At 34.7% G+C, this 70,091-nt stretch overlaps 2 protein-coding genes across 6 annotated transcripts in view; both read right to left on the bottom strand.

Moving 5' to 3' along the window:
• Positions 1 to 4,500, bottom strand: part of LOC129257613 (aminopeptidase N-like) — a 22,894-nt gene extending 18,394 nt beyond the window's left edge. Inside the window, exons 1-3 of one of the 2 annotated variants that reach the window (XM_054895984.2) lie at positions 3,349 to 4,500; positions 1,490 to 1,763; positions 855 to 975 (exon numbers count right to left, since the gene is read on the bottom strand). In XM_054895984.2, the coding sequence (XP_054751959.2) occupies positions 855 to 975; positions 1,490 to 1,763; positions 3,349 to 4,094 (1,141 nt within the window). In that variant the 5' untranslated portion in view covers positions 4,095 to 4,500. The remainder of the gene's footprint in view (positions 1 to 854; positions 976 to 1,489; positions 1,764 to 3,348) is intronic. The other variant, XM_064096638.1, reaches the window with a different exon arrangement.
• Positions 4,501 to 9,923: 5,423 nt separating this feature from the next.
• Positions 9,924 to 31,548, bottom strand: LOC129257614 (CUGBP Elav-like family member 3-B). Of its 4 annotated transcripts, none has more exons than XM_064096637.1 (9): positions 31,512 to 31,548; positions 27,383 to 27,532; positions 25,793 to 25,970; positions 23,939 to 24,097; positions 22,943 to 23,032; positions 21,850 to 21,945; positions 18,276 to 18,419; positions 16,347 to 16,516; positions 9,924 to 15,816 (listed from the first exon to the last, which is right to left on the bottom strand). In XM_064096637.1, exons 1-8 carry the CDS (start codon positions 31,536 to 31,538, stop codon positions 16,389 to 16,391), a joined length of 972 nt encoding a protein of 323 aa, XP_063952707.1. In that variant the 5' UTR covers positions 31,539 to 31,548; the 3' UTR covers positions 9,924 to 15,816; positions 16,347 to 16,388. The 4 variants fall into 4 exon arrangements, with proteins under 4 accessions (XP_063952707.1, XP_054751960.1, XP_054751961.1 ...); XM_054895985.2 differs by having other exon boundaries at positions 11,038 to 15,816; positions 21,841 to 21,945; positions 25,778 to 25,970; XM_054895986.2 differs by having other exon boundaries at positions 11,038 to 15,816; positions 25,778 to 25,970.
• Positions 31,549 to 70,091: the final 38,543 nt, after the last annotated feature.

Here is a 70,091-nt window from a genome sequence, read left to right as displayed (position 1 = left end):
TACTACCACTACTTCTTCTACTACTACTACTACTACTACTACTACTACTACTACTACTACTATTACTACTACTATTACTACTACTTCTACTACTTCTACTATTACTACTACTACTACTACTACTACTACTACTACTACTACTACTATTACAACTACTACTACTACTACTACTACTACTACTACTACTACTATTACTACTAATACTACTACTACTACTACTACTACTACTACGACTACTTCGACTACTACTACTTCTACTACTACTACTACTTCTACTACTACTACTACTACTACTACTACTACTACGACTACTACGACTACTACTACTACTACTACCACTACTTCTTCTACTACTACTACTACTACTACTACTACTACTACTACTACTACTATTACTACTACTATTACTACTACTTCTACTACTTCTACTATTACTACTACTACTACTACTACTACTACTACTACTACTACTACTACTACTGCTACTACTATAACTACTACTACTACTACTACTTCTACTACTACTTCTACTACTACTACTACTTCTACTACTACTACTACTACTACTACTACTACTACCACTACTTCTACTACTACTACTACTACTACTACTACTTCTACTACTACTACTACTACTACTACTACTTCTACTACTACTACTACTTCTACTACTACTACTACTACTACTACTACTACTACTACTACTTCTACAGACAATGGTGATCATAATATGAACAATGCAAAACATCACAATATCATGACTTCAGTGTATATAAACATGGTATTGGCATTTAGATACTATTCTAAACCCACGCTTGCACCTTAAGAGAAACTGATTGTATCTTTTTACTCACCCATTTTCGATATCTGATAAGGGAGGCCGAAGTAGTTTTCAAAGTACGTAATGAGTGACGAGGCCGATTCTAATGCAAAGTCAGTGGTATCAATGGCATCAGGACGACTCCATGTTCGGAGCTGAAAAAAATATATAGATAAACGATGCATAATTATTTACTGATCAATTCAATCTAGCAGTCAGAAAAAAAAAAAAATCTTTCAGCTTATACAATGCTATATACCAGTATAATATCCTAATCTACATCTAATCTCAATCCTAACCCGAATTTAGAATTTCTTCCTCACACTCATTTGTAATGACACAAAAATAGAGGAAAAATAAAATTGACCATGAACGAATGATAGGCAAATCAAATTGATATTAAAGGAATAAGTCTTGACATGAAATGAATTTTGACAATAGGAAAAAGGCTTGGCATAACGATGAATATCGAATATGAAAATCGAAATTGAATATACAAGAAGTAACACTAAATTGAAAAGAAGTCTTGTGGGGCATCTTAAAACTGAAATTACGTTTCAAAATATCAATGTCTTGGTCGATTGCAGCATTTTCCCCTTTTAGATACATTTTTTCAGAGGCTTTAAAAGTTAGTTGACCCAAGTTGGAAACAGAGAGTGCTACACCTACCCGAATCCCATTTGTAGTGGTTGTTTCTCTGTAGTCAAGCACACCAACCGCTATGGCAAGTAGATAGATTGACATGACTGGTGAGGGCTCGAATCTAGTCAATGACCACCCGTCACCGTGGTCGATGGTGTCGATCTCACGACCATTAGAAAGGGCGATCATGTTGGTTCGGTGCATGATTTGGACGTTGAAGATAGCTTTAAAGATTGGTTCGTCAAAGCATGGAAATGCATAACGGGCAGAGACGGGCTGGAACTGAGTGACAGCCATCCATCTAGAGGAGAAATTAGAATATGGAATTATTGAGAACAAAGTATATTGCAGAAAAGCCACGAAAGATAAATGAAGAAATGATAATCTAAAAAAAAACACGCTGCAGTTAATTGAACCGAGTTAACCAGAAACTATGTATACCCCATAGAATATAAGTGTTGTCAAATACTTGCAGTGGCTTAGAATACCATGATGAGGTGATAAGAAACTATGTTTTTAAATTTTGGTGAAAATTCTTTTACAAATGAGAAAAGATATGTCTCACCTGTGTCCTTCCTAGGAACCAAGAACATGAAAATATCACCCATACAAATTGACGAACTGTATTTCTTGCACTCATAATTTCTATTTTCTTGTACTTTCCTGCTCACACAGAACGTATCATGGGTCCTAGGAGTTTTTTTCTCTTACAAACATACTTACATTTGGATCAATACAAGACATGACAATTCCTTTATCTGTTTATGCCATTGATTTGAGGTGATTTTGACATTTTAACTTCAAGTGTTGTGGGCAGCTGAACTTGAAATGATAATCATCTTACCACTCATCCTGACCTTGAAAACGGGAGTCAACTCCTCTTCTCCCTCTTATCCTCTCTCAAATTATCAAACACCTGCTTGGACACAACTAAAGCTCGCAATTTCCAGAAATGTTTTATCTTCTATATCCTTCTTTGTTTCCCTTAATTCCTCCAGTATACAATCGCAAAAGTAACACAATCGTTGAAGATTGAGTTTCCAAATTTCACAAGTCAAAAACAAGTCGAAGGTTCTTATATTCACAAAATGTTCACAATATTGCACCATCGTTGTATAGTGGGGAATGGAATAAAATATGTATACATAATTAACGATATTCTCGATTTGTAGCCTTTCCCCACACTTGGCAGGCTTGGTGTGCGACAGTATTTATCGACAATGTACTAGTATGCTCTTATATTTCAGAGCACAATTTACTGAGATATACATATAATATATATATATATATGTATATGTATGTATATATATATATATACAGTGTGTCCCACAGAAAACGAAACCAAGATTTAGAGTCTACTCTTTCATCTGACATAACTTAGATTATTCCCCATCTACGCATGAGTGAGCAAAAACAATTTAAATTAAGGATACCAAAAAGTCATTTGGCGAGCGGTATCTTGGTTTAAAAAAGAAAATCACATAATAATAAGTTCAATATCTGCTCTTTCATTTTATACCTCAATTAGTAAAAACGGTCAAGAAATAGGAAAGTTCTGTTATTTGAAATGAGACTTAAAGTTGGATCTACTACCACTGAAGACGGTATGTTTCTCATTAGAATAATAGGGTGTGAGCTGATTCTAAGAATCCACTTCTTTTATATTCAGTACTCTTCTTTCTTCAACTTCCCTTTCCTTCTTCTTTTTTTATAAATATTTTTATCCTTGTTCTGTTTTTGTTTCTATCATCATGGCGGTCACCCACCACCCTCCTCCAGCAGTCTTGATGACGCCCATTGTAAAGGAATCATTAATATTCAAAGTCTGGATAAGGAAATCTATTAAGAAATGTAGGATTATTTTTTTTCTTAGCTGGATAACTTACGATTGATTGCCTCTGTCATCTACATAGCTACTGCGATACAATCCATCCCATTGCTCTCTGATCTCCGCAATGTAGACAATAGTCACATTATAGGTTTGCCCCTGCTGTAGCACTTCGGTTAGCGCTATTCGGAGAAACGAATATCGACTCTCGTAGGACGTCGAATCATATAAATCGTCACCCCCTTCGTCTGCATCAATGACGTTGATTGAAACCACGGTTATGTTACTCAGGTGAAGCACGATCTCATCTGTTGGAATGTCACATCGTATTTGAATGACCACACGGCCGTCAAAGGTAAAACGTCTTTTGTACGTCCCTTCAACGTCCTCGTCATTGAGGTAAGGTTTGATAAAGATATCATAGGATTCAGGGATGACGTCGGCAGGGAGTCTGCCTTTCCACGGTCCAGGGTCTTCTACAGCTGGCGGGTGGGACAATACAATTTGCGGCGTCGTATTCGGTCGCTGTTCCCCGTCATTGTCAGAGTCGTTGACGTCGCCGTTTTCTTCGACGTCATTGTCCAAGACAGCCGCGGCATTTTTGCGATCACATTCCCTTTTGGTCTCGTAATAACACAGAACACCTACGAGAATCACAATTGCGGCAAACACTACAACAACTGCGATGGCCTGGGCCCTGCTCATTGACACCCAATTAGTCCTTTTCGACGTCGAATCGTTCAGCATTTCGAAGTCACATTTGGTTACCTCGCCATCGACTGATGTAAGTTTTTCCGTCGCCATATCGCCCTGTCTGAATCTACATGCGGATGATTTTGGAAAGGCAAGTGGAGACTATGTCAAATGTGCGTGAATGAGAACCGAATTGTTTTGTGGGACTGGCTGTCTGGGTTGTCAGGCAACTCTCAACTGTACTATCCGTATTACTAACACCGGTGAAGTGTAAGTCCGATTGTCCAATAGAGCAGAGCTTAAATCTGGGTATAACCCCAGCCTTGGATCGGAAGGTACAGGAGGGAAACGATAATAGAACGAAAACACGCAAATCAATCCGCCGGTTTCCTCTCTCCTTTAGTGGCGGATCAAGTCAAACTGCGTGGGATTGACAAGAATGAGGTAGTAAAAGTGGAGGGATATAAAAGGCAAAAGGCACAAATGCTGTGTGCAATTCTCGTCTGATTTTCATAACAAGGCATCCATCTCAGCATGAGCCAAGACAATACAGAATATTCACATGTGCACTCCATGAATCAATATGACTTTTTAATTTTTTTCTCAGTTCAAGTTGGGAGTTCAAGCAACCGAACAAAGTCTTGAACATCGATCAAAATTATTTTCACAGCCTTCCTTGAATTGATGGCATATTAAGGATGAAGTCTGAGAAAGGATGAGAAAACCACTCTCTCTCACAACACATTTCAAAGGTATATTAACATAGCACGAATCGGCTCGAATCCGGGGCACGAATATGCAATTAGGAGAGTCCAGTGGATTTGGAGACAATTAAGCAGACGTTGTAGCGACCCATGTTCTTTGCGAAGGAAATAAATTTAAAAAAGTAGTAAATAGACCCAAATAGACAGGTGGATGGATACTAGATCAGATCTTCATAATGCATGCTGGTCACCCGAATACATAACTACCATCTCCCTAGTCCACTCGCCTCCCTTCTCCCCTCCTCCATATTCGCCTCTCTCTCTCCATCTTCCACTCTCCCATCTCTTTTTCGTTTCATACTTCAAGTGCTCGAGGCAGGCAACTGTTTGGTCTGTCTCGGAAAATGAATGGGGAAAGTGTTCCAGATAAACATTTGCGGACATCATTGAGCGGAGCCGAGTAAAATGAAATGTCAACCCATGGAGTTCTCAGCGTGCTGCTCGTATTTAGGTCGGATTTCAACTATTGAAGGGGTGGATGGGTGTCATCCCGGGGTTATCCCCCCAAGCAGTTGCTCCTTACAAGAGGGCTGGGTATCCAGGCTCGTCCGTTTACACCCTCCAAATTCTTTACAGAATCCTCGAGCACAGGCACCAAAAGCGGTGGGGAATGGAGAATATATCGATTATGCCCCCCCCCCCCATTTAGCCATCATTGGGAAAATAATACCACAACCATGAAAAATCACCAAATAAATAATTTTAGAAAATAAAGTGTTAACTTGCTTTCACACCTTTATTTTGTAGGGAAAGGGCACTGCATCCTCCCCTGACCAATGCTAGATGCAACCATATGGTCTAAATCCACAGGCATATACCATTTTTTAAGTAGTGTAATTGACTATCCAAGGGCGGATCCAGCCTTCGCCAATAGGGGGGGGGGGGAATTTTTTCAGCCATATTTTTCCCGATCGGCCGCTCGAAGATGATTTTTGGTTTATTTAGAAGGGGTAGTCTTTGTCGTCACTTTTTAACTTTATTCTTATGAATAAACATAAATATATATCATAATCCTTATTAACATAATGCGAGCGCAAAGCGCGAGCCAAATTTTTTGGAAATCTTTTGTTTTTTTCCCTAAAATTTTGAACATTCTGGGCAATGTTTGTTATCCTGAAAAAGATGTGTATGCAAATGAATAATTACTACGAACGCGAAGCGCGAGCAGAAATGAACTGATAGAAAAGGTACCTGTTAAAGACTGCTTGCAATTAGCCATGAAGACGTTACATATTTCAACAATCAAATAATGCGAGCGCGAAGCGCGGGCTGAAATTTTTTGACATTTTTACCTAAATGATGGAAATTCTAAGCATTATTTGTAACTTAAACAGAATAGGAATATAACTAAACAATTGATGCGAGCGCGAGCAGAAAATTTCAAGATTTAGACCTACTGAACGAGGCACTCATGTTTTGTAAATCATGAACAGGACGAGTAATTGGGGATCTTCCTTACATTAATAATGCGAGCGCAGAGCACGAGCAGAAAATTTTTATATACGTTTTGAACTGATCGAAAAGGTACCTGTTAAGGACTGCTTGCACTTAGCCATGAAGACGTTACATATTTCAACAATCAAATAATGCGAGCGCGAAGTGCGAGCTGAAAATTTTTGACATTTCTACATTAAGAATGTAAAATAAAATGTTAATCAACTCTCGTAATCGTGAACAGGATAGCTATTTAACTAAACAATTGATGTGAAGCGCGAGCGGAAAAATTCGAGATTTAGACCTAAAAAACGGACACTATATTGATGTTTTGTAAATCATGAAAAGAATGAGTAATAGGGGATCTTCCTACGTTAATAATGCGAGCAGAAAATTTTTTATATTGTGATCTGAAACTGGATAATGATTTAAATAGAGAACAAGTTGAGTATCTGAATAAACATGCGCGCGCGTGTTTCATATTTAGACCTAGAATCTAGGCATTCTAAATACATCTTTTATCATAAAAATGAAAGCGAGCGCGAAGCGCGAGCTTAAACTATTTGATATTCCAATCTGAAAAAAAGAGTCGATTTCAGCTCTATATTTCAAGCACTTGGTAGGAAAAGTGTGAAGTGGATATGGATCGCACTCAATAAAGAGCTGGTATTTTTCCTTATTACTTTGAGTTTTAACATAGGACCGGGACATCATTAGGACATGTCATCATATGAAAATAATGACTATTCCTCTTGCTAAGCGCGAGATGAAACAAAATGGACAATTTAATTATTAAATTAATATCTTATTCATTAATGCCTAATAAGGGCGCGAAATCTGATATTATGGCCTTTGTAATTATAAATAGGATACATCAGTCAATATATTTTAACCATTAATGCGAGCGCAAATCGCGGGCAATTTTTTTTTATAAACTGTCATGAAAAGGGGATTTAAGTACCCTGTTGTATAATCAATATTGAGACATACATAACTCGCCAATCAAAATGCGAGCGTGCAGCGCTAGCTGATACGTTTTAAAATCAGACCTGAAAGGGATATTTTGAAAACTTTATGGAATACACGAAAATAATAGGTACCTGGTAAATCAAAATTTGCGAGCGCGCAGAAAATGTTAATATTCAGACCATAAAACTGACATTTTTACAGAGCACTTTAAAAAAATCTATTTGTAAATCAAACAAAATAATGAAAGTTCGATTTCCGAGGTGAATTATGTTTTGTATATTGACTTCCAAACTTGATATTAAAACTCCATATTGAACAAGATATGTAAATCACCTAACAGGCAATGCGAGCGCGAAGCGCGAGCGAAAATTTTATCTGGTGACATGAAAGATTCTTTTTGTTTTCCAAGTCTTCCCCTCATCTAATTTATTCACTAGTCTTCCTCCTCTTCTTTTTTTCTCCTCTCTCCCCTCCTTTTTTCTTTCTTTACTTTTTTTGCTCCGCCAATAGGGGGGGGGGGGGGGGGGGCCGATCCGCCTAAGCTATCTACCCCCCACCACCACATCCATCATCACCACAATCATTGGTGAATAGATTGGGGCTTGGGGCACTCCCCCAAAACAAAGTTCTACAACCAAGTCATAGAGAATGAAAGGAAAGGGCTGAAATGTGATATTTTTTTAAGCATCATGTAAATGTCTTTTAATATAAGATAGCTTTCAAATTTCAAAAGGGTCAACTTTGTTTGTCTGCTCACTTCACTCACTTGCAACCGTTAAGACATTTCGCCCTGTACATTGATCACCATGGCTGTCACCATCACTAGTATCACCACCATCATTACCACAATCAACACATCCATCACCAACACCACCATAATCATCACCAGCACATTACCACTTCCATCATCATAATTACCACCATCACAACCTCCATCTATACCACCACTATCACCACATACCCGATCACCATTACCACCAAAATCACATACCCATCATCACCATGACACACTAGTCTGCAGGCACAAACCCTTGGTTTTTGCAATTGGTATAATAGTGCATAATGCAGAGTCTGAAGTAGTGAGACTAGATTCACTGTGTATTGTGGCTGACTCTACATAGACAGTCTTCAGAGTCTAGTCTTTACTCTAGACCTGTTATTGGTAAAGTGTCAAATATGAGTCTGTGCTTGCAGACTAATGACAATACCAGTCTCATCACCACCACCACGTATCATGTACCAATCACCAACACTATCATCACCAACATACCATTCTTAACCACCATACGGATCACCATTACCACCAAAATTACATACCCATTACCACCATCAGTTTTCTCACCAACACCACCACCACCATCCCATGTACCCATCACCATCTCCATCAATACCACCACTACCATCACCAACATACCATTCTTAACCACCATCAGTTTTCTCACCAACACCACCACCACCATCCCATGTACCCATCACCATCTCCATCAATACCACCACTACCATCACCAACATACCATTCTTAACCACCATCAGTTTTCTCACCAACACCACCACCACCATCTCCATCAATACCACCACTACCATCACCAACATACCATTCTTAACCATCACCACCATACCGATCACCATTACCACCAAAATTACATACCCATTTCCACCATGAAACACCATCAGTTTTCTCACCATCACCATCCCATACCAATCACCATCAACACCACCACTACCATCACCACCACACCATTCATAACCACCATACCAATCATCATTACCACCAAAATCACACAGCCATAACCAACATATCCATCAGTCTCATCATCACCGCTACCACTACAATCATCATTCTAAAAAAAAAAACATTCTCATCACTACCCGCTCCACTATATCAATCATCACCACCACCATGTTCATCCTTTCATCACTGTCACCACCATCATCAGCATACCCATTTCAACAACTACCAACACCATCCAATACCTATCATCACTATCATACACATCAACAGGACCACCAGAACCAAAATCATGCACCTCTTCAACTTTCCACACAATATACAGACAAGAATACAATCGTATGATCAATATCGTACTGTGCTTTCAGTGCATTTATTTTTTAAATTTTCCTCTTTTTTTCTCAATGAGTTGATTTTTTTAAAGTTTATGATACAACACCTTAACTACATAATTGTCACCTTATCTCTTCTCATTAGTGCAAGTTTTGCACAACCTTCTAGAGGCAAGTACATTCTACATTCCAAGAACTTATTAAATAATGTTAACACTTTCGATTGGTGTGACTTTAGACCATAAATGGTGTGCATCCTAAAAGTAATTCATCTACAATTCTTTAAACTTGTAGTCATCATCAACATCATCATCATTATCATCAACATCATTTTCAGCATCATCAACATTATCATCATCATTGTTTCTTTTTATTAGTAATACTTACATTCTACAAGTGCACTATATGCTACCAGCCATTCCGCACCAAGTCTTTATACGACGGATGAATTCTTTCTTTAAAAAGTATATAATATAGAGTATCAAAAATGCCATTCAAAGATAGCATGTTATACACTTATATCATTAGACTGTACAAAGAAAACACATCGTGGTCTTTGGTAAACAAAATAAAGGCTCTGGTTTTTTTTTTAAATCTCATAGAATATTTTTTTCTGTCACCACAGATGTTGAACAATTTCACTTTTATACCACCACTTTGACTAAAACACAGCAAAAAAATATTCATTGACCACTAATTCCCTTCTTTTCTTGATATAAAATACAGGAGTACTTCCTTTTTATACACAGGCATCTGGTGGAAGATTGTGTATACTGCATATCGATGGAGATTTCAATGCAGAACACGACATGCCCATCTTGCTATATATAACACAAACAATCACTCCCGTAGTGAACACTAAATCTTGTATAAAAAAATCTCACAGATTTTACATGATGTACTGAAAAAATTTGCACTTCATTTCTTTCATGCTTTAAAAGACTGAAGTAAAAGATATCCAAGGACAACAACCATACAAAACACCAGATATCCTGGCCAGATTAACTAGCGAGTGCATTACATCTTTTTTATATTAAATGGAAGTAATTAGGGCCTTACTTGATGTGGTCGCCCACAATCAAGTTAACCCTCACAGTACTGTGCTAATTAGATGGGCATTGTATACCCATCTATGTCCTCCATCAAAACAAACATAAAAATGCATAAACGTTTCTCATGAAATATACTGTCTTTCTTGTGTACATCATCTAAAAGGCTGATTGCAACGTCTCCTTCCATGAATATCTAAATATCTTTATCAATTTCTTTTATATATTAAAATGATATATTTTATTCATTTTCCACCAGTTTCACCAAAAGTCACAACACAGAACCATTTTGTTACCGCTACCCAATACCACATTTCCACTAGAACATCAATTAATCACCATATTCCACAATTTTGGACAGAGTTCACATGCAACACAAAAAACGCCAAATATATAAATAGAATGCCTGATGAGAGTTCAGGTCGATTCTATGGTTATCGGCTCGAATGAAGGAAAGAAATAACTTTGTGCAAATTTGTACAATCCCATCAAAAAAGAAAAAGAAAATTTGAAATTAAAAGTAAAAAGAAAAATAACGTACATAAACTCTGATACCAAACATTTTACAGAATAGATCACATCAAAGTTCAAAAATTCTGCACTCTTTTTTAAAAATAACAGTTGTTCTTCAAATTTCTAATATTTTATCTATAATCCTCAAAGGTACCATTGGTAAAAAATGCTTATTCAAATACGAGCTTGGTACGGAATGACTGGCTGTTAAAATGTGCAGTAAATATTTTTCATATTTTTTTTATATTTTCTGTTGCTTTTTTTCTCAATGCTATATTTTCATTTTACAAGCTACCAGTACTTTGCTCATAAAAGTAAACTTAATTTATATCTCTCCTTGTTCACTTCTGAGCCTATACAATAGTTCCGTCTTATCTTCTTCTTCTGATCCACTTGTCCGTTCACCCTTTGGCCTTCAGTATCAATTGCTGGTTTCCATGGCAATGAGATGGCTTAGATGATGCTTCCTCTCTGGATGCTGATTCTTAGCATCCTCAATGGTACAAAGCAATTATCTCATGGAGCAATCCAGCATACAATCTAAATAGACATTCTTTAAAACGGAATGTATTCCATGCAAGTCCAACCCGAACACCATAGACCAGGAACTTCTTACCCCCCATGTGGGTTTGGTATCCTTGATCAAAGAGGTGAAGTAAATCCATCCATTTCCTCATATTCTCCCAGGCCACACTCAAGAGGTATATTGAAATAACGCTCCAATCATAAATAAAAATCACCTACTTTTGTGACGCAAAGATCGATTTAATCAAAGATAAGAACTCAATTCTACATCTCGAACTGCCCGAGATAACTAATCTACTTTTATCTATTTTTTCTTCAATATTTTCAAATCTTATCATGTCAATCTACATATTATACAACTCTAATTACTATGTATGCACTCATATTTTGTTTAGAATAATATGTCTAGAACTATATGTGAAGTGAAAGAATCGTTATACTACATGATCTTAATACAAATCAAGCTGTCATTTCAAGTGTCAGAAAAAAAAAATCATACAACTTTTGTGTCGAAAACAAAAAGAGATTGCATGTACAAGCATGTTATCACAAAGGAAATTAGAATTAAAATGCATGTCTATTTTTAAAGGCTACCTTTTATAAAACATAATGACCTACCAAACACTGTTTTTAATCTTCTTTTGTATTCAGGTATTGAAAATCATATCGTGGAAATCTTATTTAGATTATTCTGGATAATGGTAAATTTTACCATTAATAGACAAAAAAATATATATATTCCATTGATGTTGGCCAAGAATGATGAAATAAGAGGGTGACCGAGGCTGATATTTTTACATAAAATAAATAAGAAATGTTATTTCCTTTGAAATCATTTTGCTAATAGTGATGTATACCAAAACATAGAAATGAGACACACACAAAAAAATGTGTGTGGAGCTGTCTAAGAAAAGTGTAAGATAGGTAAGTTTTAGAATGAAAAACAGGTCCTTTCAAATTAAGGGAACATCATTTAGTTAACACTGATGCAGCATTGTTTGATCAATGAGTTGAATATTAACAGAGGGGGTTCATTAATCAAAATAAAAAAAATAGTCTTTTCAAAAACAACAAAAAATACATTCCTTTCATGACTTGAGAGTTGGAAGAAAGCAAAACATGACTGAAAATAGAATAATTGTCATTCCTTTAAGAGGTTTTATATGGTACAAAAGCCTTAAACTCAGTAAAATATAAATTGCAGTAGAGCAAATGAGTTGAATCTATTGATTCATTAAGTTGCAGGATTAAGTACTTTAAATGCTTTTGACATGAATACAGAAAAAGCTGGAACTCCTTTTACACTTATTATAAAACTGCTCTAGAGCTGGGATAACCATAACATGCTCTATCAATAGTATGTGAAAAAGAAATGTACAGAAGTTCAATAAATAATTAAATATCATACAAAATATTACAGCGACAATATGACATGAATACATATTTTCATCTTTTCCCTTGACATGGTCATCGAATCTACAATTGCCTTGCGTTTCTCTGACACACAAATAACTCAAACACGTAATGCGGGACAAACATAAAGAAAGAGTTTTCTCAGAACCTCTTGAATGAATTTAAAAAGCAAATTGAGAGAGAGAGAGAGATAGAGGGGTAGAGATAGCATCTAGTGGAACATGCAGATACAAAATGGAATGTACAGAGATACGGCATTACCATTGGGCAAGCTCATGGTCAATACTTTCATATAAAATGGACCAAAATAAGTTTTGAATGTAATAAAGTTGGTGTTCAATATTCCCAACTGGCCTTAACTTCATTGCTCTGATAGTGAGCAATTGTCCACATGTTGGGGTGTCTCTTGTCCAAACATGAGATTTGTGGCATTGAAAAAAAATATTCAGCCACCAAACAAGCAATGAATACCTCATTTATTACAAATTAATTGCAAAAAAAAAATGAAACTACACCATAAGGAATTCTTAGACATGTTGGAAGTCTTTGGTCATAAGGCTGATAAAAATTACACCTCCCATCCCCCCTAAAAAAAGCAAATCAAATATGATGAAGGGACAGGCGAATAGATCTTGAGTAGTTGTACCACCAGAAAGGAAGAATGAACCTGGTATACATACCTGACCCTGTTCATACATGAACAATTAACGGGGGGGGGGGGGGTGTAAATGTGGGGCGATCGAGGAGGGTATTGTCGCGTTGTATAACATAATTCAAAACTCTTCCAAATGAACATTCATGGAGAATCTCGAACTAAAGGAATGGACATTTCAGAAACTCCATCTGGTGTGAATATCACGCCATGGAATAACTTCATATCAATTTCTTTCATCAATACTCACCTAAACTAAAGAGTATTAGATAACCAATTTTACCCATGATGCACTTTGTTCATGATTGTCATGATATTTTGTTCCTTTTCATTATGACATTATAGTCCTTCCTCTCATTAAATGATTTAGATAATAAAAAAATAAAACATGCTTGGACACCCCTGTGAAGGATTTAGAGTGTATTTCAAATTCTTTCGTTTCAAAAGAAATCAATGAAGGAACCCTTGATTATAACAATATTGAGATCTAGCAGAATTTTTTACTATCTGTGATTCATACCCTTATATCAAATATGAACTGATAGCGTTAAAATAAACATCAATTTTTTGTAAAAAGATATTAGAAAATACAGAAATCGATTGTGACTTTTACAGCAAGCAAGGATTTCTATTGATAAAAGCACATATACCCAGGATTTCCAAAGAAATTTTGGTGCTGAATTAGGAAATATAGTCCTCCCATCAAGAATGTACAATGAATTACTGCAATGTATAGCCTTTTAACAAAAAACTTTATCAAAAAACGATCACACAATGTCTTCTTGTCCAAAAAATAAAACAAAAATATTTTGTTTGGTCCCCTCCTTTCTGTACAAATCAACACTTATATAAAAATACAAAAACAAAATAGGATAACACCTCAATATCCAACGTGGAGATGGCTTGAATTATACCAGATTGGTATGTTACACTCGATACCCAGCATGTTATATTGGGAAGAAAAAAATACCAAAGGGGAAGAAAAGTTCAGCACATTTACTTCTGAATTTTCAAAGTAAAAATTGTTGACACCTTTTCAACAACTTACAAAAAATTCAACAGGAAATCTGTTTTTACAACAATATAAGGAGATAAATACATGTGTTTTTTTAAATTTAGCATAAAGAAATACTTTGTCTCATAAAGAGATTGTTTTTTTTATGGCAATTGCTTTAATCTGATTCGTTAATGTTCTATTTTGTGATTGGTTGAATGTATGAAGACTGAATGTCAGGGTATGAGCAGTGATTTGATGAAGTGAATACAACATAAAAACACATAAACTAACTCTAGACTGATGCACAAAACACCACCAAACTCTTTGGTTGTCCAACACACCGTGGAGAATAAATTAATTCAATAAATAAGTACTCTAAACACAGAAATATATCAGCTTGGCTTTACCGTACAAAAATAACGTGCATGGGGGTTTGACTAACAAACAGATAAGACTTCAGATCTGAATAATTTAAGACGTGACAAATAAGAAAAAAGGAGCAACACATGATTCCTTCATTTCGAAAAGACAAAAAAAAATTATAATTGCCTATCAAGCAACTTTTCCAACTACTTTTGACCCTCCTACTTGAGGGTTATATGGCATATAAATATTGCACTTCTTTTTAATTTGGCCTGAGTTTTTCTTTGAAGAAAGAATAGCACAGACCAAGAACAAGATAACTCATGAATGAGGAAAATCATTTTTCCTCTTGAAAATAAAAGCAGCACAGCATATTCAAAACTCTTCCTTCTCACTCAATTTGTTTCATCTCATTACTATTATTCTTCAATGAGATCTGCTGCTCTAAAATTCACTATAAGCACTGCTGACAAAAATATATATTTCACCGATTTGTCTTATTTCTGTACTCGAATGGTAAAATTGCAAATAGTTTATAATCCATGCAGTATTCCTCACAGGCAGCTTGTAACAGAACTTTCTATAATTCATTAGAAATCATAAATTGTCTAAATCTGTTCTGTGATTTAGAGCAAAAAAAAAGTAAAACAAAAAGAAATATTCCACATTCTCCATTTCTTTCATCATAACAATATGTATAAGTGAAATTTCATGATTTCTCTATCAAATCCACCTTTCAAATAGTATCTCTTACATGATTTTACTACCAAAAATGCATTCCATGTAATGTAATGTAAATAAGAAAATCATATATACATATTATGCAATTCAACAATCCTCGGTATTAAATCTTTCTCAGGTTTTTAATACTCAAAATGCTACAAATGTCCTAAAAATTCCAAATTAAGCTTGATGATAAGATTATGTACAAAGTTGATTTCTTCATCATGCAGTTATCACAAAAAAAATCAATGTTCAAATTTCTCTCCATATCACTGCACATGTAGAGGATGGAATCAAAATTTGAATACGAAAAGAAGAACTTTTTCTCTTTGTCAGATGCTTGATGGGATCATCCAAAGCCTGGCACAGCCTGTAATCAAATAAAAACAAAACAAAATATCATAAATCAAGGTTCATATAAAGACAATTAAAGAGTGGATGTGCATGAAGTCTCAATGAAAGACCACTTCATGTAAAGACATCCATACTTACTTCCTAATAAAGACACAATCATTTGCAACCACCATTTAAGTCTCCATTTAAATTTTGAATTTATAAAAGAATAACTCCATATATCTTACTTTAAATTGTAAATATGTATCAATTTCTTTAATAAGGCTTAAATCACTCAAAGTGGTATATATAATTGTTAAGTTTCATTTACAAAGGATGTGTGGAAGTTTGGCCCCAAAAAATATAAAGATCCAATAAAATTACAGGATATACCCCAAAACTTCAAGCAAAATTGTTGTTGATTATAAAAAGAATTGGCTTGAATAACATAGAACATTTGACCAAAACGGAGGAAATTTCTTGATAAATCATTGCCTCCAAACTTTAGTCCTAATACTATGGTTCCAGAATATGGCCCCTGTGGTTTGACTGATACATTACACATACCTGCTCTGGAAGGTCTTCCCATACAGAGCCTCTGTGTATTCTTTAGTAGGGCTTGTTGGCATCCTTAGGGCGCTTGTGTTGCACTTTGAGTCTCTTCATGCCGATTTGGAAGCCATTCATTGCCTGGATGGCAGCTTGAGCACTTGACGGATTGTCAAAACTCACAAAACCTGGGCAGGGTGCAATTCAAAACACCACTTGACATTTATATTATGGTTATGGTGAGGGTAAATGCGATGTTTAAGGTCAAAAAAACATTTTAACAATTTCACAAGATTAAATTGTATCTCAAATAAGATGAATATCTTTGACGAAATGTACCAATAAATTAAAGAAACATTTGTGTTGAGGAGGGTGACAAGTCTTTGTATCTCACTTTATTTTGTTTGACATGATAATCAATTGATATTCTTAACAAATCATAATTCTCCCTCTCTCTCTCTCTCAAAAAAAAAAGTAGGGCTACGATTCAAATGACAGACTGCCTTCTTGTTATACAGTTTTATGTTGGCCATAATGTGTACTTTTATTCGGCATGCAAGTTAATCATAACTGGCAAATCAAATGAATATATCCCAGTTATTGACAGTAAATATCATGTTTTGTCTCATTAGCAGTGACAAATTTCTTTTGATTCTAACTTTTCACAGTTAGCCAGGGTAATCCACTGGAAGTATAAAGGAAATAACTAATTAAAATACATCCTGGTAGAAAGGATGAAAGTCAAACTTGGTTTATGTACAGCTAGCTCTGAGAGAGCATTTACAGATGTGTCTAATGTTTGCTTTTGAAATTGTGGTTTTTACATAATTAATGTCAGTTGCTAAATAATCAGCAGATCTCAAAAAGTACATTTCAGAAGAGTGAAAACAACCTGACATGTATTTTACAGAATTCTGTAGTCTTGATATCTTCAACAAGGCATGTGAGCTTCATTCATGGAGATAACACACCATGAATTGGGGTAAAGAAGACACTATTTGGTAAACTGTCTAGTCATTAGATTTATAACAAAAATATCAAAATTTTGAGAAACGATGGCCCGTATTCTAAAATGAGGTTTCAATTGTACCATGGTACAAAATCATGGTTTATGCAGTCTTGTATTACCAGGCATCAATCAGGCAACCTTTGCCAAAAGCGTGCATTTCTAAGTGAACTTCTCTTAGTGTACACAATGAAGTAATGTATGAAAATCTGCATAGTCCGTCGTTTTGTACCATGTTACAATTATACCTTTTTTGAGAATACGGGCCAATGTCTGGTCATCCTAATGGCAACACTTCAACTTACAATATATCTTAGAAGCAATGATTAAAGCTCATATCTGTACATAATGACATTGACTTTTCAAGTAGCCTGGATTTCCTTATTAAAAGTAAGTTAAGAGAAGTTCCTGAAGAACTTCCTCTGGCAGGTAATGCAAACCAACAAACTAAAAAAATATATCAAGGGTAGTAAAAATGACTACCACACACTCATGTCAAAAATGGTCTCAAAGTCAAGTTTGAGCTTTTATTTAGTGCTATTTGAAAAAGCAGATGCTACACTTTGAAATATATATAATTTTTGTTTCATTTGTATGATTGTAGTATTACAGTATGGACTATTGTGGGTTAGATGACAAATAAAGTTCAACAAATGATATATCATTATGATATAAAGGCGCTGCTGAAAAAAGACACATTGAAATTCTCAAAGAAACTCGAAAGCTAGGGAGGGAAACAAATGGAGCTTTTCATGGAGGCGCTTTTGCATTTTAAGAAGTGAAATTAAAGGATTTGTGAATTTCTTAAAAATTTTCAGTAAAAAAATGTGGGTTTTCAAAATTTCTGGGGCTGCCCCCCCCCCCCCTCTGCTGCGTACAGCCATGATTTCATTTTTTAATGACATACCTCAAATTCTTCTAAATGCCTGATAAACACTTACCGAAGCACTTGCTTTGGTTGGTGACACGATCAACAAAAACCTTTGAGCTGATGACTGTGCCAAAGGGCAGGAACATTTGGGTAAGTTCATTATCGCCAAACTCTTGAGGCAGGTGGTAGATGAAGAGATTGCAACCTTCTGGTCCTGTATGCAAGAGATCAAGGGTAAAGAGGATGTTCAGATTTCATGAAAAAGATTACTATCCTCAAGAGTGTTGGCAAAGGTGGATAGTTCAGGAGAATTGTCATTCTACATTATTCTATACTATGTTACGTGCTGTCGAGTAGTTTAAGACTCCTGGCAACCCCTTTGACCAATTGCCTCAGAGCTACTCTATCCTATGTCCTACCTCTCTTAAATATTTGCCACTTTTCGGGGTAAGTCCTTACTATCTATTACTTGGTTTCCATCTTCTCCCTATTCATTGTATTTTCCTGAGCATGATGTCTATCCCCAGAATCTTTGACCTATTCTATTGATATTTTTTGGTGTTGCTGCTTTGATCATTAAATCATATAAAAATTTGAACATTGGAAATGAATATCAAACCTTGTTAAAACCTTTATGATGACCATTCATTCAGCAATGATGCTGATGAAGCAATATTTTGACGGTACAAAACTCGACAGTCATATTCTACTACCTGATGATGATGATGAATGTATCCAATCAATTTTGGAAATGAATATTCAGAGTAAGCTCAGATAATTGATTCATAATGTGTCTTCACCACTCACCAATGTCATGTTTCATGAAACTTGCTCTGATAGCAATGCTACAATAAATGTTATAAGCTACTGAAATTAGGGCATTTGATTGGCAGATAGCAAAATTGTCATTGAAATTTTGAACTTTTTTTGTATAGAATTTCATAAGACAATGGCCTGAAATCAGACCAAATCACTAATAACATTCATATCCCCAATGTTATTTTCACAATACTGGGGCAGAAACCATGGAAAAGGGACAAATATAAACATGAAAATAAATAAATGATCTTCTTTGTAGATCATCAGGCAATTGAGATCTATTCCACACAAATACATCTGTAATTGATTTTAATTGTCTGTCAATTTCAAATTTTCAAATTCCGACACCCATTTAACACCATTTGTGTATATTTAAAGGGGAATCCAGCCTTAGTCATAGAATGTTGTGTTGGGAAGAAGAAAAATAAATTAAACAGAATGGTGAAATTTTGAAAGAAATCGGACAAGCAATAAGAAAGTTATAGCTGCTTTAAAATTGAGATCTCTAATACTATGTAGATTTCAAATTGGCAACTGGGTAAGTAAATTATGACAAGGGGCAAGGACAACTTTCCCATAGGCCATGTACTTTATTATCAGGGATTTGTGGTTTTCTCCTAAGTACCCATTCCCCTGGGGCAGATATCTAAATATAACCCAGGTAGTATAATGTTTTGTGTCCTCATGAAAAAAGAATATAATTTGAAATAAAACTTTTGGGAAAAATGACATTTTAGCCATAATATGTATTGGAGTACATGGAAGAGTAGTCCTTGCCTTACATCACTATGACATCCCATATGTGGCCAATTTGAAGTCTCCATGGGTATAGTGATTACCAATATATACAACTTTTAAAAATTCATAACTTTCTTGTTGTTTGTCCAATATTGTTCAAACTTTCACCTATCATCTTGTCTGATTTTTCTTTTCCTTATAAAAACAAGGTTTTATTTGGGTTGGATTTCCCTTTAATTGTTCCTCTTAATATCATTGATGTGCACTGGATGATTGTGAAGCCAAGAGATTGACTGTGATGAGACACGGTTCCCTTTCACCTCATGATAAAAACTATAAGTCATACTTGCACATATTTTCTTTTTCATATTTATGCAAATCAAATTTTTCAAACAATGAACCAACATACGCTTAACACTTCATCCATATGAAGCAATTTCAAAACCAACTTGCAATAAAATACATATATATCCATGCATTGAAAAAAAATGCAATATAGTACAACATTGTACGTTTAGCAAAATAAATCAACAGGCAAAAATAAAACCTACTTTCTCTCAGATAAATTAATTATAATACTCCTCTTTGTAACTATAGAGGACCATAACTGAATCTCTTCCGAAGTAATTTTACTGAAGAAATCATTACATTACTACTATCTCTATGTTATGAGGATAGTGATATTCATTAAGTAATACTATTGCTTTCCAAACAAATCACATACCCTACCAATTTTACACACTAAAAATAAGTCAAAATTGCTCTATGTAACAGAGTATTTTAAAAGACATGATTCTTCAGTAGTGATGTTAATATGTTAGTTGTTAAAAGATTAGGGGTAGATAATGATCATCAATGATGATAGAATAGAGCAAAGAAGAAGAAAGACACAGGATGAGCGGAGTCTTGTGGTCTAACTGATTTTTATCTTAAATCACATCTACGGTTGTTTTGTTAAATTACTTGTCGATTTTGCATTTTTTCAATAGATTACTAGAATCCTTCTATTCTATATTATAATTGACTTCATATAAATGTTCTTTTCCTGCATTAGTGCAAGTACTTAAAGAAGTAACTTAAGTTTTGAGCCTACTTCTTCTTTGAAGGATTATTACATCCATTCATTCACGTTGATGCTATTAAAATAACATTAATGATGAAGAATTAAGTCATACTTCATACAAATAAACTGAATAAGATCCTGAACATTTCACCACAATGTGCAAAAATGCATGTGAACTTGATTTATAATCATCAAAATAACACATTCTTGCAGTTCACAACATTAAGTGCATTTGCTGTAAAGATATAATAAAATATTTTTCTAATAAAGTTTTAAAGAATAAATATTGCAGGCATCAGGGCGGAATTGTAATAAGCATACATATTCATGCTCTAATCATTTACAAAATAGAATAACAATTTCACTTTTTTTCTAACGATCATTCATTTATTACATTTCCCACACATCATAATATGACTCCACATAAGTGAGGGGGGATGTGGGGGGGGGGGGGGGGCAGGGGGGGGGGGGGGGCTAGGGTGTGAACACTGAAGATAATACATAGAACAAATAGCAGCAGCAATGCTAAGAAACATAATGTTCATAATTTGGTTGGTCATTTAGTTTCTAGAAGTGACAATCCTAACTAAGGAATTTGTTGACTTGTAAATGTAGATTTTATATAACTTGACAAGATGCATAGTTAGAAAAGGAGTTTTACAGGGTTATTTTTCCTGAACATGTTCATCCCACCCTCCCCTCATATAAAAAGAGGGAACAAAAAATGGATAAGAAAAATGATTACATCACGATAAAATATTTCTGGAATTCTTTCGACAATCTGGGTTATTCTTTCCACAAACCTGCGTTGGCATCGCCTGGTAGAGGATTTAGATATTTTGTATCTCAGTCCTTTACATTTCATTCCACATGAAAAGCAGACAACGACAGGCAGCCGACAAAAAAAGACAACAGAGGAAACAATGAGAGGATCGGTTGTTGGTTAGTAGGGTAACAAGGGGTTTAAAGGGAGGACAAGATATAGAAGAAAAGAAGAAAGAGTGTGAGTTATTACCATACTCACCCTCCCTCTGAGGGGCTGCTGCTAGTACCGGCTGTTGGGTGGCGGTGGTAGCAAAACTAGCTTGGCTCAAACCACCAAAGGCTGCTGGGTAGGTTGCTATTAGGAAGATCCATTGGTTAAAACATATATATGTGTTCCAATAGGCTTTCTTACCAACTTAAAATGTCATGTTCATATACCCAACACATACAACTGTATCAGTATATGACTTATATTAATTGATATTTAAAAATGACTCTTTCCTCACTTATTTATAAATCTTTAGTAGACAGAGGTTATATTGTGCTTTATGGGTTCAAAATTGTAGTATTTTAACAAAACTAATCTCATCAATGAAGTAAAGTCATATGTTGTACTGAAATTCCCAATGAAATTCAAGAAATTCATTTTGTTTGTTTAACAGAGCAATATTTCAAATGTCAAAGTTCCCTGTGTAGAATATCTATACTATTTCAGCCACAGAACACAATAGATGTGTGTTGTTACTAGGGCATACCTTTGGGAACACAATAATGGACCAAAATAGTAAATACCATAAACCAAAGAAATCCATGTAAAGGGCAGTGACTAAATGGATCACATCTTTGCAATTGACATTACATTCATTTCCTTTCATCAAACGTTATTTGCACCAATTTTTCATGATCTTTCAAAAATCAAATTAAATGGGAATAAAGATACTTTGGACATTTTAAATTTTCATTGACATCAATTTTCACTTTTCTTTTTTTGTTCATTATCATTCTTTTATTTATTCCCACTATTACTTCTTATCCAACTTAGGATCATCACTGTCATTACATTTGTATTCATATATTCATTCATTTATTACAATATCATTTTTTACATTATCATTCAGGTATTTGTTTATCTATTTTATTTATATTTATTTCCTTACTAATTTCTTCATTTTTATCTAATTTCATCTATTTGATATCATTATAATTATCATCATCATCACATTTTTAATTTTTTTTTTTTCACTTTTATGATTGATTGATTCATTTATTTGTTGGGGGAAGATGGCAAGACCCAATGAGATGTCAACAATCCAATTACAAAGTCTGTAAAGCAGCACATTGTATTTGCTAACCTGCATACTGCTGCATACCAGTGTAGGCTTGCTGCAGAGGATCCGTAGCAACCGCTGTAGCTGCTGCAGCCACTGCCGCTTGGTTGGCAGCTGTAACATCAACAAAAAAAGAAGGTTTGGAAATAGTTAACCAAAACAGAACGAAGAGATCAAAAATACAAACATGACAATGTTACAGTCACAACAACGAAACCGACTCCAGACCGACAAAGCGATTACGTTTGTACCAACGACAAACCATCAGAATTTTTAAGAGTCCGTTTGGTTAGTGATGCAACTGTAGCATTAGGTGATAAAAAGTGATGTCTGTTTATCAGTGTCTGATGTTAATATATTTGGATGAATCCTATCAATCTAATATCATCTATATATTCATTCACAAGGTGAATATACTGTCATGTACCTCTTACCTGAATATAAAACAATATATTTCCAATTTCAATGATTATTTGTTATATAAACTATGTTCCTGAAATTGTTAATTTTCTCTTGAGTTTGCACAAATGAACTCTTAACGCTACAGTCATACTGGTGAAACAGACTCCAATCTTACGTTATGTCCAATATGGCATACCATTGGTCGGTTTGGAGTAAGTTTCGTTGATGAGTCTACAGCTTTACATCATCTCAAGAAGGCCTAAATCAAGTTATAACACAGCCAGGATACTGTGTGCCTGAAAGGGTCTTTCGCCCTCGGGGTTTTTAATGATAATTTTTATGAAAGATGATGTAGAATTAGAGAGAGACTTCCAAAACTGGAGGGAATTACAGAATTAAGTATTTGATGGTTTAAGGTATCTTACCAAAGTTGCAAGCACAGGCACTTATTTAAAAACAAACAAACTCCGAGGCACCTAACCACACTATCACAATAGCCAACGAGCCTCTATTCTTCATCTTTCCATTCCCTTCTTCTCTTTCATCGTCAGTCTCGGTCTTTCTCTCTCCTCTTTCCCACTGATCTCTTCTGAGGTTTGCAGAGACCCACTCCCTTACCTGCATACTCTCCAGGATACTGTAGGCCATTGGTGTAAAGTGTCTCTGCTTGTCCATTCGTCTGTGCAGCAAGGGTGTATGTCGGCATGGTTGGTGAGGGTAGGGTTGGGGTGCTGACGGCACAGTTCACCGCCGACTGGCCAGCGCCTGGTGCTGGTACTGCAAAGGCAAGAAGCAATGGACAAATACTCCTCAGAATCAACAACTACTACACAGCTTTCAATGCTAATGATATGATCAAGAAATTAATAATGCATTAAAAAATGAACAATGTTTGGCATATATATTTTTCACTAAAACGTTCTCGGAAAAAGATGTATAATTTAAAGTGGACTATGGCAAATGCATTTGTTTAACTGGAAATATTTAGTCGTTCGTAATTTAGTTTATAACTGTTTACATGCTGCTGTAGCAAATTAGCACCAAATTATGGGCCTATACACATACAGGAGTTAGCACTGCATTTCCCCCTCTTTACATGCAGACAGGCGCGCCGGAACACTTTCAGTTTTAGGGGGGCAAAATCCCGAAGGGGGCACAATATTTTTGACAGCATGAGATAGCGAAGCGATCGAGCAGAAGAGCGTGTGGGACCCCCCACGGTAAGGACTTTGTGTAAAAATGGAGTATAAAAGTTGCGTTTCTAAGAAGCCGACACAGCCAGCAAGCATTGGTGAACCACTTTCAATTTGCCATTCGGTTTTAGTCTGAAATGTATTCATTAAAAGATTAAACGTTATCACACTGTAATAAGATGGAAAAGGGGCTTATCAAAGGTATGTTTCACAGAGGGACATGTTCGTCAAAAGACGCGAGGCTTACTATGATATGTAATTTTTTCATTTTTGACAATGGAAATGACAATTTTTAGGCAGAAAAGTGCCTTCATCGTTACTTTTGTCCTTAAATAATTTATCATTTTTCTACTTTTAGGGGGTACATTGGGGGGGGGGGGGCAAAATCTCGTTTTGCCCCCCAAAAAAATTATTTGGGGGGGGGGGCAAGTGCCCCCCCACCCCCCCCCCGCTTCCGGCGCCCTTGCATGCAGAGGAACTGATTCTAAAACGTGGCTTTTTCGTATTATGGAACTTAATTAGCACCAAGACATCCTATGGTAATGGACAGACTTAATTTTGAAATGGAAAGAGATTATCAAGGTGTTTGGTATTAATGTTTATTCAATATTATGACAAACACAGTGAGGCAGACAGAAATACATTTTGTTATTAATGTATTCCAAGCAAAACATGCAACATGTGCTCCGAAGCAAAACGAGAATTGGTTAATATATTCCATTAATGTGATTTATAAGGATTTCACAGAGTGCAAAAACTAGAAAGAACCTCAGTGATAAAATTGCTCTTACAAATTGAATCATGATCATATACTTGTACAAAAACAGTATAAAAAATTATAATAATACAAAAATACAAAAAAGCGATCTATAATGCAACTGAAGGTATAGTGGTACAGAAGCAAATCAAAATAATACATTACAACCAGTGCATTTAGCTACAAGCAGCAAATTATATACACATGGAACTGATTATACCCATTAGTACTTTACTTCTTTACGCTAAAAGGTTAGAATTCTCACGGTTTCAATTCATTTTCTTTTCAATTCAATTCAGTCTAGTTCAATTTTTAATTTTAATTTCTTCATTATCAATCCCCCTGCATAAAAACAAAACAACCTTTACATGCTTTGAAAACCATCACAATGTTTAAAGAAGCCTTTTAAATCGTCAAATGAAACTACACCAGTGGCTCAAGCAAGGATTTTGACATGGCAGTTGTCCGCAAAACGGACGGCATGCAGAGAAACTCTACAACCTTTACCGATTCCCTCCATACCTAGGAGGTGTTCTCCGGTGGAAGGGATGGTAGCAGTGGTGGCAGCAGGGAAACCGTTGGCTGCTACAGCATTCATCTGGTTCATCTGTTGGGCAGCGGACAGGGCAGCCATTGGGTTCATGTAGGCAGCCGTCGACTGGTGCGCCATGATTGCTGCTTGCTGCTGAAGCATTTGCTGCTGTATAAGGCAATCAAAAAGATTGTGAGTCCTACGGAAGTCACATATTTCCAAAAGAGTTTTTTTTTTCATTAATTTTCTTCTTATTTCTTACACAAATCAAGTCAAATATCGGGTTTGATAACTTATTGTCTTTATTCATGGCCTTAGGAGCCCATATTCAGTTATCACTTTTCATTTTAACATTGGTCCAGTTCTGAACTTCAAGTCTAATTGAATCACTTGAAATCTAATGGAATCATGAATGAGATATTCACGATATGTTTCAAAATTCATGAAAGGAATTTTTTTTTAATTCTAGAAACATTATCTCTACTATCAGATTTCTTGAATAAACATAACGTTAAACCGATACCAAGAAACAACTTAACACTGACTAGTCCCCAACACTGTGAATGCAATGGCTGAAATTATTCATAAGATCATTGTATCAATTAACAAATTCGAATGTTACAGCTGTATCAGTTTATGAATATCTCACAGTGGGTATAAACCAAAGTACCCTGACTAATAAAAAATATGTTCAGTTTCACTATTTAATCATTCAATGTTGTATACGATAACTGAAAGAAAATGTGCACTAGTTTGGTGAAATTTTGCATAAATATGTATGTTTCAGAATAAAGCCCTTATTGCGACATCACTCATTCGTGCTAATAATGAGAGATTGGTTGACACAGTGTACTCAACACCATGCATATATCAGTGTTTCTCTTTTAAGAGTGATCTCATTTAGAACATGACAGTTTTCGGAAATCTCACTTATAGTACCAACTGATTTTGGTTAATATGTGCCTATCAGAATACATGCTTACAAGTGCCCTAATTGTGACATCATTCATTTGTTTTAATCCTGAGAGATTAGTCGACCACAGTGTACTTGACACCATGCAATAATCACAATGATACTCTTACAAAGTGATAACAAAACCTCATTTAAACACTACAGTTCTCTTGCAATCTCACTTAGGCCTACAAATCTACTGATCATGAAATCCATATTCTTCCCTGCGCTTAGGATGCATCTTTCAGTTTGATATTTACTTCATTTTTCAATTCTCATTCGTGGCCCATGCTGTACAAAAGTTGTCCACGGACAGGCCTCTCATGATAACGAATGTTGGGGGTACCAGTGATGAAATGCATGAAGAGGAAGCATCCAAAGGGAGAGGTTTCAAACTTGTAAGCCCTGATGGGCAATTCCATAAAATATTTATGTCCGACCCCATGTATGTGAGACCTTCATGAAGGTTTTGTGTCTCTGATATCCGGTTCTTTTGACAGTCTATAATGCTCTCAGATGATCTTGACTTGGTCAGTTTATGAAGTGAAGTAAGATTTGAGAAAAATGGGGGTTGGACATACAAAAAGGTTGATTATTTTAAGGAATTGCCCCGATGTGTATTACTCACCGTATTAACCTGGTAACCACCATAGAGGGATATCGGGGAGCTGACGGCCATCTGATTGAACAGACCCATCGAGTTTGACATCTGCTGCATGCGACGTAGCTGACGCTCTTTCTCGGTATCGGCAAACTTCACCACTAGATTGGGGTTGGCCTGTGCATGAAGAAGAAGAAGAAGAAGAAGAGGGTGTCCGGTGAAGATCCATGAATGATGTCAGGTTGGTTATGGATAAAGAGAGTGCAATTTGATCATGCCACTGCTGCATGGACAAGGTGGGGATGTGGATCTGAATAAGGGGTACCAACGAGTAATTTAGCCCTCAAGTACATATACAGGGAAACACTATACAGAAACAAACAAAACTACACAAAGACAAATGGAGAGGGAGAGAGAGAGAGTTGAACATAAATATATCACACAGTCAAGAGAAAGAAAGAGTAATGAGGTAGAGAAAAGTATAAGAGGAAGCAGGCAGACTGAGATAGGAGAAAGATTAGATACAAAGATTAAAACAGAGATACAACTGATTGCACAGGGTACATATGAATTATGTTGAAATATTAGGATGACTAGACAAAATCCCTTGAATTGAGAAATGAGACCTATTCCTTCAGAAAGATTAACAGAATTTTAGGAGATAAAGGAAAGCCAGAGATAGAACATCAGGGTAGAAAGGGGAAGGTCAGTGTCTAAGCATGATAGAATATTGTAACAACTGGGATTGTAAGAATGTATGTAAATTGTCACCGTTTTCTCATGATTTCTCATGATGCAAGCAATAGAAAAGGCTTTGAGTATATAGTGTATCTCATCTTAGGCACGAGAATGACACTTTATTCAATCTTTCTAGTTTTTAATTTGTATAAATATCCCATGACAGTGGTGCACAATATGACATCAACAGATGCTTCATGCAAATTCTACAGGATCAGCTCTGCATGACAACTTGCAATATACAGATAACACAGCATTCTGTGATTTATGAATACACAGAAAAACTTAATGCCCTTTCTACCAACGGACAACATACGACGTCAGATATACTTTATGATGTATGACGCAGAGCCAATTTGGTTACGTATTGGACATAAACGAAAGATTAATCAAATTTTAGAGCTAAGCCCATGAACACACAGGACGTAACAAAATCACACATGTATACTTGTAATTTGATTTAAGCATCTCGGGTGACACAGCAATCAAATGACAAATTTTGAGAGGTTTGCAGAGGAGAGAGATTCAGTGTACTGGGAGATATGAAAATATTATAATATATAGAATAATAGAAGACAAAGGCTAGCACTAACAAATAACAAGTTTTAGTATGTGCATGTGAGACAATAATGGCCGAAGGAGCATCAAAAAGGGATAGAATATAAAAGAAAGGTTCAACCTACAATCATTTGACAATATATAACATGAAAATCTTACTAAACAGAATGTGAGAATTTTATTTATTTAAGGTATGATAAAAAGAAAACAGCAACACACATTATTTTCTCCAATATGAGAGGGGGAGAGGATCACATCGTACAGACACCTTGGCCTCGGGGTAGAACAACATTTTTTCCATATAACAGCATCATTCATCACAAATGGGTAGTCTAATAATATACGTAGTTCTCAAATTGTTGGAACAATTTTACTTTTTGAGCTTTTTATTATAACTGATATTTCACATTATTTTTAGCTTGACACACTTTTGGCTCATTACTGGCTATAAAAGAACCTTTCCTTCATCATTACGTTCAATTAATATGCCCTCTATATAAATTATGTTTTTTTATATAGCCCCTGCTTGAAAAAAACAACCTTTCATCAATTCTAAGATATACAGATGGCAAAGATGGAAGAAGCTACATATCCCCATTGAGACAGATTATTTGTGTAAATTCATAACTGTTTATCACAATTTTCAAAATATAAAATATTCATTGCTGCATTTTCATGTCATTTTGCACTTCTATTCAAACCTTTTTGGGGAGAAAAGGTGAGCAAACTCCTTTTTTGTTACTACATTATCCTAAAACTTGAGAATATGAATTAATATATGTTTTTTGAGAACTTATGATCCTCTTGAAAGATATGGTTCCCAATCTTACACATGCGTACCCTTTTAACTATTCAGGAAAGAAAACATATCCAATATCAAAATCTAACTTGCAAACTTTCACATATCTATCGGGGAGGAGATGGGGGGGGGGGGACTACAAGCAAATTGAATTAAATTACACAGTTCCAATTAAACATACACTGTTATTGTTTTAACAAAGGTATCACTTGCATTTTAAATGTCAACATCTGAATTATGCATTCAATTTTCATCAGTTATTGACAAAATGACAGACTTCTATCACACTTAAAACATGGATACTCAATAAAACTTGTGTGAAATAATGGCATAACATTTTCACCAAAGTAGGCAATGACATCTTATTGAAAAAAAAAACATTAATTGCATTTTTCAATGCTTTCGCTTAAATATCATACTAATTGAATTCAATATTGAAAATGTTCAGTGAATGAATGTGACACACATGAATTACATACAATTCACTATAAAATGGATAAAAAAGTTTTGTTTTGTCTATTTAATCATATTTGAGTGTCTTCCTTATTCATCACCATTTCACAACATTGAATACTGTATGTGTTAATATTTTTTCATGATTATGGATGATGGTTTATCAATATGTTGAATAAACAGAAATACCAAACAATATCAACAAATGCAAACCATTTCCAATATTAGTTTATTTTCATAACAACATTTAACACAAGAGCTTACTTACAATATTATCTGTATCTATTTGGGAAGGGGAAGCAGTAAAACATTGTAAGTCAAAGATAATTTGGCTGTCATTATCATTCAGCATTTCTCTACTGGCCTCTAGACAATTCTCTAATTAATGATATGCTTTAAACTTTACTTTTCCTGTTAGAAAAACTATCCTATAGTGGTCAGTGAATGATCTCCACAAAATCAGACTATCAAGAGTACTCTATATGTATACCTAAACTCATTTTTATCTGCTACCCCAAGTTGAAATTAAAATCTTTATAAAAACTTTTACAATGCCACATGATTACATCATCATGGATCTCATAATGTGAAGAATTCTAGGAAATGGGTCTCCTACTAGGAGCTTTTGTTTCTATTTTAAGAGTAGCATATGATTTTTAACAAACACTTTCTTCAACATTACTATTATGCTTCTACTCCCGAAGTAAAGCAAATGCTTTGATGACCACACTGAGATTGTCAAAGAGGATGACAAATTGTGCATTAAAATTGAAGACACCATAGATCAAGGCAAACCAGAAACAACAACCTCTTCAATAAAGACCGTCACCACTTCACACCACTAACAAAACAAATAAAAACAATGCATATAGTACACAAATCAAACCGGCAACCACTGGAAATAAATTGTGTCTTTTCAATATTCTGACCGTGAGGAAAGTATATATCTTCATGCAAGCAAGAAATATACAGCATAGAGATATATTTATATCACACTATTTATTTCACCACGGCCAAAGGTACAGGACAGCGTATCTTGAAAGATATGTACAATCAGAAACAGTCTGGCAAAAAAACTATGATTACAGCACAAGAACAAAAAAATAGACTCTCACTCTGAATCTATGATGATAAGATATTGAAAACAAAACATAACTTCTGGATAAAGAAAAATCAATCAATTTCACTTTCCAAAGCATCGACCCAAGTGTACTATAATGTGCTATAATATGAAAGACACTTCAAGGAGACAATGAATTTCCTGTGCAAGAAGATTGTATGTCAGCCTCCAATAATGTGTGCAATATTAAAAAAAAAAAAATTAAGTTCATTTCGGGCTGATGGCGACGCCTTCGCATGATTTTGTTTTTATTGTTCTCAATTTCTAATGACATATGATTGACACAATTCCCCTGGATTTTAATCTCATCTAAAAGTCTCTATTAAAACATGTCTCATGTATTCTGAAGCATAGAAATGGTTCTTTATCTAGGCTATGAATGAAGATTGCTTTTCTTGAGTTTCACTAAATGCTGAAGCAATGATTGCTTTCAATTCACAAGGAAATTCATCATCTCTTGACATCAAAGACGCACATCGACCAAGTACCTGATTGTGCAGGCTTAGCGTATTCATGCCGTTTGAAACTTGCTTGAAGAACGGCCATTGGGTTGAACCATTATCATAAGGGGATGATGAGGTTGGGTCAAGACCAGATCCATTTTCAGTTACAGGTTGGATTTTACACCATGGTCAATTTCATTGTTGTTGTTTTAATTGAATCATATTTGCGATATCAATTGTGGAGTTTTGGTAGGGGAATGAAAACAAAACAAAGATTGAATAATAACATAAGCATGTTGATAAACTTCTACACATAATTTAGGGTTGTAAAGAAGTATGCATACTGGGTGTATTTTACATTTTTTTTAAAGACAAACTAAATAAAAAACAACAGAAAATGTAACACTTTTCATGAAAAAGTACATCCTTGACGAACTCACAAAATAAATTCAGGCTCTCAATGTGCATGTATCAAGTAAAATGCTATAGCAATAACTTTGCTTCAAATCATTAATCTTAGCATTCAAAATCCTTCTTTACATTATTGCTTTAGAATCTTCTAAAAGGTAAGAAAATTTAGCATTAATATATAGATATATATATATATCTTAGTTTTCATGCTTAGCACTTACATATATGCCATTTTAATAAAATGTGATACGATTTTATATACATGGACTGTGTAGTACAGCTAATTATGCAAAAATCATAATATTGCAAAAAGTATTTCTTCAAATGAATCAATCCTCTTCTAAAAAAATGGTATAATAGTAATTTCATACCATTGTAATATAATTTTTGTCCAATAATAATAATCTAATGCGCTTCACCTTCAATTATCACACGATCCATATTGCTACTAAAAGAAAAACATCCCATAATACTATCATCCCACATAAACACTGACATTGCAAACCTCCTTTGGAAGGTTTATTACATCTCTATCTGTTAATGTTTTGAACATGCCAAGAGAAAAAAGGATATTGGCAGGTCCATTTTAATTTTCAGCAAACTAATTCTGGAAAGTGCATTATGTAGAAGAGAGTGATAGAGACAGGGTTCAAGAGGGAGGAAAGAGAAGTATAATTACATGCACCAATAAGAAAGCATTTAGGCAATAGGATATAATCCCATCATAGAGATGTGATGGGCTCTCGAGAGGGTTTAAAGGTGGTAACTCCATGTTGGAGCAGGTGAATTAATGCCCTTCTACTGCTGAAGGACATTCAAATCTAAAAACATGGGCATAGCATTAACAGTATTCATTCTTTAAAGGCATTTCCCAGAATGACATTCAAATTTTCATGGAAAAGCAATGTGCTTTGTGAATTTGTTTAGTGTTAATGATTTGTACAGACAACAATGATTAATATTTTCACAAACTGCCCAAAGAGGATTTTCAAAGCACGGATATAAATTTTAAGATAAATTTACATGATCGACTACAAGTTTTCATACGATGATATGATAATACCAAGGCCATCTTACAAAGAGTTGCAATTAATCCGATCAACCTCAACTCTATGGAAATCCATCAATGTCATAATTTTTTCTACAGGAAATTTGCACAATGTCCTTTGTAAACAAAGGGAACAAACCAAGTTATCATGAGAACAATGAATTTAAGAGTTATACATCATAATCTAGAAATCCTTTTGAACAAATATGCATGTTAGAAGTTGGCATTGCTGGCTTGCCATAGTTGTGGTTGATTGGAACACTTTGTTAAAACAGAGATGAATCACCAGATATTTGATATTAAAACATGGTAAATCTTTCTGTTAAATTTGGTCAATTGTAGCCATTGTTTGGAGCCAAATAAAAATTACCAGCATCTAAGGTAGATATGAATATTCTTAATGCAATTATTTTCGAACTTTAACATTAATTTTAATTAATATTGATACTTTATATGTTTTATTAAAAAGTGCATCATAAAAAAAGAGACAGAAACTTTACCTTTCAGATTTCAAATAGATCTATGTCCTGATTGCCATGTAAGATTTAAGAGATATTTCATATGTACAAAAAATATGTGTAGGCCTATAATAGCTCACTGCATGAAATTATATCTCTTCTGATGCTTGTCTTCTTGAAATATCATGTTTAATATTACATCTAATTGAATAAAAATGTTATAAACTATAAATATTTTTGTATTGATACTTCTGTCAAAACAAATTACCATGGAGAAGCAGGAGAAACTTCTGAGATAAACTAATAAGTGGTCCCTGCCCACTACGCACACTTCAATAGACCATTGAATCTATTTTGCCAATATAGACAATTCCATGGGCCAAGTATCCCAGTAGACGATATTATATTGCATATAGAGGTGGCTTTAATTTGATCAAGATATGAGGTTTTCTGATCACATGAAACGCAACCTAGATATGGAGCCATGCACAGGCTGTGTTCATACAATCCCAACGTGAACCCCACAAGATACAGGAATGAAAACATCAAATTACGATGGATGGATGACATGACAAACAGCCTTGCACATTTAAATGTATAATATATTATTTAATAGTTAAAAAGATACATGAACTTGCATAAATTTTTTTTGTCATTCAATTTTACTGCTGCAATTTTTTCTCAGGTATTTTGATTGCCAAATGTGAACAAGGTCAAATGCAAGGTGGCAAATCAAATCGTCAATGTTCTACGGATGGCTACAGCCTCAAGACACATTCTCAATACTTCGTGTATGCTCAGAATACGCTACAATGCATGCATGCTCAATGAGTGGTCTCTCACAAAAAATGCAGTCATTCTTCTTTTCCATCCTCCATCTATATTCAAAGAAAACAGTGGCTGTTCAATCAAGAGCTTGTGGTATTAAATGCTTGATTATCATACCACCATGCTTCTTCATTCAGAAACAGACGGATACTTATCCTTTCAGGGACATGCAGTGTCGGTGCAATCTGAATTACAAACAGAAATACTAAATAATCCCCATCACTGCTGCAGGAAAATTCTGATTAAACAATATGTAATATAACCTTAGTACTCACATATGCTAGCCATTTGTGCAATAATGTTGCATAGAAGTGAATTCCTCATGGTAACGATTAAATGCTATAAACAGAGGATTTTTACCTCATTTGGAGACCAAAAGATGGAATTTCACACTGAAGAATTCTTAGTTGAATAACGGATTATAACATTAAAAGCAATAAGTCGATAATAAGGCATTAAAAGCAATAAATGCTATTATAATCTTAATTATATTGAAATACTTCCCCATGGAACATAATCCCAGCTTGGATGGTCGATAGGGAGCGGGTTTACATCTGTTAATGGAGTATTCTTCACCAGGCTATGTTGACAATCTTACTTTTATTGCTTTATTGATCGGCATGGAGAGGTACACTCATTAGATGCCGACAGTAAGAGGGAGGCATCTTGGCCAGTCCATTGGAAGAGTTGCTTTGCTTCCACAGCCCCACTTGAACTTCAAGACCTTCCCATCATGCCCAACATTCAAATAAGAACATTTTAGGCCGTCAAATAAAAAATAAACCATACAACCTAATAAACACATTTAAGAAAACAGTACAGCTTTTTAAAATGAATCCTACCTAAAAAAGATCTTTGAATTCCCTGCTTAGTTATTTGCAATACCCCCCACCAGAAAATACCTTGTTAATATATCATTATTTTCCCCCTTAATATCATATTAGGGATAGGACTCACTACTGAAAATCATACATAAAATCACTGTTATATTGACAGAATATCCCAGAAGTCTTATGTATTTGAAAGAAGGGGAAGTTTTCATTCAAATCACTATAGATGATCTGATAAAACAGGGGAACAGTAACAAAAAAGTACAAGAAATTACACAAACAACCACATCACCACACCCCCCGTGTGTTTTCTGGTAAAGTAAACTTTTAATTGATTGTTGGCTAATATAGAAATCTCCTAATCATACCCTGATACGACAAAGGGTAATGAAAGTTCTTCTCAGAAAAGCAGTTCATTCTATTTGACACACTTCTCTAAATGATGTTTTCTTACAAAGTTCTCAGAAAGAATTTTTGAAGGTGGAAATGTGAGATGTATTAAGTATTCATAGCATCATGAAGAATAGATCTGTCGTCACCATAAAGGGAAAACCCCATAATATTTCAAAAGGGTAATTAGATATGTTTGGGGATCTCTTGATCTTAACAAAATTAATATCAGATTAAGTATCACATTTCTTACGCGAATAAACTGCATTATCAAAGAAAACAAGAGAAAAGGGTGGTACTGTCTATTTTTCAGAACAATTATATAACTACATGAAGCCTTCTAGTATTTTTGTCCAGAAATGCCCTGTGCATTGTATGGATTTTATTATAATCAAATAATGTTTTTGCTTATGTCAAACAGATCATAAATGAATCAGAGATACACAGTATGTCAGATGGTCTGAAATATAGACAACAATATGAAATTAAGAAGACAAAGAGAAATAAAAAGTAGAAAGAAACACTTCAAGTCAGAGAAAAAAAGAAACAAAAGCAAAATTGGAGAAACAATCTGACAAGCTGGAGAGAACACAGAAGGAAAAGAAAGCTATACATAGTAGGTTTGAGGGAGAAGGAGGAAAATAAGACGGGAATGGGACACACACACACAAGATTGAGCAGTGGGAATTAGAAAGATAGATGATAATGATGATGATACTAACCAAAGACAAATTGACAATGGCAGTCTAATACGAATATAAAGGAATAAAATGCAGAAAATAGATGTGGTTCTACTCAGAGTAGTTGAAATCCACCAGGCTAATGCTTCCATAGAATTCCATTCGTTAGGATGGTGAGTTTTATCGTCTTCACTCGGGAAATAAACCCTAGAATTTGTGGAAATGAAAAGCCCCTATCATTACCCCCAGAAAATTGACTTGGAAGGTTTGAATTGCAATGATGAATGCATTGTGAGAGGATTAATTTTTACGATGCAAAAGTAGCCTCGCCTGCTACTTGCAGCTGCAGATTTATTTCATGCCACCTCTCTCTCTCTCTTTCACTCTGCTGGTATTAAATTATGAATATCCCTTGCTGAAGATAATATTATGACCATATTAGAATCCATTTGCTGGAATTAGAAATCCCTGGACAGATAAATTGCAATGAGAAGCAGGGAGCAAATATATACATAAAATATGCATATTTCATCAAGAGCGGGTTGTCAGAGCATGGGAGTAATGGTATAAAATATTTTTTTGGAGGATAAAGCAAGCAAAATTATATTTAGTCACATGTTTTAGATGCCAATATATGACAAAATGATGAATTGAAACTATTATTCTATGATGCAAGTACATTTAACAATTGAAATAAAAGAAATAGACAAAGATCATTATATTTTAGTCACATGTTTTAGATGCCAATATATGGCAAAATGATGGATTGAAACTATTCTTCTATGATGCAAGTACATGTTATAATTGACATAAAAGAAATAGACAAAGATCATTATATTTTAGTCACATGTTTTAGATGCCAATATATGGCAAAATTATAAATTGAATCTATTCTTCCATGATGCAAGTACATGTTATAATTGAAATAAAAGAAATAGACAAAGAGACAGACCTAAAGAGGGATAAGTGGGAGAGAGAGAGAGACAGACAGAGATAAAGAGACAGCGAGACAAGAGACAGAAACATACATACATAAAGACAGAGAGGGAGAGATACAGGGAGTCGGCAAATATAGATGAGATTCATATAAAAATCATGTTTATCATTGAAAATAAATACTAGAGGTTCCAATGGGTTATGAATTAATTATGACTTCCGAGATCATCACAGCGCAAGATGAAATAGAGAAGTAAAAAATGAAAAATAGATGTATAGAATGTGAAAGGTAAAATCCAATCGAGTGTGGCAAGGGAGAATGGTGGAAAATAAAACAGAAAATAAAAAAATAGGATAAAGGCGGGTAAAATAGAAAGGAAAACAAAAGTAGGGCACAATATTTTAAGCACAACAAATAATGTGTGTCATAATATGGGAAACATCAGCTAGTCTCTTCCCAAGAAGCAGTACATCCTTTATTATTCTCTAAAACCAATAGCCCATACTCTAATTGGAAATTTTGAATATATTCACATCTACCATCCAAGAAAGACACTCAAATTAAAGGGGGGTGGAAATCATTACTCACTATACAGTATATATACTGTATATTCCTAAACAAAATACAGTGTCAATAACTCATAATTATATAATATTGACTGGTCTTGAGGGGAACATCAAATATATTGCCAGCAAAAGAATCATATTGGCCCGAGTCTTTAGACGAGGGCAATATGGGTCTTTTAAGGGCAATATATTTGATGTTCCCCGAAAGAAGGGCAGTCAATATTTGTATTATCATCCAAATCAGATATCTAGAGCAAAAATCATGATAACAGTGATATCTTTTTAAGAATAGAGTTATGTTGTGTCATGATAATATCAGTGTCTAGGCTCTGCACTTTACCATTATGACGTACTTGCAAGCGCCCAGATCCAGTGTTGTCTTTATTATGACGTAGATCGTTGGTGCGCGGAACATTATGAAGCGTATCACTTCATTCGCATCCTCAAAGGCTCGGATGTGAGACCGGGGAAAATACAAAGGTATATTTTGCGTCGTCTCCGCATGCAAAGTCAATACGCGCATTGAGACCGAGGAAAATACAAACAATATACCTATCCCTATAATGATAAAATACAGGGAAATACGGTTTTGTAAATGACCAGCTCAGATGTCTGATACGGGTGATAATAAAGAATATGATGGGAAGGGGAATAGATAACTGTTGGTAAGAAAGAAAGAGAAAGAAAAGGAGGGAAGCGAGTGAAAGTGAAAGAGAAAAAAAAGAGAAATAATTAGTATGAAGGGAGAAAGAGCGATAGAAAGAAAAAACTAAACACTGAAGGAGAAAGAAAGAGAAGTTTGTGTTGAATGAAGAAAGACATAGTAGAAGGGATGATAAAAGGGAAGAAAAAGAAGGAAGAAAAGGAGGAGGTGATGGTGGTGTGATGAAGGGGTGTCATCATCACAACGTTCCTTTAAACTCCGGGCGACAATTATCGGTGGTGCAGCTGACCTAAAATTCCTTTTTAACAAGAATCGATTCTGGTTGGACCATACCCATCCTTTCAGCTCCTAATCTAATCACCCACAATGCACTAAGGGTCAGAGAGAGAAAATGGCATGGAGAAAGGGACGGGGCAGGCCCTATAGGATTTTCAGCGACTGTTGACCCCCTGCCGAGGAATTTAGAATTAATAGCCAAGAACAAATTGGTTATGAGAGAAAGGTGGTGTAAAATCTTTAGCAAAAACAAACAGCTGTCTGGGTATGTGTTGTCATATTGATACTTGCAGTATAATTCTTAATTTGTTTGACCTATGTTTGGTAACATTAAATAGATTTATATGCTCTTTTACTTCTAATAGGTGAAATGGCTTTGTGTAATGAAAGTGTTGAAAAATTGAGATATTTTTTTGTCAATGATATATTGCTTAAATTTATAAATTGTCTATAGAATGACAGACAACTGGATTAGTAAGTAGGGTTACAAGTTCAGAATATGGCGAAGAGAAAATGAACTCTTTTTTATGATAAGGGAGATACGTAGAGTAACTTCTGAAGGTACGTACAGCATCAATAAGTAGAGTACCTTCTGAAGGTACATAGAGTATTAATAAGTAGAGTATCAATATAAATGATCTAATGGGGGTAAGATTGATTTGTTACATATGCTAGGAGTTTGTAGCATTTGTCAAGTTATTTTATCATGATGAAAATGTAACCTTACTGGTGCTCAAAAACACAACATATTGCTGAAATCTGACTACCTCTTTCATTCTGGGCAAAAAAAAATTATAAAAAGATGCTGGCCATTTTGATGGGTGTCTAAGGTTAACTTTGGCGTTCATGCATTAAAATGGAATCAAAGCTTTCATCGAAAGACATGGCAAATAGAGTTATCATAATTCGGAAATCTGATAGGTTATGCCATCGAGAAGCTCGGCGTGCCCTGGCTGCGGCATGAAGGCTGCGAAATTATCCGGTGCCCGTGCAGTGCGAACCAACCAGATAATTGTCAATATAGCCGGACGGGAGAGAGGCAGGTTTCTGCAACTGTATCTATGCAGACAATAGGCCTGGTAGAGCGAGTCATCTTGTTTTTGAAGGGATTCATTTCAGGGATGCTGGTTGGAGGAGGTGGTGGAGGCGTGGCCTGATTTGTCACATTAAATACAAGCATGATAGCACATTATGACACTGGTTCCAAAGGGGAAGTGAGGGAGACAAAAGAGGGAGGGGGCAAGATAGAAATGGCTTAAAACTCATGATACTCTAAAGTTATGGTGGCAAAAATAAATTGTTTTAGCATATTTCTCATTTTTTACTCTGTCTCAATTCATGAATATCAATATAGGGGTTTCATCGATCCCACCTTTATTCTTCGGCATATGATTCATGATTGATACAGCTGTCTTTTGTAGTTTATATTGTATAAATGGAAGTAAAGTAAAATCAATACAGGTAAAATCTAAAATCAAATCATTCACAGACTTACATTTTTTACGATATCGCCTGTATTTTGCTTACTTTCAACTCATTCCTATATCCTGTTTCTCTTTCTCCTCTATCTCTCAATCACTTTTTCTGTTTTTCTCATTCAACTTTTCCCTTTCCTCCACCCCCCCCCAAAAAAAAAACTCTACTCTTCCTAACATCTTTTCCCTTTTTATTTGTCTCTTTCCTTCCATCTCTTTATCAGTTTATATCATGAAGCCTATCTTTAGCTCCCAATTTGCTTGGCGTTGTCTCCCTGTCTATACTCATGCTGTATATTTAATTAGCTCAATGAAATGGTTGATTATCATTTGCAACCCCACAAGATTATATTCTAAAAATGGAAAAGAATATCATGATCTTGGAGATTTCTGACCATCATCTAATGAGACTTTCTAAGCTCAAAATGGTTTATGACGAGAGTCAAAGGAAAAATCAACTTCTATGAAGTCTTGATCTTCAAGAAGACATAAAACAGGCAGATATATATATATGTATATATATATCTCAGTTAGACCTTACATCTTTTACATCGTACAAACAGAATCTAATTTCCTGAGGCTAATGTATTTCTATTATCCTCAACATGCTATGGGAATTGTTCTGTTAACCAACACCCATTTCCAAAGGGTTTTAATCCAATTTATATTCAGAGCGATGAATAGGTCATGACATACATGAGAAATGTGACAGATGAAATTGGATGTTTATTATCTTGAAATAACTCATGTGCAATTTTACTACAAAAGGGGCTTACAGTAAATAAGAGGTTAAAATATGCAGAATGGCAAACAAATGTTATTAATAGTGACCATTTTCCAAATCTACTTGTCAAAGGGTCAATCTTCTTGAAAAGCAACGTTAGATAAATATTTCTCCTGCTCTGCAAAGATGCTTAATCTTTTCTTACTAGAGCCGGGTGATCCTTTATAAAAAATACCTATGGAAATTATAACATGAAATTGTTAAAGGATTTAATGTTGTGTCTAATTCTAGATATTAACCTATTTTCTCCTAAACAAGACAACTTGTACAAAGTCTAAGGGAATTACGGAATTCAGCTGTTTATTTATTGATGAATAAAAAGTGATAATGATAATGATACCACAAAGTAATATTTTGGGATGGTTTCATTTCAGTATTCATTGAGTTAATCAATACTTTATCCAGTACTCATTACAAGATAAATTTACAGTATTCTATAAAAATCCAGAATGAAGTATGATGGAGGCATGAGTGGGTTTATATTCTGTCTATCATATCATATTCTGTCTGTCATACTGACAAGAGAAAATAACAAAGGCTTGAAAATCTTTTGATGAATTATCTCAAATTGTAACCGACATCTAAATGTAAAATACAATTCAAGTTTTTTTTCATTTGTTGATTATGTTGCTGTTGGGCATTCCTAATGAGAATGAAACACAACACTCTCTTGCATCTAATGTGGCAAGGTGACTACTTCTACAATATTTTTGCAGCATTTCATTTCAACATTATTCCTTATGTATGGGCATTAAGAGGGAAAGGCTCCTCACAGAGTTTGTTTAATAAACATAACCCAGCTTAATCATAAACAAACTAAGATAGGGTGAAATGACCGCAACAAAAACGAGAGAGCGGATGAAAGCAGAGTGTAAGAAAAAAGATCAGGAGATAGAAAGGAGAGATGGGGGAGGGTAAAAGAAGAAATAAGAGAAAAATATATGATAAAGAGTCAGGAAAGCCAGAAAGAGAGAGAGTGAAAGATAAAATCTGGACAAACCATCACTGAGATTGCTCCAAAGTAATTTATTAGACTTTGGTATAGAGTAGGAGCATCTCTCTCAAGTGTTTGCTTAGCTGTACAGCATCCAAAACACGAGGCCACAAGAAACGACAAACTCTGCTGTATCGATTCCTAACTGATGCTGCCTCTTTCCAGTACTTGAACTTTAAAGGGAAAGTAAAAAACACCTAAATAGCATCCTAAGAAAATAACAAAGTATCAATTTTGAAAAATAGAGGCTACTTATCAGAAAGATCAGTATTTTTAAGGTATTCCTGCAATTAACCCACCAAAAAAGTGGATGCTATTTCTTAGGAAAACATTTTGATTTTGTTTTAAAGGACATGAAAATGGCTTGTATATTAGCAATAAATGCAGCAAATTGTATCCATATTTTACCATCAATGGAATAAAATCTTTCAAATAAATAATAACAAGTTTTTATACTTTACAATCAGAAATGGTGTGGTTAATTCAATTACTATTGCCTAATTGAGATTTGGACTTCAGTTTGAAAAAAAAAACTTGATTCTTGACAAACAGAAAGCATAGATTAAGGGTATATGAAAATTTAGTAAAATACTAGTTAATTCAAGGAAAAATTATTGTTGCCAAGTTAAGAAAAGTTGGTGACCAGGTGCTCCATGTACAGTAAAATAATGTATATTTTCATTGACTGGGAGCTTTTATCACGTGTTTAATATAAAAATATTAAATGTGCCTGCAAAAACATTTGAAATTGAGTCATATTTCAATCAGAAAATGCTACAGCAATGAGAAGCAGTACCTTTAAGAGTATACACATCCAATCTGTTTAGGGAAAGGAATCGTAATTTATGACTATCAGATAAGATATAGAAGAAGAGAGGCGACGTGTGATTCATCAGTCAATTTTACTTATTAAGGCATCCGTGAGCAGCTCAAGACACTAGATTTAATCAAATACATCTCCTTACACATCACACAATGTACGATAGACGGGAAAGAAGATGAATGTGCACACAGAGAAGATTTGAAAAAGTGTAAAATAAAAGAAAAACATTTAAAAATTTCTTGGACATTTATCTATAAATGTGAAGGTATTTTATCTGGTGGAATATTTCTTTCCAATATAGATGTCTTGATCATCAAACACATAAATTTCACAGAGATACATATAACCTGACAGCTTTGACAAGAGGGTAACTTATGCATTGCTTGCTTTGTATAGTTGCTTTTTATTGTTTTATTTTCCAAACTAGAGATCTTAACAGTTCAATCAAAATAGATACTGGCTAGACATTATAGGGACAATACCCCTCTTTAATATGTATTTCTTTTCTTCCTTGAGATTCATGAACGATTGATGGATGGAAGAAACTATTCCTTTTTTATTCTGCACTATTCTAATGATGTAAGATATTATTCTAAGAAAAAAAAATCCTGTGTGAGTACTTAAATTATTTGAAAAGGCCAATACCATGTAAATGTCATGCAGAATTCATTTCTTACACAACTGCCTTTCGTTTGTGTTAATACAGATCTGCTAAAGTCCACCATCTCTCTATGAAAATAGAGAGAAATCAGCAATGATTGCTGTTTTTCCCCCTGGAATACTGCTCATCTTGCTAGTTCATTGAACTTGTACACATTATTGCAATAGCATGAATTTAGAATGTAATTTTGTACATGCAACCGGATTACTAAAACCCCCGAAGATGTCGCAATTTGAATTGTATTTTCGACATTCTGATAATATGAAATACATGTATTGTATTACTCTCAAGAACTAGTAAGATAACAATCCCTTAATTCACCTTCATTGTAACAAAAAAGGCACAATGGAATGATTGCTTGGGATACATATTACATTGCTCAACTGTCTCATTTATGGCTGGAACCAGCGGGCAAGCCGGAAATTCATTGGAAAGGGCAAAATTCCGGGAGCTTTTTCACCAGAGTTCCTGTGTATTGTTCTACCACCTGCTCTACCTTGAAAGAAAAAAGAGGATGACAGTTCACCACTGAGATTCATCCTTCATTCTCTATCTCTGCACCCCTTCATATTCAAATCCACTGTCTCCCTGAACCAACATAAAATAAACAGATTTTGAACATTCTTTTGTTGGATATTAAGAAAATAAAACCCACTCCTCAATATTCCAATCATGAATTTGTAAGGAGTTCTTTGATTTATAATATTTGTGAAATTTGAACCAGTACATGCTAAATGACCATGAAGTATGCTTTCCATTTCAACATCTTTCCTTCTGGAATTAGTAAAATAAATAAATGTAAAAAAAAAAATTTAAACCCAACAAATTACTTTCACATCTACCCAAGATTATGAACTTGACCTTTTGGAGACTGACCATGCTTATTTTAATCAATATAACCCATTTATCTACATACATGTATGCCGGATGGAGTATATGCATAAAATATGTTGTAACAGAAACATTCGATATCCATTGAGTTAAATTTGTGGGTTAATGGCAAACGCCTCCAATTTAAATTCAATACCCTAATACCCTAATACATAATACCCTCAGAATGGATTTTCTTGGAAATTATCCCCAAAAGACAACACATTTCAGACCTACCGTCAAATGTTTTCATTCATTTTTCCCCTCATCTCATTTGAATATTTGAATTTTCGTTTCACCCCCTTTGTCCACTATCAAAGAATTATTACGATCACTTGCCTTTTTCCCAGTCTTCACCTTTAATTCTCTGCTTTCATCATATATGTATTTACAACCTTTCAGTCTGCATGCATCTTACTACTCTTTCTCTCTCCATTTTCTGCAACTTTTTGACACTTCCAACTGTCTCATTAATATCTGTCTGCTAACCAACCTCCTGCTTTCTCTTCTGTCTTCACCCCTCCCTCCTCTCTCACTGTTTGTCTGTCTCTCTCCCTCTCTTTATCTCTTTGTACATATACCTGCATCTATTGTTCTTTCTCTCTCTCCCCCTCTATTTGTAGGTGTTTGTGCGTCTCTCTCTCTCCATCTCTCCCTACACTCTCCAGCGTTCTCTCTATATGTATCCCCAAGAAGCAATGAATACAGACAAATGACATGACCGAAGGGAAGGTAACAAGATGCTACATGAGATTACAAAAGCAACTTACCACAACATACCCACTGAGAGAAAGCTATCTGCATTACACGCCATAATCCTAGCCTTTCCTACATTACTTTCTTGCTTCGCTTTTTTTTAAATTGTTTTCTTAAAGGTAAATTCTGGTCATATGATTACATTATGGAGGAAACTGCATGGAACACAAATTAAAAGCTGATGATTTGGGGCATATTAACATGTAAATGTGGAGCTGTAGGTTCATTAGAATAAAACTGAATTGGAGGCCTACTCTCTTGAAAAATGAGTGGTACTGACCTGACAGGCAAATGTGTATACCAGACTACACAAATATATTGCATAAAAGGGTGTTCCACAGCCTTTTTATTAGGTTATTTGGAACACTTTTTTTTTATCAGGCAACATTATTTTCATTTCAATCTATCAGGTAAAATGTAGTATATGGAAAGGTTCATTAAAAAAATCCTTCAATTGTGACAAACATCAAATCAATCCAGTCTATTTGTAGTGACAATTCTATGACGTATGTTCATCTAACCTATTATGTAAAACTAAGATTTTTTATCATTACAGACTTGTGAAAATTAGCATATCGTAAATTTTCCTTTTATTTCCATTTTCCAAAAAACTCATTTTCAGAGACCCCCTCACTCTTTCTCTCTTTTTCTCTTTCTACACATATTGTTATTTATAGTACTAGAATGCAATATGCATTTTAAAAATTGATTTTTCAGATGTTCCATCTCAGGAAAAGCTTCTTTTGTACATCATCACAGGCACTAATCAGTTTGATGAAATTGACAGATAGTTGGCCCTAACCTTCTTGCTTAAGCTAAATGTATATGGGTCAGTAAAAATGTTCCACTATTATGTTATACTTAAAATAGAAAAATCATGCATCATAAAATTTGCTGTACGCAGTATTTTAAGTGAAAATCATTGAACAAAATGTAGATTTTACTGTAATAGGTAGTGAAAATATCAACTGGTGCTAGATTTCCTCTATAATATATATTTCATTCAGTATCCCTTTGAAAAATGTAATATATATTTACTATTTAAACGATAAAACTCTTGTCACATCATTCTGAAGGATATTGGACAGTTTGATCAGTAGGAATACTGATTGAAGAATATTTCTTCACAATCACGAAAAGAAAAACATTTTGTGACTCATCACTAGATTTTGACATTATTCTGTTGCTAATGTTTTGCTCCCGAGACATTCATTATTAAGAAATCAGTTTGCTTTCATCTCTTTTCATATATTCAAAACAAATTACTAGACTGTCATTTATGAATTCTCATGAGGACAAAACAGGAAACTTGAAAAATAAGGTCATTAAGAAAAAGACATGGCTTTGTATTTATACTGTAAATATGGCTTCAGTTATTAGCTTCATATTCCTAACATTGAATTACATTTTGTGTGTTAAGCTCCATTTCATAGCAAAGTGAGTTAACTGCTGAAAAATGTGTTCAGTTTGGCTATACAAGGAAATTATTCTGTTCCTTTTCTGAAAATAAAACATGACTATAATGACTATAAGAAAAGCAATATCTGACAAGGGGAAGGTGGGGAATAATTATCATTTTGCTGATGCCCATGAGCTAACAGAACATATCTTAAGACATTAGTAGACATGTATGAGGTGGGAATTATGAAATCATAACAAATGCAAACATGTAATCCTTACCGACATGTTGATACTGTTGATTGCCCCGACTGCTTCTTTCCTTGTACTAAATTTAACAAATGCACAACCTGGGGATTGAAAGTGTGGTAGGAAGGGTAGAGACAAAGGGTTTATAGAGATGAAGAATGGAAGTGTGTAGATGGGGGAGGGGGGGGGGGGTGAAAAGGAATATTTAGAGAAGTAGAGGGGGAAGAAAAGGGGTTCAGGGAATGAGAAAGTAAAATAAATTTTATTCATTATGCATGAATATTTTCGTGAATTCATGGTTGTCATAACGCACTTTTTACAGAAATCCATAATCTGACAATGTGATAGTTATTTGTTTTTCTACCTTAACAAAATAAGCGATTTACATGTTCAGACATCAATGTTTTTTTAGAGTAGATATCAAAGTCAAATACATTCAAAGTAAAAATAACCATGATTTAGTCAGTACAGATCATCAGAATTGCAATTCATGACATAAAAGCAAAATGCGTTTATACCTCATATGTACAGAACACTGGCATGGTGGTTAGGAATTTGGGGCCTGAAGCCAACAATATACTTTCATTAACATGATACATTTAGTCAATCACTGCAAAAAATTGCATTACTCTCATCAAATTTTCTTGAATATCTTACTGACTTAATGTGACTGAAATAATTACTTTAATTAAGAAAAATTGTTATGCAGACCTTTATATTACTCAATAAATTTTGGATTTATAAAAAACATAGCCCCTCAAAAATCTCCGCCTTTTCACACAAATGATATATGGGATATCTAATTTTATACTTGCTAGGTAACCAAACAACCAAATTTTCTTTGCATTCAAAGAGGAAATTGTTATGTTGATAGCATTATGTAAAATTTACTTGTAAATACAACTGTAAAATACAAATCTAAATGATTTGAAATAAGAAAAAAATGTCGGCATAATATTTAGTCCAGCTAAGATATAAATGATACAGTATAATCTATAATTTCTTCCCACATTTATTAAGTTGGTTCACACAAGTCTTTTTTTTTAAGTTGGATCAGATAAGTCTCTTTCCCTTGAAGCGAAGTGCCATCAGTTTTAAATTTTGAATAAAAGAAGTGCGAGACATAGCCATAATGAGGGAATATAAATAGTAAATGGTAATTAACAAGACAAATTTTAGGCAAAATGCAAGTTATAACCATAGAGTACAAAATGACAATATTAAAAATATAACATCCACTTGAATTGCATTAATTCAAAGAATGCTTGAATAACTGCCATCATTATACAAAGGCCTAGAGAAAATATGGATACAGAATATTCAAGCTTTTTAAATAATTCTTGGATATTCCGATTCCATGACCATTAAAACTGTACGCTCATCTAATTTCCCCAAAATGACTGAACATTACATACTAAATCAAAGAGCTTTTATTGATATCTTTTAAAAACAGGCAAGCGAATACAGGTAGACTTTTTTTCAAAATCAACTATTACATGCAGGAGGGATATAAATTTGGAATCGAGCAATTATTGTTAAGGGATCATTAGGGAGTATATTTTGATTATTAAGAAATCTTTCAGGAGTTTATTTGTATTAAGGAATTTTTCATGAGTATATTTGTATTGTAAAGGAATCTTTAAGGAGTACATAATGGTTAAGGAATTTTTAAGAAGTATATTTGCATTGTTAAGGAATATATAAGGAGTAAATACTGCTTAAAGAAATTTGAAGGAGTGTATTTGCATTGTTAAGGAATCTTTAAGGAGTATTTTTTTTAAGAAAGCAGTTTATTAGTTCTGTTTACCTCTGCTGATTCCATTGGGGTCCTTGAGAATGGTACACTCGTCTATCTTTCCAAAATGTGTGAACATTGCACGGACTTCTTCTTCCGTCTGGGCCTTGTTTAACATCCCAACAAAAAGCTTCCTATCCTCTGTTAAAAGCAAAAAAAAAATAAGAAGCAGAAATTTAATCAATAGAAAGTAAATGCAACGTTTTTGTTTTGTTTTTAGTCTAAAAGCAAAAATATTTCAAATAAATTTAGCATAAGATAACATTGTTGCAGAGTTTGGAACTATTGTTTATAGCACTTGTTTTTACAGTGTACATTTCTTTTATCCAATTGGTATCTTGGGAAACCTTTTTTGGAATTTTAAAAAGGGCATGCATCAGGTTTTGAGATCAGGAGAATGTTGATCCAATATCATGCAAAGGTTCAGAACTATACACTGCTTTCCTCTTCATTATGTAATCAAGGCATAATATTGAGAGGGATCTCGAAATGCTCAAGATAACCTACCATAATATGGTCTGTTTCAATCATGAAAATCATCTATAAAGAACAACATCGATGCCATGACACTTTGTTTCTCCTTTCATAGTTGAAGAATTAAGCTCTTGTCTTGTTTCATCTCTTTGAAGGAGTCATTTTGGCTCACTATTCTTCTGTTTCATGCTCTCTAATCAATATCATAAACCAATAGGGTTCAAGGCAAAGAGGGACAAGGCAAAGAGGGACAAGGCAGCTCTCATTTTCTCAAGATGGATGGGCCAGAGTAGACCCTGCAAATGGTTCAAAGCGCATCGCTTGGCTTTTCTCTTTCCTGCCTTGCGTTCTCAGGGTAGGTTAAACGGTCACCAGGCTAAGGTTTCGGTGAATTTGCATACTAATTTGAATGTAATCATGGAATCGGAACCGCAATTGCATGGCGACATTGATCTGGAGAACAATTCAAAACTCAATTTCTCCAATTTGCAGAAAGTGGTAGTAAAGTTGTGGTATTAGGTGTCCTATTGAAAAGACGCATGGAGCATAGATACGCAAACTTATTGATTGGTTAGGCTTCTAACAAGTTACAGCCACGAAGCAACACCAATGCTCAAGTCCGGAATAGGTATTTTTGACCTGCCAAGAAAACACACTGTTCCTGTATTCCCCAAGCAGCAAACTTGTAAACCTGTAGTTTTTGCATATTCATAAAAAATGCATGAAGAAAGCAACCAAGATCAAAAGTAGATGTGAACTAACTGATGTAATAATATTGTATTCTCAGACATTATCAAAGCATCTCACAATCTCCCACCTATCTCGTTTATGATGCAATCTGTTCACACAATATATAATTAAATAGAGAATATACTGTGTAAAAAAACTAAAATAATAATACAAAATAAATAAAAACATCACAAGTGTAAAAAGATTTTTCTTTAAACACTCTGGTAATAACATAGCCTTGTTTTCGAGTTAGAGATAATCTAAAGATAATTATTATTAACATTTTTTGCAAACCTACTGGGTGAAAGTATAAACCCTATCTGTTCTGACTGAATAATTATAATCCTAGCTCAGGATGGTACCAAATATGACTAATTCCTTGCTTACCTTTCCCTAAATTTGTTGAAACTAGGCACTTCAATATTTCTTTTTATTTCATTTCCTTCTACGTCAACACTAAGCAAATGTTTATTTCAATTAGATTTTATGTGATCAAGTTTCAGTTACATAAAAGCTATATTTCATCTTAGAAAGGAATGTATCATACAAATTAATTCAATTGCATATTGACATTAATATTGCCATCTGTGGATAAAGCAAGAATGATAAGCTGTTTTTATGACTTACTGCACCATAAAACTATTTAGATTGCTACCTGGATTTATCCAGAAAAAAAGCTGACATAGAAATCAATTTAATCCAAGAGTAGTCCTGCTTACATCTAAGACACTCCACTATTATATAGTAAAAAGGAAATGAAACGAATAGATCTACTTTCTATCCCGTCTGTTTAAGACCTCCTGCAGGAATGGTTTTGATTATTTTGCTCACTAAATCAAAACAAAAAAGACATTCTTTGAATCTCTTGCAAATACTTATTTATCCCGCCATAAATATTTAACAGTCCAAAATCACTGCAGACTTTGCAGCCAGAAATCCAGTACATACTTTTGCATTTAGAGATTATAAAAGTGTTGCATCTTTTTTGCTTCGAATTCAGCACAGATTTGAGAAGAACAAACATATTATTGAATTTGAGAAATTTTCAATGATAGTCAATGATAGCAAACCCTATAGATAATGGACTTGGAAAACATGCATGCCAAATAAGTAGATAACAAATGAACAAAACAAATGGATCTTAATCAAACTGGACAAGCAAGGGTCACATCTTTCCTGTTTATTTCCTCAAATCTTCTCCCTCACGTACAGACCAAAAAAAATCCACCAATTTCTGGTATAAATAATAAACCCTTAAAATGATTTGTTTTACTTCTCTTTCTATCTCACTCTCTCTCTTCACTTTTCTTTTATGTCTTTAATAAATCATGAATGATTTAAGAAGAGGCAGTGAGAGAAGTAAAAAAAAATAGTGTGATAAAGAGAGGAGATGGGGGTGAGATAAAGGGATAAGAATGCATTTATGAGGTAGTAAGCTGGCCAACATCCAGAAGTGAAGGGAATCAATTTCCCAATAAGAACTAGCATTAAACTATGCACCCTCCATTTAATTTAGGATACTGTTCAGAGATGACAGACTGGGATGGACGGATGAGGGGGTAAAATAAGAGCATTGATGGAGAGGCTATGGAAGGAAGAGATTGTCATAAAAACACATCTCATTATTATCTTCCTGGCCACCGTGTCATATTTCAAGTCCACCATCATGTTCTTTGTGATTCAAAAGATAGAAACAACAAATCAACAAAAGTATCTTTTCTCATATTGCACTTCCCGTATCCAATTACATCACCAGAGGAGGAGTGATTTACATCCCCCTGTCAGTAGAACATATGCCTCTCCATATGTCCACCACAGTCATCATCATGCAACACCAACAATTTCCCTCTCAATGGACCACACCAACTTGCTAATTTTACTTATAGGTAAGGGACTATTCCCCCATACAACACCCAATAAAACAAAGATGATGTGCATCTATCTTCTATTTTAGAACACTGAAAAATATACATTCTTTTGGAATGAAATGTATTTGGTTGATGAATGACTTACATAATTTTAAAATTCTGAACATGGTGTATTCCCACATTTTATTCTGTTAAGTGATTTGGAATGTTTAACATAATATGAATTAATCAAAATACAAAAACATATGAAAACTATTCAAGCTTAAAGCAAAATGTGCAACATTAATGTATCATTGCCTTCAATGAGTGATATAGAACAGCAATTGAAGCATCCTCCACAAACTCATTGCTTGGTGAAAACTTGACACCACGTAGACAGAACAGTCACCACTAATGGATACCATAACACCACCCACAAACCATGACATATTCACATGACATTTAAAAGGAATCAGAATGTATTTGAAAAAAAAAACTGTATACACAAAGACATCCACATGGAAAGCATATATATTATTCTCTAGGATGAAAATATATCCAATGTCTTACTAAAATACTGCATTTAGCGGAAGAAAAAAAAAATCCTTCGCTTTGATACAGAGGTAAATACATATAAATAACCGAGCTGGTTACACACCTAAGCCTTCAAATTGCAGCTATAAAACTTCCTTTATCCATAGGAAATTAGAATGAAAGGTATTAAGGGGAGTGAAAGTGAAAATCTGCCTTCCATCACGCTTGGCTACTCAATCTCTCATTCATGGCCATAGCTCTTTGAGCATTCAGCATCTTAAAAATATACTATACCCTCAAACAAGAGTCTCTGGAGGGATTGAAAATTCCTTCTTACAAACACCATCAGCTCCTGGTGAAATGCATTGCATCGATTCCCCAAAGTAATCAGAAAAGATAGCAAAAGCAAATTCCATAATACACACTGCAACAGAAAATGGACGCACTATCAAAACAAGACACATGTTTGGAAAGTAAAGCAAATGTGGAAGAAGAAAAAAAGAAAGAAATGAAAGCATTTATAAAAAAGAAATGAATTGATCTAAGAAAATTGAGGAATAACAATTACTCTATCTTGGGGCCAATTTCTCTTGGGTGAGGATGAACTCTCATGCGTCTCTGCTTACATGTAAATTGGGCAAAATCTTGCGCGTCAAAAATCCAAGGGAAATTACGCCACTGATCTGCCAGATTATGTAGATGTGGGTGCAGAGTGACCAAGTAAGGGAGCCGGGAACCATGAATAAACGTCAAATAGCTGTCTACAAGCTCATCAATGGTTACTCATCCCCCAACCTCTCTCCTCCATCCCTATCTTCCCCACCTCCTTTCTATTTTCCTTTTTACCTTTATTCTTAGTTTTGTGCCTTCTCTCCTTTTGCGAGAGGAGAGAAGGCACAATTCATTCTTAAAATCCTTGTTGGATTTCGTTTCTCTAAAATGCTCACTAGGGATGAGGCACAAAGTGTTGAAAGCAAATACTTCTTGGGATTTAGATTTCAAAGGTATGGGTAGAAAGTTGTACGAGTAATGAAAGGTGCAAGAAAGAAGGGGGGGGGGGGGTAAACCCATGCCAATTTGTGTGATGAAGGGAAATACTAAACCATTTAAATGGAATACAATACACTAATAAATTTCTGCTCAAGTGATTATTTAAGATTATTTTTAATTGAATATGATATGAGCAATTTTATACAAGAATGGAAAAAAGAATTGTCACATTTCAAGTAATACACTTTGCATATTTTTTTAGTTGCATTTTACAAAGACTTTGAATGACCCACTATCTTATAAATATATTGATACATTAAAAAAGAAACATTTCAGTTATTCACTCTAATTTCTTTTGGAGTCAAATTTGACTTGCATTTGTACTAGCTTAGACTCCTTGGGAAATCTCTTTTCTGACCATTTCTTATTAAGGTCTCATATTTTCCAAATTTGTTTAACACATCAGAGAGTCAAATTAATTTATTTACATTAATTTCTAAAAGGTAAGAGTGATTTCACATTTTGAATGTAATATAATTCTAATATCTTCAACCTTTCATATTATGACAGTTATCCTTTAAAAATCATACGTCCACCCCACCCTTTATTGCTGCTGCCTAACCACCCCCCCCCCCTTCTGTCCCCAACCCTCCACTAACCCTGAGGGGGAGAGAAGGCGTGTGAATCAGCTTGTGCATATGTATACATCAAGAGCATCAGTATGTCTGTGCACATGCTTGCCACAAGAGGGACTTCAATCTGGAAGACGACACAAGAAAGATGCCATACTGGAGGGCATGTTATGAAGTGGTTCAAAAAAAAAAAAGGCTGCCAACCCTTTCAAGTGAACAAATGAAACCTATCAAACTCGGCATTTCTAAAATATTCTTTCAAGTTACGTTAATTCTGCCTCCAAAACAAAACTTGGATATTAAATGCTGTAATCTCCTAACCTTTGGGCTTCTTTCCGAATGAATATTGATCAAGAAACCATCGGAAGCTACAGAGAAGCATCCCAGGTTGGGAGATACACCCTTTTTCTGAATGCAAAGGAGCATTGCACACCCTGGATTTATTCAGCAGAGTGATCGGTAAGTCTTGAGGCGAGCGAACGATTGGAACAACCATTGAGACAGGAAAACTGTGAGGGATCTGCATGCCTAATCATCTTAATCATGGGTTAAGGGGGTGATGGGGAGCTGAAAACCTGCACACAATAGGTTCAAGGACCAAGGGACATGATTCACATCTGAATTTGAGATATGGAAAGAACTAGACCACACTTGATCTTCTCAACGGAGGGCAACCTCGATCTCTTCTTAACAAAAGGAATACTGAATTTTATCATTCTCATTCATGGGAGCCAGTCATCTCTCGCATACAATAGGCTTTATATATAAAATCATTGGAGAGGATAAATGACATTTCCCCGAGATGATCTTTCTTCAGATGTATTCAGAATAACTCAGCAGGAAAATTTGTGATGCAGTTCAAAGTCAATACCGATTTCATTACTAAGGGCTGTATATTGTATAAATACGTCCATAATCATTTTCTCTTCATGAACCTCTTTGTATGCCTTTGAGTTCACTTCATATTCAAAGTTTCTGATAGAGACAATATAGATACGCAGGGGAATGTAACAATATTGTCAACTACATAGATCTACAGCATACTTGCATTCACGTCTAATCCACAAAGACCAGAACTTCACCTATCTGCATAGGCCTATATCAAAATGATTGGCCGTTAAAACCTCGATGCTGGAGAACATAATACAGGCTTAATGATGTTACAAAACTCGTTCCCCATCTCTTAAAAAGCATCTGTAAAGGTTGCCCTTGCCCATGATTCATCTATTGTCAGAATGGTCGACATCACCTTGGGATCAATGATAGACTGTGTGTCTGGTAAACCTCTATCAGATCAGAGGCAAGTCTTCAGGAGACTGATGCTTGGACGGTTGGATTAAAGACTTCCCATAATCCATCTGAACACAGAATATCCATTCCTACATGATCTTCAGGAGATAACTTTCAGGTGTTGCTAGGAATAGTTCTTTGCCATTTTTCTTTGATTGATATTTATATGAACAAGCTGATCTTGTTTGCAAACGAGTGAATGCTTCTTGAAAAGAGACCACAAAAATTTCTTATGTCAATTACCCATAATTGGTAAAATATATTTCAGCTAAAATCAAGAAAACTTAAGGTAAATTTTAAAGTGGGTCTCCAACAGTAAACTAGCATGCACAGATCATTTATAGTTATTCAGAAATTGTGCCAAAAGTTTCATCCTAATCAGATAGATACAGAAAATTTTTAAGCATACTGGTGAAATAAGTTTTTTTTTAAGTCATGATCAGAATTACGTAATAAAAAAAGGAATTGGCTAATAAATACTGGACCATGGTGGCCATTGTCATCCATCATACCTGGGCTCAGGCTGCCTGGGCTTCTACATGACAAGAATGACCCAATAATGAAGTGGATATTGTTCACTTACTCAGCTGAGAAGAAATGATATGCAGGTATTAAGCTTCAGAAGGTATTTTGCAGATGGACACGGTCACACAGCTGTACCTGTATACCTGACATTATGACAAGGGGATTTTCTCACCTAAAGGACAGTCAAAAACTCAAATGCATTCTTTCACCATACCAGTTCTTCTTGCTCTTAGAAGATGAATGCAGAGTCCTGTTTTTTCACATTATTTTGAACCATGAAATTTTAAAAATCACCTACCGTATCAATAATTTACTTTATTTCAACATTCTTGTCATTAGAACACACTAAAAATATTTGTTTTGCTTTTTGATGTAAAAACCTGATGGTAAAAAAAACATATGTAAAGAGTTTATACATGAACCCTCAATCCCTGAGCTTCCTTTGACCATTTGAAAATTCTGTAATTGATTTCATTACTTATGTACCACTTTAATGTATTAAAATATTTCTTTCACTAATTACAAATAATGCATTATACTTAGTGAACATTATTCCATTAATATGACAAAACCTACGTGAAATGATTTGATAATTTTCATTATTATTTTTTTGGCTTTAATTTTCATCTTCAAAAATCTTCTAAAGCCCCTAAGTACTCAGTGATATTTCCAATGGAGCAATCTTGGTCTAAGTTACATAGCTAACAGACCCAAGTGACACATTTTTAAAGGGCAAGATTTTGGTTTGATTAATCTTTTCTTTCCGCGTATTCCCAGTGAGCTGAAATTCTAGAAGAATCCAAATTTCATACATTGTATAAAGAAATCTAATTTTCCTCTCAGAATTCCCCCATCTTGTGACCATTATCTGAATCGCAGTCAAGGGGGAAGGGACAAATGCAGACGATGGATGACGTTTAAATTTGTTCATTACGTTAAAGCAGAAATACATAAGAGAATGAAGGATCTGTATTGCTGTCATGATTCCATCCTGGGTAGAAATTTTGCACCGAATACAGAAACCAAGGGGAGATGGTCATTCGTTAAACTCCACCCCCCCCCCCCCTTACCCATGACAAAAAAGCCCACAAAATCGCTCCACGGGTGGTGTTGTGCTATTGTGTCGTTTTGGGGTTGTTTTTTTGCTTTTGAAAATAATTACAAGTATGATTGCCATGTGTAAGATTGATAAGATATTCTCTAATTTCTCTCATCTCTAAACAGAATAAGCCAACCTCCGCTACCACAAAATTGCTTCACGACACTGCTCACTGTGGAAGAGCGAAGAGCTTTATAGAATGTTTTACACTTTCAAAAGATGGGGGAAAAGGAATGGCAAACGCTTAGAAAACTGCTGGAAGAGACAAGTTCAGATTGCAGCTGTGACGTATATAATCAATGAATATTTGATAATATCCTGATTAACTTGAGTTGTAAGACTAATTGGTATTTTATTCTGCAATCCATCTGCATTATATCCAAGACATGACATTATTTAGGGGAAATGGTGGCATACAAAAAGGAAATGAATATGGTAAAGAATAACTACTTTGAACAACCTAAATACAGAAAATGGAGATTGGTTAAAAAAAATACTACAAAAGAAAAAAAAGACAATATAGAAAATGCAGATCTGGTTCACAATCATCATGCCCATCAGATTTAAAAAAAAATATTAGTTAATAACTTTGAAAAAAATAGGTAGAAATTGAAGAAAATGAAACAATGCTTGGAGGGGTTAGACTTTATGATAGAAAGTGATGGATAAATGAAAGTGTTATATACATTTAACTCATCCAAACAGTATGATTTCATTGTCATGAAAACAAAGAATAAAACCAAAAAAATCCACTTGTCTGAAGTCTTGGAAGAGCCTTGTTTTCAACATGAAAGATAGGAATCCTCTTCAGGGATGACCATTCCAATAAACTTGGTAAACTGATCCCCCATTCTAATTGGGTTTGGATGCTGGATTTACTCTCATACTATGCCACAAGGGCATTTTACAATCTTCCAAAGGACCTGTTCACACCATACAAAATACAAAGTCATAATCTATAGCAAAAACGGTGAATGGACAGAAAATTTCATCATGGAACTCAAACTCATTTGGCTGTGTTCACACTTCATGTTCATAAATACTCAGGCCTTGTTCACATTTCACGTAGTAAAATACAAAGTCATCATCTTGGTGTACGGTGTATGGTGTACGGATAGAAAATGGTATCACAGAGTACTCATGGGGTTATGTCATGTGTTTCATTGTGATTAATTTAAGATCATAGTTAAATGTTCAATAGAACATTCAAATTACATGGATACATGTACATCAACCATGCCTCAAATTTGGCATGATCTAGCCAAAGTAAAATACTATCCCGTCAAATAGATATTTTGTTGACATTTTAGATATCATCTTTACGATTAAATGCTTCATCCACATTTTTGCTGTTCTTGTTTTCGCTATTGTCATGGTAGGCAAAACTGTGCAAAAATTTCACAATGCAAAATGTACTGTATCCAGTTTCAGTTCTCTAAATGTTTAGGTTATGTTAAAATGGATGAGTACCCTATTTTATTTTACTTTTTAACCAGGGTAAAAAAATTCTTTGAACAATATTGACACACATTTGGTACTTATCACAAGTGGCAGATTTAAAGAAAGTAAGGGGGATTTTGGAACAGATGACAGTTGGGATAAGTGAGTTGGGGGAAAAAACTACCTTGGAGAGACAGATCAAAGTAATTTGCAATATATTAGGAGAGAATCAGGTTTACTTAAATCGAGCAATTTCTGTCCAATTTATACGTTTCTTTGGAGGAGGATTCTCTCCTCCTTAGACATGGAAATTTGATAAATATACCACAAAATAATTCAAGACTTTTGCAGAACTCCCAATCTATCACCTCCATCAGTTTATTAAAAGGACACTCAGTCTCATACAGAATATACAGTACAAAGAGAAAAATAAACTGTATGTATTTTTTTAACTGATGGTGGTAAAAATAATACAGCAATGAATTGTCCAGTAATAGGAAACAATCATGTTATTTGGCTTTTCAATTAAAAAGGGAGATTTCTCAACTTCCTTCATAAAATAATTTGGAGATCCAATCAATTTTTTTCTTTTAGAAATATGGGTGAATTGAGAAAATGTCAAAACATTAAATTCAAGCTACAAAAGGATTATTTTAGTGACTTGTTTTCAGAGAGCCTGTGGTTTTTCAGTCTGTTATTTTTTTCTTTGCACAAGGTGATTTTGATGATTGGAAAAAAGAAGTATTCACAGGTGAAAAGGAAATTTCATAATTTCTGTTGATGGAGCCAAATGCCGAGAGCAAACTTGATTTCCACCAGGAAAGAGAATCTACTTTAGGAAAAGGACAATGTACCTCTCTGATTAAGGGTGCAGGAACGAAACAAGATGAGTGTCCTTTTAACAGTATACTTCTTTTTTTGTAACCTGAGAAACAAGAGAAGAATATCAGAATTTGATCCCAAAACTACACAACACTTTCTCATATCAATCACATGACACCTCACACTCAAAGAAATGCCCTCAAGACAAATCCCAATTTTATCTATTGAAATATCAATCAAGATGTATGTTAAAGACTTTTTCTTCTATCAATTTTAAGTCAAACTTGTTTTGAAGTTATCACAACTTTTTAAACTATTACAGCTGACTATGTCAAACATACAGGAAAATCTTTATTTTATCTCTTTAAGCCAGATATGCATACTTCTTATTTTGAATGATTCTGTAGGTGTCTATAGTGGCAATATTAAAACTCTACATGTCTACCTGTTTTTTGGATACCTCTCTGTTCGACTAAAATATTCTAATTTTTTAAACTTCATTTTAGTTTGCTATTTATCGTCTTTATATACTCTTAACTATCACAACACGTTTTACCATTCCTGTACGTTTTCTGTCATTCTAGGTCTGAACTTTGAACAATATCTAATTCAACTAAAAATCTTTTTCATAATCCTCTTTATCTCACTTTATTTTCATCCCATAACTCCTTTGCCTAACCCACAATGCTACATCAGGTAAATTCTTCATCGTATATTACCCCCCCCCCCCCCTTCTTCCTCCCCACTCTCTCATTCTTTCTGTTTACATTCCCCTACTCCTATCCCTAACCCACTACTCCATCATGTAAATTCTATTGATTCCATTGACCGGTATGCAAGGCCCCGTACATGTATTAAGCCTGTTTGGGGATGGGGCAAAATCAATATCTGTGGCAGATATGGACTTATTGGCATTCCCTTGGAAGTGTATGCACCACATATGGCCCTCTAAAACATGCAATGACCCCACAATATGCCATTCATCCATCCATTCATCTATAGGCTTTTGTTTTATTTTGATGATGGTGAAAAACAGGGCATACAGATGGCTCCCATAATGGCTTTACAGAATGGCAATCATGCTGTCTTTATAAGCAGCGATCAATTAGAAGGTAATCCATAGCAAATATTAGTCATCTAAGGGAATAATTTCTGATGGTTTATGCACGGATAGCATGCTAATTGATTCATTAATATGGAGCCTTTCCCATAAATGAAAATTCAAAGCAATTATCATCTTTTGTTTGCCTACTAGAAACCTGCATAAGCTACTTACTCAACATCTTCATTAGATAAACTCTCATGAATAGAAATTTCCATAGTAGAGTGAAAATTATAAGGATGTGTTTTGAATCAATTTTTTCATTTTACAATTTTTTCTTAATGCAAAATTATGTTATGAATGTCCATGTCATGTTGAAAATATGACAATCGATTTATCTGGATGGTGTATGGATTAAGGTGTTCAAAGAACTACAGTCATTTAATTTTAACTTAACTGGCAGCTCAGCCAGGTGCATCCAATGGCTAAATATCATTGTCTTACTGCAAAAATTATCTTTTACTGAACTAATTGTTTAATGTTTTCCTTCAGCAAGAAATTTTATCCACACTGTACTGCACTCGACCTAGGTGAGGTGAATGGGTACCCGGTAGGAAGAAATTCCTCGATGCTCGAGCGCCCGATCAAGGTAGCCGTACTAAAGCTGGGATAATAATAACATTATTATGTTAAGCAGGGCCTGCTGGTAGAACAGTCTTCAGAATTTAAGTGGCTTCCTTGGGGGAAATATGACGTTATTATTATTAATGTATTACATTGTATATTTTCTACCAAAATATAACAAAAAATAATTATAAATGACATGCATTCAATCTTTGGGCATTCCTAGATTACTTTTTTTTCAACCTTCATGTTAAAATATATTCAATAGGTATGATAACTTTTTTTTATGTTCAGTGAGGAACGAATTGCATCTTTCCCACCATTGCTTTGCCCTTCGATGTCTCATCAAATGCAATTACCTTGGACTTTTCCCTCTCAATCGCTCTTCATAACATGAGATACAAGCCAGATATTTTGTATCCTTCGTTTATGTCTAGAGCCGTAGACAAGATTAACCATTTCATACCAATATTGTGCCTTAAGCCCTTTCATACATTAGCAAATTGATAGATGTTATTGGTAGTACTATTCACCATCATGCTACAGTTACACCAAAGAAACAAGACTCCAAACCGATATTGGAATGCTGATTTGGTCAGCTTGGAATCAGTGTGACTGGATATGAGATAGTGAAGAGAGCACAAAGTAGAGAGCACTTGCATGTTGAACTGTGTGATGAAATATGATGATCTGCCATTTAGAAGATTAAGCAGAAAATTAATAACAAAAGCATTAGGCGAATGTGACATGATCACTGTTTCAAAGATCTTATGATGACACTGATCTATAAAACATATTTTCTTGAATGATACGCATTATAGGCAGAATATGAGATGAATGACGATAAAACTGCATGAACTTCCACACGAGCAGGAACCAATGATCAGCCACTATCATGGAAATTCAGGGACTTTTGGAACACACCGTTTGTTAGTGAGAACAGGGTACCGGCCAAAAAGCCAGCTTCTTTACGATGATATAAACCACTCCTGGCTATCACATAGTGCCAATCCCTATTTATCTGGCAAACAATCAACAAATCTTAGAAAGCAAAGACTTAAATCAACCAAAGGAAAAAGGCAACGTTTGCTGGACATCAAGCGTAATCGCCAGAGCAATTTGTCTTAATGCGGGCAAAAAGAGGGATGACCCCAGGATTTGAAGTTCTTTGACGGCATTGCTTGGGTATTTTAAGGAATCAAGATAGAGAGGGGTAAACACACTATTAGCATTTTATCTCTTAATAGGATATAACATTTTCTTAGCACCACAAGCATACTCTCAAGGGTTTAGTGATTGATTCTTTTGCTATCTTCCAGACTTGTGGTTTGTCTTTACTGCCTTTATCTGTATGATAATCGTGTATGTTTTTAGCAACTGAAGATCAGTCTAAGTACTCTCCCTCGTCTTACCTCTGTGCCACTGACATGGATCATTCATTCATATTAGAATTCTAACTTTATGAAAATACAATTTAAAGTAGATTTAATTAGAAATAAGCCTTTTTGAACCTTTAGACAAATTACAATGATTCTATCCACATTTCAAGTCTCATTCCAACAAATTGCAGGTTTGAATAATGCTTGATAAAGAGCATCTTTTACAGTATATCAAGCTTGATATGATAATAGTTCATCTTGAAAGACTACAATTTATGATTGCATGTATCTGTAGTTTTTTTTTCATATGGCATGAACACTGTTAAATACATTTTGGTTAAATTATTTTACATTAATCACTTCAGAGCTGAGAAACCTTATATGATGCAATTGCATTTTCATACTTCCACGCATTTTCCATCTTGAAGAACATGACAATCCAGACATTACCGAAGACATTATTCACAATTATGCAAAATGCCAGTTTCAATTAAATCACTACTTCCTACCATAGACAGAACATGAAAAGTGGTGGGTACTCAAGAGAAGAGGAAAGAGCGAGAGAATAGTGATGGATGAGAAAAAGGAAGATAGAGTAATTGAGAGATGGATGAATACAGGAAAAATATGCTGAAGGGAAAATAAAAAGGAAATAAGCTTGAATGAGTCTATAGAAAAAAGTGGGCAAGGAAAAAAATAAAGTCTGCAATACATGACTCTGTATCTACCTAACCATGCATACTGTTAATGATCACAATCCTAACCAAGATTGATCATATTATTCTAAACCCATACTCATTCTGTAACATTCACGCTAGATTCAATCGGAATTAAAATGCATGTTGTGCGGCTTGTAAATGAGTTTGAATATTCTCCTTACCTCCTCTACTCTCGCTGTCGGCTGGCTTAACTTGCAATGCACGAGTCATCTGAAGATAAAAAGAGAGAGAAAAATTCGAGTCAATGACACTTTGGTATGAAACTCAGTTATAATGAAACATTAGCACGTACTCCAGACTTCCTGGCTTTAATATGTTTACCAATGGTAGAAATTTCACATTTATATTGTTGCCTGATCAATACTCGGCTAACAAAAGAACCAGCAAGTTGTAAATATTTGCGGTATTTTAATGCAGTATTGATTAATGAAAACTGCACAAGTTTGCCCAAAAGGAGTGATTAATATGCGTTCTTGGCAGGGGAGATGTTATTTCATCTATAACTTTCTCTTTCTATTGCATGAGAGCTATCAAGAAATAAAAAACAGTGCAGGACAAAATGAATTCAATTGAAATACAATTTCAGTTTTATTCACTAGAGACAGCTCTAATAATGTAATATTGCTCCAGAGATAAACAAGACTAATTATTTTGTGGCATTATCTGTCTTCAAAAATCATAAAATGACTCCCAAAAGACACATTCATTTCTTAAACTTTAGGATTTTTTAAAAACCTATTTTACTTCATTAATGATACTCTCTTCAGTGTATAAGCTAATTACTTTGCATCATTTTTTAATTCAAACTTTAAAAATCAGCCAGAAAATGATATGCAAAGTACTATAAATATCAAATCAATCTTTCTTTTTTGGGGGGGAGGGGGAATCTTGATATTAACTTGAAAATTCTTAGAATATTCTTTCAATTTTATAATACAGTTGATAAGCCCCATATCAGATTTTATTGAAACTGATGGATTGCAGTACAGTCCATAGTGGTGATAGTTCAGTTATTGTAAGTTTCCTGATACTGTTTGATTATTATGTTCACAAGATCTAAGAGTAGGTATAATAATCAAATATATATATGAAATCATACTTTGATATTAAAAATGATTGACAGCAATTAAAAGATTAAGGAAGTGGGATGGAAAGAAAAAGATTATACGGTGCACACATATTGGGGAAAAACAATTGCAAAGTACTTAAAGATTTATTCAAATCTTAACCATCCTATCAAGCACTATTGGTTCATCAACCTGTTTCTTATGCAATATCTAACTTACGTTGAGTGAGTTAACTACTACTAGCTTGAATAACTTGTTTAATACTGTGAAGAGCTGCAGATAACATTCAGAAGGAAACAACAGAAATTCACCCAATAAAAGCCTATAATTCCATGAGCAGTTAGGAGATATCCATAATTCATGAAACACAGCTGTAGTAGGCACCTTCCCTGATGTAAGATGGCGCCACTTCCTAATCCAGCCCAATCAAATATCTTCACCCTTTTATCACACCTCATAGAACCCAATCATTGAATCACTAGTTCCAAAATACTCACATTCACACTAACAAACTTTCACTGTACAGCAAAACCATACGTTTTTCCTAGTCTGATTGTCTAGACCAACATGAAGAGAAGGTTGTAACAGAGACATCAAAGTGAAAACAAGACCTGTTAAGCAGAACTTGTTGTCAACTGTCACCTTATTGGGCCTCTTCAGCATGAATTTCTTTGTATGTTTCTTCGAACTATATTTTCTTCTTGTATGTACACACTCCTTCACAATCATTCACTTGTCTGTTTGGACAATGTTTTATCAACGTTCTATTTGTCTGAACAGGCAATATCTATTCTGTCTCTGTATGAAAGGCACCTAACAAAGCATGGAAGAGGTATCAGGGAGGTTTTCCATCATTTTCATGCTTGTAATTCCATCTTGTCTCATTACCCCTCCATCCGAATATCACTGTAGGACTGATCATTCATTCATATCTTAGGTAGATAGCTACAGGTTCATCTAATCTTTTCAATTAGTATACTTCTTAAGGCCTGATCCTACCTCAAATATGAACTATAAAAAGGTAGCAATTCAGGTTGTTTTAAAAACATGTCTTAAAATATTAATATTATGGGAGAGGAGAACTAATTCTACTAAACAAAGTCAGAAACCATGAGGGCATTAATTTTGACTTTGAAGACAAATCCTTCTGGCTCCAAATAATCATTTTTGACTCGATAAAGTCTAATAAAGGCTGAAAGCATTCCTTGAACAGACATGGCAAACAGTCATCTGCTTTTGATAATACTTAATTTTATCTGTAAGCTATTGAAGTAAATTAAAATACATATAGACACACTTCTCACCCCTGCCTACCCCCCCCCCCCCCTCTCTCTCTATCTTTCTCTCTCTTGGAGTACACAAACCTGGTAAGTATGGCTATAAATTCTAGGACAAAAGCCATTCATTCAAAGACTTTTTCTGGGGGAACATAGCAGATATTTTAATAAGCAGTGGGGCCGAGAATGTCTGTGCGAAATTGTATTTCCCCTGTCAGCTGCAAAGGCAATGTTTGAAAGAATGGGTGGCAAGTGCTATTGATTTTTAGCCAACTCTGAGTGCTGGATGCTGTGAAAAAAAGTAGCAATTTAATTATGAGTTACAGAAGACTTGCTACACTTGGGGGTGCAAACTTCTACATCAAGATTATTTTTTTCCTCATAAGCTAAGCATAGCAATACAACTCTATGGAGAACCGAGTTTTATGTTTTTATGATGATAGAGGAAATATTGGAATAATATCCTGTAGCCTTGCCCGGTAATTTCCTGTCATCTGATTGAGAGTTTCATGAAATCTTTATGTCCATGATAGACTTAGGGACCCAATTGCATTATGATGAACTGGAAAGTCCAGTCTGAAAGTGTATATTTGCATAGACATTGAAAACCCTATAGTTAACAACCCATTGAGACCATTATTATTAAAATGGAAAATTACAAATCAGTGAAGTTGTAATTGAGATTTCAGATTCTATGACATACCCACTAACGTCCCATTTGCATGCCATGAAATCTCATCTCCATTATTGTGGTAATATTTCATTGAGAATAAAGTGAATGAATCTTTTTGGGAAGTATATACCTGTACATGTACATGAAACAAACATAATTAAGTAAATGGGATGTGAACATGCATGATGATGTCATAGTTCATAGATGTCATAGAATGATTACAAAAGATCACAGATATGGGATTCCTATCTTTGCTATCATTACTTGTAATTTGCCAAAAATAAACATTTTCTCACGAATGGTTTAAACTAAATTTACTTTCATTACATTTTTACCACTCATAGAAAATCAACTATTCATTTTGGATATTGATATTCAATATTTGCTCATGAATATTGCAACAGGAATTTAATGCATCAATGGTCTAGGGTGATTGAAAAAAAAATTACATGAGTCCCAGATAAAAAAAAACTAGTCTAGAAAATACGGTGATAGTGTATACCTCACTTTGAGATGATTAAAAAGTGAAATATTTCAGCACATGCAAGTAAACAAGCAAGCGCAGGATGCGAACAGTAAATTGTTTTTCATCAGCCAACAACATCTCCCTATTAATGAAATGGACACACACCACCTCTTCACAGTATACACAGACACACATATCGCTGGCACACTTTACATACAAATGATTCTCATTATGGGTAATGTCACCGTGCACACGTGCCTCTGCCAGATAGATGAATGGCAGGAGGAGATGTTGCCATGGCAACCCTGATTGAGGATGATGAATCATAACCCATTTGACCATTGGGAACGATTCCAAAGCCAAAGAACACACTGGTTGTGCTTGAGGTTCACCACCACCTCCAGAAGGCATTTTGATCCATCGGCCGGAGGAGAGGTTGGTGGGGGTACGTATTATTGGTCCCATAAAGATGATTAGATCGTGGAACCTTAATAACCTCAATGTAAACATGCTTTGTCTAGATGCTCACTGCATGTTAATGAGTCCCTTCAAGCATCTGATTAATGTTTCTTGTAGGTCTTCTTGTTTTGGTCAGACATTTAAGAAAATAGCATATTGTGTAGTATTCAAATGGAGACCTTACCCAATTTTGTTCACATATCAACAGTCAAATTTAAATTTTCTGATACAAATAACATATGTTACATAGCTTTTTTTCTTTACATTAGGGTTGTCTACAGTCAGAATAAACAAACTCTCATTTTCAAGCATGTGTTTGTTTGTAGAGAGTGATGTATCATTTGTGCAGATTCCTTCCCAAGAGAATACAAGCCTATCTTTTCTCTTGATATGGAAAACAAAATCAACAACATGAAGAAGTAAAAATGAAAAATACACTTTCTTTTTTAGATCACTCTGACATAAATTTCCCTGGACATTAGCTCGTATGATGCAGTGGATTGTTTTCTCTCTAATCCTAGGTGATAACGACATGACTTCATTCTTACTACTCACCAACACTGCACAGACTTGCAGGCCTAAGCTCAATTACCAAAGGAATAATGTCTTATCCATCACAAGCAAAAAGCCACATGAAGCACAGAACCTATACTGCAATACCAACCATGCATCCCCAAACGACAACCAAAAAACAAAACACTAAATCATAATGCTGATTTATATCGCATATGACACGGCCAAAAAGTTCTTTCAACAGTACTGATTACCCTTTGCCATCTTGACACGTTAAGACGGCATAAAACTCCTCATCTACATATCCTGCAAACTATTTTATTTTTGGTCCAACCAATCAAAATAAATTGAACATGTGTATAAATTTTTAGTTAATCATTTTGCCAGTTCTCCCCTCCGGCTGATGGTAGAAGCAGTGATGGTATTTTCAGACATCTCTCACTTAAGTTTACGTTTTTCATTTTCATAAAGCTTCATCAAGTACACATTTGATAGAAAAAGATATCAGCTACCAGAATCAAAGTATAATACAGGGGTATTTGTAGCATGCTATATTTGGTGTACTTGATAAAACAGTCATATTATTATATTTAAGAAAAGCACATGATTAGTCACGTAAAAATATCATGATGTAACACATGATTTTTTTTTTTTTTGGGGGGGTGAAGGGGGGGGGGTAACATATACATTGTTAACAGCTTTGTTCAAAAGTGCAACATATTATATGACCTTGTCAAGATTTCTTTTAAAAAATTTAGAACTGACAGTGCAGAATTTTTTTCAAACTATGACAGCTCTTTACATGATACTTAGAATTTAATAGCCCCATCTATAAACATTTTTGTTACATTATAGGGTAATTTACCAGGCATCAAGGACTTTGCCTTGTCATTTCAATATTTTTAAGAGCCTATTGCAACAAAGTGGTCGACAGACGTACAATTATAGCAGCATGTTCCACTCTTCTACAAAATTAGCAGGAAACAAATTTTAATTCCAAAACAATTTTGAAGACAAGGCAATTTCATCTGTACAGATTTTATTCAAAGGTTTCCTCCCACTCTCACTTCCAGAATCAGAGCAAGGTAAATGATTTTTTTAAAGAACACATCATTTCCTATGCAAATTAGTGAACTGCCTTCACAAAGTGCATAGCGATCATTCTAATTGTATGTAATTACTATCTTGGTAATGAGGTAATCACTGTAAGGGAAAGAATGAGAGAATGAAGAGATGGTGAACTCAGAAGTAGAACATGGAAGTTTACAAAATATCAAAAGATGAGGAAAAAGAGGTGGATGATGATGGAAAACTGAGGGGAAAGGAAGGGGTGCATGGGAGGATTCATGCTGCCTTTACCAGGTCAAGATATTCACCTAAAAACATGATTGACCAAATGGATCTCTGCAGGAATATCACTGACCAATGCATTAGCACAGTGAGTCATTGGCAATCTTCATGTCATCCACAATCAAGTCAATAGGAGAAGATAACGGAAACACTCTTGATGGGAATGTGACAGTGAAAGAAATAAGACGAGCGAGGGAGGAGGACAACAGGGAGAAAGAAAAGACAAACACAAACAGAAAACAAAGATAGAGTAAGATCATAGAAACCTCCAAATGAATTAAAATAAAGACACAAAAGAATAGAGAAATGAAATAGAATTTATACGTGGACATGATTATTGGGATAGGATTGTTAAATTATAGGAAAGGAAAAAGGAAATGTAGTGCTTACATTCATGCAAAACAAAACATAAAATGGAAATCTTACAAGAGAAAGGTAATATGAAATGGGGTTCATACATGCAAGATAAATGAAATATGGAATTAAATTCTTACCAAAGAAGAGAGTATCAAATAAAATTCCTTGAGCAAAAGGAAAGATTTCAATTGAAAAGTTGGTTGCATACAAAAAAAAATAACAGGGGATAGAAGGGCAAGAATTCAGCACAGGTTCTAAAAACAGAAGGGTTTTTATTTGGGTTAGAAGGTATGGTCACTTGTCATGGGAGGCGACAGAAGGAATGAAGATCAATAGTAGAGTGGCCACAAGAATGTGCCTTCATATTGATGAGATTGAATAAAAGGAGAGAGAGATAAAGTGAGGGAAGGGAGAGAGAGAGAAATGAATAGGAAGAAGAGTGAGAGGTAGGCGATAGTTGGAAAACAGGTAAGACCTAAATATACGCTACCAGTAAAAATGCAATTTAAAATGGATGTACAGCAGTATAAATGTTGTTTAAGGTTTGGAACATTTAGTCTAACTGTTAAACAATTACTGTAAAATTAAAATAGAAAACAGTATTGTATAATCATTTCAAACATTTTTAATGTACTTAGAGTAGGAAAATGCAGTAGGTAATAAAAAAAAATGAAAATGGGTAATACTGAAATATATATTATCAATATGGACAATTACTTTTACACACAAGAGAAAATAGATAATTAATAAATGTGGAAAAGTGGAATAGCCATTTGCAAACAGTTCAGATCAATGGTTGCTCTGGATATCAACTGAAAGGGCAAGGTCACTATCTGACCAAACAAAACAATATTATAAGAAAATTTATAGCAAAAATAATATCATTTTAGACAATGCAATATGGATGTGATGACAATAGGTGAAATTTAAAGGCTATAAAATATTAGTATTTTACCCCATTTTGATCGATGATCAGAATTAATGTATGCATGAACAATATTACAGTATTTCATATTCTGTTATCAGCAGAAGATATGAATATACTGTGTGAAGACTAAATTGATTTTTGTCAGCCATTTTCACCTTCACCTTAACTCATGCTCATTAAATTTGTTTTTTTAACAAAAGCTCATCACAGCAATATTTCAATGGGATAGTTCAAGTACTTAAATCCAGCAGTAGTGGTCTGTACTCAAATAGAAGACTTTAAATATATCTTTGAAGTGAACTATAATGTGTTTTTTTTCTTCTTTCCATAACCAGATCAGAAATTGAAAAAATCCCTTGACCATGTCAATGCTGGGTAATTATGGGTTATAACCTCACTCAATTTTCTTCCTTCAACCACCCCCCCCCCCCACTCTCTCTCTCTCCCAAAGTGACTTTACATTCAGTATAACTGCAGACACCTTCATGTATGCAAT

Source organism: Lytechinus pictus, chromosome 3, assembly GCF_037042905.1.
Source record: "Lytechinus pictus isolate F3 Inbred chromosome 3, Lp3.0, whole genome shotgun sequence".
Classification (NCBI taxonomy): domain Eukaryota; kingdom Metazoa; phylum Echinodermata; class Echinoidea; order Temnopleuroida; family Toxopneustidae; genus Lytechinus; species Lytechinus pictus.
This window is presented reverse-complemented; position numbering and strand designations above follow the sequence as displayed.

Coding starts and splice junctions, on each gene's coding strand:
- LOC129257614 (XM_054895985.2), bottom strand. CDS start 31,538: ATGAATACGCTAAGCCTGCACAATCAG. Junction 25,971..27,382: donor GTGGTTACCAGGTTAATACG/GTGAGTAATACA, acceptor TGCCTTATACAG/CAGCAAATGCTTCAGCAGCA. Junction 23,033..23,938: donor GTATCCTGGAGAGTATGCAG/GTAAGGGAGTGG, acceptor TTGATGTTACAG/CTGCCAACCAAGCGGCAGTG.